At 31.6% G+C, this 72,089-nt stretch overlaps 6 protein-coding genes across 6 annotated transcripts in view; 3 read left to right on the top strand and 3 right to left on the bottom strand.

Moving 5' to 3' along the window:
* Positions 1-1,184, top strand: part of LOC133695423 (probable prolyl 4-hydroxylase 10) — a 3,406-nt gene extending 2,222 nt beyond the window's left edge. Inside the window, exons 7-8 of the mRNA XM_062117418.1 lie at positions 104-192; positions 666-1,184. Coding sequence (XP_061973402.1) covers positions 104-177 — 74 coding nt within the window. The 3' untranslated portion in view covers positions 178-192; positions 666-1,184. The remainder of the gene's footprint in view (positions 1-103; positions 193-665) is intronic.
* A 6,580-nt stretch (positions 1,185-7,764) lies between these two features.
* Positions 7,765-14,604, bottom strand: LOC133694007 (aconitate hydratase 1). The gene is made up of 20 exons (XM_062115412.1): positions 14,434-14,604; positions 14,213-14,314; positions 13,790-13,950; positions 13,586-13,678; positions 13,230-13,415; positions 12,887-13,048; positions 12,511-12,655; positions 12,265-12,407; positions 12,132-12,188; positions 11,922-12,001; positions 11,752-11,827; positions 11,101-11,286; positions 10,413-10,480; positions 10,210-10,328; positions 10,000-10,121; positions 9,732-9,830; positions 9,158-9,637; positions 8,636-8,734; positions 8,305-8,547; positions 7,765-8,192 (listed from the first exon to the last, which is right to left on the bottom strand). Exons 1-20 carry the CDS (start codon positions 14,435-14,437, stop codon positions 8,118-8,120), a joined length of 2,700 nt encoding a protein of 899 aa, XP_061971396.1. The 5' UTR covers positions 14,438-14,604; the 3' UTR covers positions 7,765-8,117.
* Positions 14,605-35,146: 20,542 nt separating this feature from the next.
* On the top strand, positions 35,147-37,245 carry LOC133693671 (NEP1-interacting protein-like 1). Its single transcript, XM_062114936.1, has 5 exons — positions 35,147-35,583; positions 36,059-36,237; positions 36,426-36,509; positions 36,654-36,821; positions 36,930-37,245. The coding sequence occupies exons 1-5, from the start codon at positions 35,430-35,432 to the stop codon at positions 37,050-37,052; spliced, it is 708 nt and encodes a 235-aa protein (XP_061970920.1). The 5' UTR covers positions 35,147-35,429; the 3' UTR covers positions 37,053-37,245.
* Positions 37,246-50,634: 13,389 nt separating this feature from the next.
* Positions 50,635-52,856, top strand: LOC133694829 (probable serine/threonine-protein kinase PBL28). Its single transcript, XM_062116531.1, has 6 exons — positions 50,635-50,866; positions 50,954-51,160; positions 51,420-51,488; positions 51,576-51,638; positions 51,728-52,050; positions 52,164-52,856. The coding sequence occupies exons 1-6, from the start codon at positions 50,635-50,637 to the stop codon at positions 52,629-52,631; spliced, it is 1,362 nt and encodes a 453-aa protein (XP_061972515.1). The 3' UTR covers positions 52,632-52,856.
* A 298-nt stretch (positions 52,857-53,154) lies between these two features.
* LOC133693236 (protein ALTERED PHOSPHATE STARVATION RESPONSE 1-like) lies at positions 53,155-56,470 on the bottom strand. Its single transcript, XM_062114415.1, has 4 exons — positions 55,274-56,470; positions 54,714-54,934; positions 54,270-54,493; positions 53,155-54,186 (listed from the first exon to the last, which is right to left on the bottom strand). The coding sequence occupies exons 1-4, from the start codon at positions 56,226-56,228 to the stop codon at positions 53,331-53,333; spliced, it is 2,256 nt and encodes a 751-aa protein (XP_061970399.1). The 5' UTR covers positions 56,229-56,470; the 3' UTR covers positions 53,155-53,330.
* A 4,495-nt stretch (positions 56,471-60,965) lies between these two features.
* Positions 60,966-65,080, bottom strand: LOC133694541 (probable protein phosphatase 2C 46). Its single transcript, XM_062116083.1, has 5 exons — positions 64,725-65,080; positions 63,854-64,262; positions 63,267-63,634; positions 62,082-62,318; positions 60,966-61,616 (listed from the first exon to the last, which is right to left on the bottom strand). The coding sequence occupies exons 2-5, from the start codon at positions 64,170-64,172 to the stop codon at positions 61,347-61,349; spliced, it is 1,194 nt and encodes a 397-aa protein (XP_061972067.1). The 5' UTR covers positions 64,173-64,262; positions 64,725-65,080; the 3' UTR covers positions 60,966-61,346.
* Positions 65,081-72,089: the final 7,009 nt, after the last annotated feature.

The raw sequence follows: 72,089 nt of genomic DNA, 5'->3' as shown, positions 1-72,089 counted from the left end.
ATCATTTCAAGAGGATACTCTGCATGGTTATCAACTATCATTTTGCACGTTTTAGTAATGCAATCTTTAATTAATTGATGAGTTGGATTATTCTTCAATGCAGGTGGTTGTCCTGTGATTCGAGGTAATAAGTGGTCATCAACCAAATGGATGCGTGTGAATGAGTACAAGGTCTGAAATAACATCCTGCAGGTAATTATCTGAGCCCAAAAGAGACAATTAAAAATGCCATTTGTGCAGATATTCTTTAATTACTTGTATTGGTTACAGTAGTCTTGTTTTGGTTGGTAACAATATTCTCCCGTGGCAATGGCATTTCTTAACAAGCTGTTAGTCAAATGCTGAAAACAGTTTGTTGATCTGCATAGTGAAGCTTCTGTGTTTTCTTTTTGGGCGGGAGCAGGGGGCAGGGGGGCATTTAATCAGCACACAAATTATTCTTGTGAAGCTGGGTCAGTATGATGTCTCGTGGAATAACCCGTGACTAACAAAACAAAGGACCTTTGCTGATCTAGGATGATAGAGTTCGCTGCTTAATTATTGACCCATTCTGTCTTCCCCATACCTCATGTTGGTTTTATTGTGAAAGCATCCTGGTTGAAACTGTCTGGAGTGTACGAGGACGTATTTTCCTTCGTAGAATCACGACCTTTTCTTTTGTGCAGGTGATGATACGACTTCACATCTTATTCTTGTAATTTGTGCATCTCAATATAGAGCTCAAGTGCTGACGGACTTCACTTAATCTGTAATCTTTGTATACAACCAAACACTTTCTTGCCGTAAATTTTGATTATTTCCACTGTTGGGGCATGGGATCCCTTCTCGCAGGAGTCCGATAAAATAGCCTGAAATCTCTACTTTCATAGCAGAATGAGGTTCGGGATTTTCAGTTGCTGTTAGAGTACTCGTGCCCTAATCTAGAACTGAGAGATGCATTTTATAAGTCCTTTCCTTTAAAGTTCTGTGCTGCATGTGGATGGCTGTTATTTGACAAGACGCAATCTTTGATCCAAATGAGAATATCTGACAGCATTAACTGGATATCTATCCAGCATTCAGGCCATCTGAATCATGTCAGTTCCACAATTCTTACAGCGACAAATATGGTCATGCATTGTAAAGTTCTAGAATTCTATTTGTAAAAGAAGTCTTTCATATTATCACTATACTTTTCGTGAGTATAGCATGAGCATTACAAGAATTCAAAATTTAAGTTTACATTGAAATACACTACAACTAGTATAACTCTCTAAGATCAAATTTGCTCTTCTTTTATTGTATCTTCATTGACTTGATTTTTAAAATGCCCCCGCAATCATAAGGGAAGATGGCGTGCCTTAAGATTGGTCTTCAGAAGATTAAACTGTGTAGCACTTCGTGCGTGCATGAAACATTGAATTAGAAGATAAATGGGTTGCATTTATGTTGTCACGCCATAATATTGGTGTTGAAGATTTAGTAATGCGTATCTCAATCAATAGTGTGTTCAACTATTAAATCTCTACCGCAACATTTGCTGGTGATTTATACTTGGCCTTTATACTACTTCTTACATCTGTTTATTGATGTTTACAGCTTCTAGAGATTTAAGTTTTGGTCTAAAAATAAACAATATGAGTATATAGGACACCTTCAAATATCTACACAACCTAAACAAACCTAAACAAACGAAATAAAACAAAATAAAATCAAATAGTAGCCATGTTGTTTAAAATGGTTTAGCTATTTATCAAAATAGTTATTCTGTGTTTTGGAAATTTCTAAAACTTCATGGGATTATTCAAAACGATCTTACCAATTCTAAAAAGGTTTGATTGATTCTAAAAAACAGCCTAACTGATTTTCTAACGAGCAGAAAATTGTGTTTAATGGCTAGTTTCAATTCTATACCTGTAAATAGCCCTTTTATTGGCCAAAATAGGTGTGGAACTCCTAAGAAAAAAAAATATAATCATACTCACTCTAAAAAATAAATCATAACACCTTTGTTTCATTTGTAATTATCCAAAAACAAGGTTAAGTGTGAATTGTCAAAAATCCTCTAAAAGATCTTAATTGTTGTTCCAATAAACTTTACCAAGAAAGTATATTATGGAAAGTATAAGTGACGCTTTAAAATTTTTTTAAAAGTCTCTTAATGACTAAATTATGAGTGATTTAATATTTGTCCTTTAACAAATATTAGTTAAAGGTTTTATAGTTTTAGCTTGCAAAAAGATTAGAGATAATGATTTGATCCTAAGCTCATAAAAAGATTGAGTTTGATCTTACACCCGTAAAAAGACCATATAACAATTTGGTCTCACCCTCTAAGAAAACTAGTGTTTGATAATGAAACTGTTAAACAGAAGTTCAAAGAGAGAAGTAGGTGGTTTATTAAACCTCTATAAAACTTGATGCAGTCTCTGTAAACTCTAACTCTTTATCATATTTATATTGTTTATTTCTTTCATATTAGATAGAGCATTTAGAATTGCATGTTATCAGGTAAAAAGTTTTTAAATTTTAGTTTTACCTTACATACTTAATTCACCCCCCTCTTAGATTTACTTAGGCTATCCTTCCAGGGTCCAACACATTAGGTATTATTACTACCATAGTTATCATGCCCTCGACCTCGATATCCTAAATTACAGCCTTGTCTATAAGTTTATAGAGAATTTATTATCACAATATTGGTAATAACATTTATAATTGGTATGGCTTGATTGTGATGGTTAAGTCAATATATATAATAATAATTCAAATTCAAGATAAATTAATTATAAATTATGCAATACAAACACAATGTCAAACAAATATAATTTCAAATTTTAAAATATTTCTAAATAGTCAAGATTAAATAGATCTTTAATTTAAAGTAATTCAACTTAAACAAAATATCAAAATATTATGAAAGTAAAATGTTTTAACACAAATATTTTAAATATAAAGTTAGGTCAATGTTATCAAGGTTAATGGAATCTAAAGCATCCTTTATTTCGCTCAAATTCCTACAAAATATAAACATGAAAAAAACAACATGAATATAAACCATATATATTAGTGATAAATCTAATTTTAAAAAATTAATATCATTGTTAATGAAAATAGTAATAATAATTTTCAATATTATTATCAATATCATTATTATTGAAAATAGTAATGAAAAAAAACTTGATGGTTTAATTAATAAAATTGAACAAGGTTCAATTTGATTCAATGGCTTTTCAAGAGCGGAACGGAACATGTGGAACGAAACCAGAACGTTTCGAGCGGAATTTAATGGCTTTTCAAGAGCAGAACGGAACATGTGGAATAAAACCGGAACGTTTCGGGCAGAATTTAACCAAAAAATAAAGAATGGACCGAGATTTAAAATGAGATGAAATTTATTCCATTTTGTTTCGTTTTTTGAATTGGTATGGAATGTTTCAGCCATTCCGAGCGAAACGAAGCGAAATTGACAACCTTGATATGTACTATTACCAACATAGTAACGAGCTAAGTTAGTCATGTTAAAAGTAACTCAATATTTTAAGAATTTTTACCAATCCGCCTCAAAATCTTAAATGGATCATTGGCTCTAGGTTTGAGCTTAACAAATTTGTCCTTTGAAAACCTTTTCTTGCTAAGATACACTAAACCAGATTGCCTTATTTAAACTCTATATATTTACGATGCTTATTAGCTTAAGCTTGATACTTTTGATTTTGCCTTTCAATCTTGTCACAAACTTATGCAAACAACATTTTAAGTTGTTTGGCTCTTTTTTAGCATCACCACTAAAATTATAACTCGTTGGAAGAGGAATTAAATTCAATAGACTTAAAGGATTTTTACTATACACAAATTTGAAAAGGACTACAACTAATATTTTGGCAAGTAAAATTGTTGTAAGTAAATTCAGCTTGTGACAATATAATATTCCAATCTCAAATATTCTTCTTCACGAAACTTCTCAAAAGATTTCCTAAACTCTAATTGATGACTTTAGTTTGTCTATTATTTTATGGATGCCAATTAGTGCTGAATTGAAAATGAGTTTTAAGTTTCCTTTAAAGTGTACCCCAAAAATAACTTTTAAGCTTGGAATTTTGATATGAAGTTATATTTTTTAGAATGCCATAAAGTCTAACAATCTCTTTGAAGTATAAATAAAAAAAATATTAGTAATATCGAGTGTTTTGCTACTTGGAAAAAAATGCAAAATTTTAGAGAAACGAACAATCATTATCGTAACTAAATCTTTGTTCCTTGAACTTCTAGATAAACCTAGCACAAAATCCTTGTTGACATCTTTCCAAGAAGTTTTACCTACTGGAAATGGAGTGTATAAACCTAAATTATAACTATATGATTTAGAAAAATGACATGTCCTACAACACTGGATGAATCTTGTAACATCTCTCTCAATCTATGGCTAAAAGAAATTATCATGGATAACAATAAGTGTTTTATCTCTCTGAAAATGTCCACTAAATCCATCATTATGAGCTTTAAAAATAATGGCTCCCCTCAAAGAAACTTAAGAAATACACAAATGGTTTTCTTTTAAAAGATAATCGTCCAACACAATAAAATGTTTGAAAATACCACTTTTAAAATATTTTTTGCAAGTGACTAAAATGCTCATCTTTACCCTTGTTGTATACAAGAATATCATCAAAGTAAACAATAATAAATTTGCTAATAAAATGTTGAAACACATTATTTATCATTCTCATGAAAGTACCAAGTGCATTAGAAATGTCAAATGCCATAACCATCCATTCAAAAAGGTCATCCATCATTTTAAATGTTGTTTTCCATTCATCATCAACTTTCATTTAGATCTGATGATAGCTATTTCTAAGATCAATCTTTGAAAATATGGTAGAATCATAAAGTTAATCTAGCTGGGGAATATAAAATCTATAATTGATAGTGATTTTGCTCACTGCATGACTATCAATGCACATTCTTCACAGACCATTCTTTTTCGAAACAGGAAAAGAGGGCATATCACATGAACTTTTACTTACCCTTTACCAAGCCCTTTGAAATCAACTCGTCAACCTACCTTTGTGACTTTGCATGTTCGATAGGACTTATTCGATATGATACCTTGTTACGAAGTATAACACCTAGAATGAAATCAACGCAATGTTGAATATCCGTTATCAAATGAAGTCTAGGTGGTATATCTTCAAGGACCACATCAGGAAACTCATCAAGCAAATGTTTTACTTCATGAGGCAACTCATAACACTTTTTTCCACTACAAAATAAAACATGACACCAATTTTTTACATTTTGTTCATGCTTAATTTTTAACCACCCCAATTTGTAGGGTTGAAGGTGTGCTTCCATCTTGAGCTACAACGTTTTTACTATATCAGTAGATACAACATTAGCACTAGCACATCAACGATTATGTCACAAACTTTCCCATTTTTACTATAATAATTGTAACATGCTGCAACAAATCCAATCTTCATGAACAACATTCAGACTTTGTTGAATGATAAGTAACCCACCTTGATTAGTATAAGCCACTTTATCTTTTTGATCTGATTCATTCGGCAAGTCATCTTTGTTAGTTATCTCTTCCTCTATAACAACAACAATTTTATGATTTGGACAATCAGAAGTGATATGTCCATACCCTTGAAACTTAAAACACTTTTTTATTAGAACTTGAGGAACCAATTGCTTTAGGACCATCCCTAAAGCTTACCTTTTTTGAATTCCTAATAACAAAAAACTTTGTTGCTATAGTATTCTTAAAGAATGGAGTATTCCCTCAGTTAGAAGAGCTCTTTTTAGACGTTGATTTCCAGCTACTTTTTCTAACCTCTTTTTTTTGTTGTTTTTTCATATTTAAAGAAAGTTTTTTCATGTCATTGAATGTCTAATAAGGCTATAACTGAATCATATTAGAAATTCTCTTTTAATCCACTGAAATATCAGGCTATTTTTTGCTCTTCAGGCTCAATAATATCACACTTTAGCATGGGCAATTCAAATTCCATAGTAAATTCTTCTACAATCAGTTCAGATTGCCTTAGATTATGAAACTTGAGAAAAATCCATTACCAATAGTTCAGGCAAGAATCTCCTTTTAAGCTCCATTTTCATCTTCTCTCAAGACTTGATCTTGCTTCTGCCTCACAAGCCCTTTGCTTCTTAAGATTCTTCCATTATAAGGACACATTTTGTTTTTAGTTTAAGAGTTACCAACTTCACTTTTCTATCATCAAGAAACTCTTTAAAATCAAAAACCCTCTCTACAATTTAAAGCTAATAAATGAAATCATAAGGTATTTTTCCCTCGAATTTAAGAATATCAACTCTCACATAAGAATTTTGATAAAGCCTTCTATTATTTTTTCTTTGATGCCGAGAAGAAGAACAATCACTAGCATTATGGTGTGGTCTATAATGGAAAGGATTAACATCCTCCTCATTATTGGTAAAGGAACTAATCTTAGAATTATTCTCATCATCATCATCATTATCTCAACTCTTATATCGTTCAAGACGCTACTTGAGTTGCTGGATTTGTCTTCTTATTGCATCCATTTAAAGAGCATGAATGTCCCTCTTGAATTTGACCCACAATGTCCATGAAAAGTCATGATTGTAAATCCTAAGCTTTGATACCAACTTGATATTGGGATGGTATGAATATCATAAAGTAACATATTACTTAACAAATGATAGTTTTTGCTCACCACTCTAAAGTACAAAACCGAAAAGATACAGATGTAAGTAACTTATTACTCTAAAATACAAATCACTCACAACTTTAATAATACAAATTTGAAGTATAAAGTTCATTACTCACAAAAGAGATATAAAACTTGATAGGTTGTCAAAAGACCAAATCAAATACTTCAATTCAAATATTGTCAAAAGATCTCAATCCTTGATTTCAATTATCATTATATTCTTAGAACAACCTTCCAAGTCTAGAAAAAAAAATGATTTGATTGAGAGTCGAATAAATGACTTTGATAGAAAACTAGACAAAGCACATGTTTTTTTACTTATTAGAAACACATATTTTGAAAGCTTAGAAACTAATTCAATCATACTTTTATGTAGAAAACTCCAATACATACATGATTAGACAATCTAAAAAAAATTACTTTCTGAACATGAAAATCATATATGACAAGCATATTTTCCCATGCAGTGAAGACATGCAAATTCAAGTTCAAAATTAACTCATGAACTAATAGTAAATATCATTGAAAACTTCATTCATTTACATTGTGAATTCAAATTCAAATAACCCGACCTTCAGTCGAATCATTAGAGCACACTCATGTGTCACTTGCAACAAATAAATCAATAGGCATCGCATCCTTTTGTGGCGTACATAGAGAAAACATGGCTGTATTAGCTCATGGGTTGACTAGCTGTTTAAAGTTTCGATAATCCAACAACTATTGTGCCTTTGGATTCTTCAGAGCAAACGAGTTAATCAATTATCGGCTTGCCGAAATTGTGGTGAATGGAGCAAAGGCCATTCAACTTTATTTACCCTGAAGGTAGAGCAGAGCAGGGCTTGAGCTTAGGTTGGTTTCTCTTTTAGGGTCAAGGCAACTGAAATATGAAAGCAACATCGTGCTTCCAAAGGTAAAATAAATGCATCCTTGAGTGCAACATAAGGGCCATAAAGAATTCTATGAAACCCAACACTACACACGCATACTTGGAACTGAAAGCAGAAGAAACCCATCTTTTGAGATTGACAATGACAGGAGCAGGACGACGATATCTCAGAAAGAAGGGTTGGACATAAGCAAGGGAAACCCATCTTTCATGATATAAAACTTTCAACTCCCAGATTATCAGAAATACACATTTCAAACCAGCAACTCAATCAAAATTGAACGTCGAATATCAACATAAACAAACCTGACTGATATATCAAATTAATGTAAACCACGTCTCAAGACACTGGTATTATTGAATCAACTTAGACACTGATATTATTGAATCAGTTCGACTTATTAATGATATAACCCAGCTCCGCCCCAAAACTGAGATTATATCCTGTGTTGCAGCAATCTTTAATTACTGGTTTGTTTGGAAACAGATATGGAGCTGCGAACCCACCATGTTGTTAATCATACTCAGCTGATTCAGTGATTGGTGTGAATCAGGTTTCTGATGGCATATTGTAGAATGCCTCCATGATCAAAATATGCCAGTTCCACCTACACCAAAGTAACTAAACTTAGGCGCAAGCATATGAAGGAATTGAAGCATTTATGAAATAAATGATATTATATTTTGAGGTGAAAAGCAAGGTTGAGTTTCCATCATTACCTCTGTATCAAAGCGTAAGGTACATGTAAATGACTTGCCATTGTCTGTCACCACTGTAACATCTTGACCTGGTCTAATCTCACTCACATTACTAGGCAGATCAATGCTGTAGCACTCATGCCCAGTCAAGCCAAGGGTCTCAGCATCCTCCCCAGGCTTAAAACAAAGTGGAATGATACCCATTCCCACCAAATTACTGCGGTGAATTCGCTCAAAGCTCTTGGCTATCACTGCTTTCACACCCTGGTCCAGGAACAATTTAAAGGATTACGATAAAAGTTTAAAAGTCTAATGAAATTAGATGGGTTTCAGATGCTGGCAGAGACTGTACCAGTAGCATTGGACCCTTGGCAGCCCAATCACGAGAACTTCCACTCCCATACTCAGCACCAGCCAAAATAACTGTATCACGTCCCTCACTCTTGTACCTCTGTTAACCAAAGTAACAAAACCAGAATTGAAACAATATTATGGCCCCAACACAAGAAATGTGATGCTTGTTTATGAATTCTTTATGATTTTGTTCAGTATTTATGAACACTAACCTAAGCAATACATCTAAGATATATGAAACTAGCAATTGAAGTCGTCCATATGATTAAAATTTATGGATACTGTATGTTTCCCCAGTAGGGAGTAGACTTAACCCAGAACGGCACTGATTTGGACCATGGCTATCTAATGTAGTTACTTATTTGTTTTGCTAATCACAACATTTTAGTCTTATAGCCCTGACCATTAATAACCCTGAGTTAAAGCATAACCCAGGATATTTTTGCTCCCAACTTTTCTCAGTCAAAACATAAAGCATAACTGGACTTGATAGTATATGAAGTAACTTAGAAGAAATTACCATTGCAACATCAAACACAGATAGTTTCTCTCCAGTGGAAATATGAATTGTTTTAGGCCCAACTTCTCCTCCTAACAGTTTGTTGACAAGGCGAATGTTAGCAAATGTGCCTCTTGCCATCACTTCATCATTACCACGGCGACTGCCATAGGAATTGAAGTCTCTTCTATCAACTCCACGTTCCATGAGGTATCTAGCAGCAGGACTGTCCTTGTGGATGCTGCCAGCTGGTGAAATGTGATCAGTTGTAATACTGTCCCCGAAGTTGAGCAAGCAGTAAGCATCCTTCACACCATGTGGTCCTGGCGGAGACATAGTCATGCTTTTGAAATATGGTGGCTCATGTATGTAAGTTGATTTGGAATCCCAGGCATACAGAGTGCCTGAAGGAACAGATAATTGATTCCACATGGGATTTCCCTTGGTGATTGCCTGATATGTAGCCTTAAACATATCAGGCAGAACACTTGAATGAACAACCTGCAGACCATCACGAATAAGAAACAATGAGAGATCTGATCCGTAGCCTAATCAGAAAATTCAAAATCAAACTATAGGAGGGAGAGTAGCTTACTTGAGCAACTTCGTCATTGGACGGCCAAATATCCCTGAAAAATATCTTCTTTCCATCTTTTCCCACGCCAATTGGCTCTGTTTCAAAATCAATACCCACCTGCAGCATTGTCCCCTCATGAGATACATAATGTCCAGCACATGTAAATCAACAATTGGAAAGGAAAGTGGTGACCACACAGCAACAGGAAGAGCTACCATTCAAAGTGAAGTAATAAGTCCAGTTTTTTTTAAAAGAAAAAAAAGTACATAGAATATAAGTTGAGTACCGTTCCAGCAAGTGCATAAGCTACTACAAGTGGCGGTGAAGCAAGATAATTAGCCCTTGTCAAAGGATGGACACGACCCTCGAAATTTCTATTCCCAGACAACACAGCAGCAGCCACTAGATCTGCAAATGAGTACAAAATCAACAATATCATCAGTTCAAATGTTCCTAGAGAAATATCAGGACAAGAATTGCGTGTAAAAAAGACTACCATTTTCAGTGATAGCTGATGCCACTGATTCATCTATATCTCCAGAATTTCCGATGCAGGTTGTGCATCCATAACCAACAATATTAAACCCTAGCTGATTAAGATACTTCTGCAAGCCACTGCAGATGTAGCGCAGAAATCAGAAATGCATTGCTATAGCCGCATAAAGTTTACAAGCATGAGATCAGGACTCTAAACAATACCTCTTTTCCAAATATTTGGTTACAACCCCAGAACCTGGAGCAAGACTTGTCTTAATCCATGGTTTCACCTGATAAAAGAATGAAAAACTTACAAATTCAATCACAATCTCTTAGCAACTCAATAATTAATGTGATATAATCTCCTAACAAGACCATATACTTGGAAAATCAGCCAGGCGATTTTGTAATTCAAGTTTCACGTGTCAACAATATAGAATATGTAGAAAAGATAATGGATAAAATTAAGCCTCTCTAGTTTTAATGGATGGTGGAAAAGTGTGCAGGATACTAACATAATCCAAAAATTTTTTTAAAACTAACAATGGTTTAATCCAGCATTAAAAAATTGGAGTCTCACATTCTGAAGCTTTTGAAATGATGTGAATAGATGCTCAGGATTTATTAGATTCACAACGCAGACTCTTGAAAACACAAAAAAGAAACAAGGGAAGTTACACCAATATTATTAGCCAAATCACACTGTAGTACCGATCAAACCCGACATATATAATTCCTCCAGAATTAGCTACGAAGTAGGCAATATATAATTCCCTTCATCTGTTTTAGTCTGGTCAACATTGTACTGTTCCCTTTTATCTTGCAGTTGTATCCTTTATTCTGTTAAATATTGTTATAATCAGGATAGCATAAGCTGAAGGAAAAAAGTTTAAAAGAAGAAACATCCAACCTCCAATCCTAGTTCACAAGCTTTCTTTGCAACTAAAGCAGCTCCAAGCATGACACTAGGGTTTGAGGTATTTGTGCAACTAGTAATAGCAGCTATAACAACATCACCATGTCTGAGTTGGGCTGAAGTCCCACGAAAACTGAACTCAGCAACCTTGCTTTGAGATTCTTTTGGTATAGCAAATCCCTGTAATGCCATGAAAAAAGGTAAGAGACAAACAGGGGGGGGTGTTTCGTTCACGGCAGGAAAATTAAGCTACGACAGATATCAAACAATTTTATTACCAGAGCAAAATATGCTTTGGATAGTAGCAAATGCACTGGGTTGGCTTGTTTATTTTGGAAAATCTTTCCATATTTTTCTTAGATGTATTTTTGAGACATTTGTAAGCTGATGCAATTGAATAAAAATGCAAAGGAACCCCTCCTTTTCTGCCTTCTTATGTTATGAAAACAAACTACAAACAATCTACTATTATTCTTTGAAGAGAACCAAATTGTGGAACTTCCTCAATTACTTTTCTGCCCATATTACTTTGATGACTTCCGTTTCCGCCTAACCCATTTGCAACCCCCCCCCCCCCAAAAAAAAAAAAAAAAAAGTCTAAAATGATGCCTTTTATGCGGTCTTGTAAGTTGATAAAATTCTCACCTTAAATCCAACCCTGTTGTCTAAGCATGCATGCCAATCAGCTTTCATTTCTCTCAAAGGAACTCGATCATGTGGCCTGCAATAATCTGATTATGACATTGATCGAGAAATATTGGAATATAACAATCAGACAAAGAAGAAAAAAATTTAAAAATGTTTATAAGCATTACCTTTTAGGTCCTGATATACAAGGTTCAACATCCTCGAGATTCAATGCTAGATAAGAAGAGTACATTCTCTCAATCTGGGGCTGAGGTCCGACCAAATAATTCACAATGACATAATTATATTTAGATAAAGAGAATTTTTTCACAGTAACATAATAAATACGTTGAATGACCATACACTAAGAAAGCAATGAAGTGATATATATTGTTTACCTCACTGTAGTCCACAAACATCCTGTTAGCTCTTAAATAGGATTCTATCATAGAGATCTGCATTATTTAGGTTTCCAAGTCAGCATATACAATGGCCACATTAAATGCAGTACAGTATCATTTTATGGCTTACAGTTTCATCACTTCTGCCTGTCAGTTTCAGATATTGCAGTGTGACATGATCCACAGGAAAGAAACCCATGGTAGCTCCATACTCAGGAGACATGTTGGCAATAGTAGCACGATCTGCTAGTGACAATTCACTCATGCCCTCACCTACAGACATTAGCAAAAGCCAAAAATCTAATGTGAGATAAAGAAATAGATTACATAGTGATCAAAACACAAATTGATGCACAAGGAGTATCAAAGGGTGTACCATAGAACTCCACAAACTTGCCAACAACCCCATGCTTTCTCAGCATTTGAGTCACTGTCAAAACCAAATCAGTGGCTGTGACACCATCTCTAAGTTTTCCTGATAACTTAAACCCGACCACACCAGGCAGGACCATGCTCATGGGCTGCATGCAAAGTGAAAGATACATTGGATGAATTGTTGATGAGAAAAATTACAGGCGTGAGACAAAGGCTATAGAAAGCACTAGCAAATAGAGAATTTCTCATTGGTTAATTGAATGCAGGTAGAAAGAGAATCAAGGAATCAGTTAGGGGATTGCAAATACATTTATGTCAATTAGAAACTCGTTCCAGATTGTAGACATCGAATGTAAATATAATAACAAATCTTTTACCTGGCCAAGCATTGCAGCTTCGGCTTCTATCCCACCAACTCCCCAACCAGCAACACCTAATCCATCTATCATAGTAGTGTGTGAGTCTGTACCAACAACACTATCTGGATAAAGCAAACCATTTGTGTTGAACACCACCCTCCCAAGGTATTCCAAGTTGACCTGGTAATCAAATTGTTAAACTTCAAACATCTGCATATGAATACATACCTATGCATTGCATTTTTTAAACTGACAGAGCTCATTCCCCTTGATTGTATCCAAGCATTTGTTATTATTTTTTTTTTTTCAAGAAACATGAAATGTCAACTGTGTTACCGCTCTGTTGAAAAAGCTGCCTCACCTGGTGAACTATACCAGACCCAGGAGGAACAACAAGCATGTTTTGGAAAGCATTTGAGCCCCATTTAAGGAACGCAAATCTTTCTTTGTTTCTTTGGAACTCAAGCTCCATATTAGCCTGCACTGCATTTTCTGATCTTGCCACATCAACCTGAACTGAGTGATCAATAACAAGATCAACTGGAACCTGTACACACAAATTCCACTGGTTAATTCCTTAAACAATAACATGGCAATCAAAATGTCTTCACCTAAGTACATGTCATAGCAGATAAAAATATCAAACGACTTAGAAGCAACAAATTACATAAATTGAAATGGCAGTTATCCTGATGATGCAAAGAGAAAACAGCTCACCAATGGGTTGATCTTATTAGAATCACCTCCCAGATTATTCATCGCATCTCGCATGCAGGCAAGGTCAACAACAGCAGGAACGCCAGTAAAATCCTGAGAACAGAATCATAACAACATCAATAATAATTATAGCAACGATCAATAACAATGACATGTATTTTCTCTATCAAAAAGTACACCGATCGAATGACCAATGTCATTTACCTGAAGAAGGACTCTAGCAGGCTTGAATGGAATTTCAACTAATTTAGGAGCAGTATTCTCCCAATCAATAATCTTCTCAACATCATTACTCTTAACCTGAAACTCATCGCAGTTTCTAATTGCCGATTCCAGGAGAATCTTAATTGAATACGGCAATCTATCTGCAATGACACAAAAAACCAACTAAACTCAATATCCAAAATCCCACGTCAAAAAAAAATCAACTTTTCAGTAAAAAGATTCAAACTTTAGCCAAAGAATTAAAAAAAAAAAAGTCTGAACCTTTTATCCTAATAAAAAGATTCTCATTCTTTGACAGAGTCAACGGCAAACATAAATCACATAATGTCGAACTTCATCTATGTTTATCCTTTCTCAGTAACCAAACTCAAACTCAACAAACTAAAGTACAAAAATACTAACCAATTCTGGGGTCATTGAGAGCAGGCAAGCTATAGTATTTGCCAAATTCGCCACCAGGTTTCTCAAGTGTCTTCAATATAGACTTGAAAGGATTTTCATTCACTGTCAAGAAAAGCAAAAACCAACATCAAAGAAATCAAAATCAGATTCACTTACTTCAAAACAATCATTTTGGTTACAAAATTTAGGATCAGATTTTAGTTTCAAGTTTGGATTTTTACCCATTTTGATAATCTGAGATTTCTCAATCTACAAGGAAATGAAGATTTAGCGCACAAAAAATCAGATCTGTAGAGAATTAAAGAGAGACAAAGCGAGAGTTGGTAGGTCTATTGGGAGGAGGAAAAAAGATTAATGGGCACGTTGTGGAGTTTTGTCAGTATATTCTGGACTCAGTGGCCATCTTGATTATTTTTTCACTTTGTTTTTGTGTTTGATATATTTTAAGAGTATATTTTATTTAAAAATAAATTAAAATATTTAAAATATTTTTCAATTACTAATATTAAAAAATAAAAAATAAATCACACTCTTATAATATTTAAAAAAACTAATTTATAAAACTAAAAAACCATAAAAACAATCCAAGAATATAAAATCAAACTAGAAAAAAAGTTTATTTCTGAACTTCGATCTAGTTTTTACAAAATATTAAAGTTTAAAATAATTACCATCAAACTTTTCTTGTTAATTGAAACATGATAATACTGAAATTAACTTTTAGTGTCCACTGGTATATTGGTCTGCACTCCACAGCGGGTCCGACCGATTATTTTTTTAAATGTAAGAAAACAATTAAGAGCATGAAGAATTTTTTAACTATGTTACTAAATCTGGCTAAGTGGATTAATTTTGAAAACCCTAGACCCAACTCTTTACCTAACTCAAGTTTTCAATTAAACTATTTAGGAGCTAACTCAACTTAAATCAATCAATTTTATTGGTCTAAATGCAACATTGATAATCGATAAAAACATGATTTAACTTTTAAAAAAATTTCATGATGATAATTTTTTTAAAATATTAAGACAATGATAAATTAGATCGATCTTGGTCCCCCCGCAACCCGAGTCATGGACTATATTGGATTTAATAACTTTTTTAATTTAATTATATGATAAAAATAGATGCTCACAAAATTGAGTATCAACCTAAAAATAGGCACTTATTTGAGACAATTATTCCTAAAGAAAGCAAACAAAAATCCATAATAAAGTCTATTTCTCAACCAATCCAATATTAAATGATGAAATCAAAAAAAAATTAAAAATAATTAAAAGACAAAAAAAACATATAATATCGGTAGGTAAACTCGTCAAACTTATGAATTGGGTAAGTCGGGCTAGTATGTCAAACCTGTGAACTGGATAATGGACTTCACTGAGATTATAATTTGTTTTTTAAAACTATTTTTTGTTTAACTATATAATTTAAAAAAATAGACGATTATGTAATGAAACATCAACCCAATACCGAGATGTTTTTTTATCGTGACAATCTCATAAAAGACAAAATAAAACTAGTTTATGAAACTGAATTCTCAATTAACTCAGTATTTAAAGATGAAATAAAAAAAACTAATTCAAAAAAAAGTTAAACTTATTAGACCCGCGAACCAAGTCAATCAGTCAAACTTGTAAATAAGTCCATAGACTTTACAAATTTAATAACATAACTTTTCTTTGAAATTATTTTTTTTAAGTATATGAGAAAAAATAGACGATAAAAAGATCAAGTTCAATTAAAAAAAAAAGAGAAAACACCCATCAAACTCGTAAACCAAGACAAATCGGGTTACCCTGGTAAACCCACAAACCATGCTAACTTTATAGAAAGGTAGAATAAAAGAAAATAAATTATGAAACCAAATTCTCAGCCATCCCAATATTAAAAGATGAAATCGACGGAAACAAATTTGAAAAAAAATCATAACAAAAATTCAAAAAACAAAAATCAAAAGAAGAAAGAAAGAAAGCAAAACATTATGGATTACTATTATCATCACAACGCAATATGAGTGGGTGAACAATGATTTCCTCACACCCCTTAATTGTTGTTATTTTATAAAATTTAATAACATGACTTTTTTCTAAAATTATTTTTTAATTATATGAGAAAAAAATAGACTATACAAAAAAGTCAAGTTCAATTAAAAAAACAAAGAAAAATAAAGACAACTCACCAAACTCGTAAATGAAAGCAACCTGAGTTATCTTGACAAACGGTTAAACCACACTAACCTTATATAAAGGTAAAATAAAAAGAAGCAAATTACAAAGTTAAATTATCAACAATTTCAATTTTAAAAGATGAAATCAATAAAAAAAAATTTGAAAAAAAAAGTCATAACAAAAAAAAAGTAAAACATTGTGGATTACTATTGTAATCCATAGTGTAATGGATGTTGGGAGAATAGTGGTTTCTCCACATCCTTTATTTGTTTATTACTTTATAAAGTTTAATAACATAATTTTTTTTAGAAAAACTATTTTTTTTAACTATATGAAAAAAAATAGACTATAAAAAAATCAAGTTCAATTAATAAAGAAAAAAAAGAAACCTCACCAAACCCATAAATTGGGGCAACTGAGGCAACTTGAGTTATTTTGACAAATCTTCAAATCACGCTAACCTCATAGAAAGATAAAAGAAAAAGAAAAAAATTGACAAATTTTTTTGTAAAAAAAATCATAACAAAAAAAAAAACCATGTGTTCAAGTAGAAAAAACAATGAGGGGAGAAACTGTAGCAATCCACGGTGTTTTATAAGGAAAATTACAGTACTTTTCCCCGCATACTTATATCTATTGGACTATTTTTTTTATAATCAAGACTAAATTATTTTCTCTTTTAGGTTTTAAAAAATCATTTATATGTGAATCATTGCATCAACAAGAAAGGTTTGATCATTGTATGTTACTTTAAGTAAGTTAAAAAAAAATTAGTTGTTGTTTTAAAAAAAAAATCAGTGTTAAAAAAATATGTGTGAAGTTTAATGTAAAAACACAGAAGTTATTTGATTAACCAAATAATTTTTTTAATGTGATTGCGCAAAAAGTAAAAGCTATCACATTACCAAGCGGTCTTTTTATGTGTTTGGTAAGGTAACTCAATCAATTTTTCAAACTGCTTTTTTCTTGAAATGCATCAAATTGATGCTTTGTTTTAGGTGTACTTTTATAATATTGATGTACTAGTATAAAAGGAAAAAAAATTACTTTGAGCATCTTATAATTTACTTTATTTCACATTTTGTGTCTATTATTTTGAAAAATATAGTTTACATCCTCAATTTTATAATTTCATAACGCTTCACATAACACAAATAGCCATTCTTGCTTTTAAAATAACAAATTACCACAAAAAAAAAATCAACAAAAAAATGTTAGATTGCTTTAGTTTGCCATTATTTTCAATATAATGAGTAAATAGCCATTCTTGCTTTTAAAATAACAAATTACCACTAAAAAAAAACTATCATTCTCTTTGCCAAACATGAAACCCTAGCCACCGGCTTGAATTCAGTCGAAGAAACCCTAACAATCTCTTTTGTTCTCTACACTTTGGACTCTGCTGCAAGTGTAGATAAAAAGAAAAGGAGGATGGAATTCCATAAATTTTTGCTATCACTGGCTCTTTATTGTTTTCAGTCAAGAAACCCTCAACAATCTCTATGTCACCTCACCTAATTTTTCGTTGTGTTATGCAGTGTTCTTGTTCATGCATTTTTCAGTTTAATTCACAGTCCACAGAGGAGAAAGTATGGTTTCGAAGAGGGAGATAGAGAGGCGAAGAGGGATAGGACAAGGCATTGGATGAGGATGGAACAAGTTTCCAAGGTGATGGACGCGACCCGCAGATTGTCTTCTTATTTGCACTTGCAGTAGAGTCTACAGTGAAGAGAACAAAGGCGATTGTTAGGGTTTTATCTTCATGTTTGGCGAAGAGAGTGATAGTTTTTTTTTTTAATGGTAATTTTATTATTTTAAAGCAACATGGGCTCTTTAATTATTAAATTAAATATAATAAAAAACCTGTAAATAATTTAATATTTTTTATTAAATTATTTTGTTAGGTAAAGTGTTATAAAATTACAAAGTTCAGGATGTAAACCATAATTTTTAATAATACATATCCATGTTGTAAATGTAAAATGAAGTAAATTATAGGATATTGAAGGTAATTTCTTTTCTATTTTAAAAAAAAACCATTATTATTTAAAAAACACTTTATAAAACATTACCAAACATGCTAAATCTATTATTTTACGGGCTACACTTTAAATAATTATGTTTCTTAGTATGTGTGTTAAAAAAAGCTGCTAAATTGATTAAAAAAATTTATTTTTTACAATTTTCTTTTTATATTCAAACACTAATAAAATAAATGTACATCAATATTTTTAGATTAATTAGTCAAAAAAAAACTTGAATTACTAGTTAAATATTTATTTAGATTACATCTTTAATATTTAATATTTAATGTTTTTATTTTTATTTTTATTTTTATTTTTCTTCCTCGCACTTTTAAAACAAAACAATGTCTCTTCTTTTAGGTATCCATCCACCAACTCCACTAAAAACAAATAAAAGGCATGCAATAGTCAACAAAAGCCCAAATGTACATAAGGAATATATAATAAATTTCCAAAAATTTTCAAAGACTAAACGATGAAATTGATAACTTTTTTTAAAATAATAATAATAATAAGACGAAGAAAAATAATAAAATACTAAATAGGTTTTAATCGAATTCATTAATTCTTTTATATTTTCTTGGAAAGCTCTACCTCTTGAAAGAACATTTAAGATGGTATAATTTTTTTTTTATCTATGTCTATATCTTTAATATTTATAGAAGATAATATAATGAGCCATAAAAAAGTAACTCTAAAAAATAAAAAGGTTTGCAAAAACCATAATTCTAATATAATTATGTTACGATTCAGTCATGCGTCTATGTATTTGTGTGATATATAAAATTTTATTTGAATTAAAAGCTCCTCTAAATAGAAGTAATTCACAAATATTGTAATATAATATAATTATTATAGAAAGAACATTTTAATTTAATAATATTAAATACGAGTATTAGTATAAAAAGATCCAATGTTTTATAAATTTATATTTTTTGGAGTTTTTCAATTAATTATAGATATTACTAAATATAATAATTATAAATTATAAGAAAATATATTGCAAATTATTATACTTTACTTCTTATAATCGTCTTAATTAATAATCAAAAGACTCATTTAATTGAACAAAATAATTCATAAAATTTCTACTAATTGATTCTCTCCTTTATATAATCTTTTAAATCAATAAAGTGTTACGTTGTCAAACTTTCTCTCCTTCTCTAGTATTAGAGGAGCCTGGAGATTAATCAACAATGGTAAAAGTCAAAGTATAGTTCACAGCGTTGGTCAGCTATTATGTGTCTTTTGGTCAGTTGTTGTTAGCCAAGGTTACGTATTCGGTGATCCCCTGTTAGGTGTACTATATACTATATACTATACTAAATTTTATTATTGTTCATTTTCTGGGTTTTCTTTTGTTTCTCTTTCATTGCATCTACATTATTTATCACCTTCTAGATCTTGACCTTCACCTTCAAGGAGTAGCACGACAAGTGATACTAGAAATCATATTTCAATCTGCTAGGTATTACCCAGTAAAGATTACAAACCTAAACTCTTGAAAATCAACAAGTGATACTATGTCTAGTTCGAAGACTTTAAACCTTTATAGAGTAGACTTTAATAGGAATATCATTAAGTTATATTATCAAACTAGCGAAACTAATCTTTCTTAAACCCTCGAACCTCAGGAGATGGCAGATTCTCTAACTTTATCTCACTCTGTCAATTAAATATTGTTTAAAAGAAATTCTAAATTGATAAAGAAAACAATTAAAATGATTTCTGTTGTAATCCAATTTTGTCCCTTTGACTTTTAATTTAATTTTACGAGGTTTAAAATGTAAAATTAAAATATCATAGATTTTCAATGAAAAATGTGATTTGTTAGCTTGCGCGAAAACTATGAACTACAATGTACCTTTGTCATTTTATCTTTATCTTCAAGATAATCTCTATCTTCAAGATAATGATAGTTATCCGTTTCCGAATTCGATTCTTAATCAAATTTAAATTTTAAAGAAGAGAATGAGTTTGATTGAAACTTTATTTTCTTCACGCGATGAGACTCTTGCACTACAAATACAGATCTCCGTGCATGAAAAAGGAGAAGGAAATCCCGGGAGGAGAAGAAACCCCAAGGAGAGAATCATAAGAAACCCTAAGAGAGGGCCATTATAGAAACCCTAAAAGAAAGAAACATAAAAAAGAAGAGAGAAGAGGGCGGTGAACCCTATACTAGCCGTCGCCCACCTCAGCCCTTTCCTTTTGTTTTTCTTCCCTGGCCTCCAGAAACAGCTCTCAACTCATCCCCATAACCTAGACTGAGCAGAACACAAAAAGAAAGGCCATCTTCCTCAGCATGAGGTTGCCCCCTCCGAGAGCAAAAAGCTCCTTCCTCACAGCCAATAATCCATTCCCCGTCATCTTCTTCCCTAAAGTCACGAGGGGAAGCAAGAACTTAAACAAAAAAAAACTTCAAAAAGAAGCTTGTCACCACAGGGACTACCTCCTGACATTGTTACTGCCTTCGGTTAAGCTTGTCCTCGTGAAGGCAAGATAGTACCATCCCTCAACCACACCAGCATTGTGCACCTCTTCCAGCTCTAGAACAAATAAATAAAAGGCATGCAATAGTCAATAAAAGCCCAAATGTACATAAGGAATATATAATAAATTTCCAAAAATTTTCATAAGCGAATACTTGCTAACACCAGAGTTGAAAATATTCGTAAGCGAATATTCACTAACACTAAAGTTGGGAATATTATAGGATGACCAATAAAAATAGAACACAAACAAACCTTTAGCAATTTAAGACAAAATCAGTAATGCAGGTTGCCTCAGGTAGGACGCTTAAGGGGTGATAGTATCTTCCCTTTCGCGTAACCAATGTCGTACCATAAAATCTCTATTGACCAGTTAGGGTTTCTAGTGACTATAATACTAGGTAGCGACTCCTTGAAGTAAACCTTTCCCATCAAAGAACAAGATATCATATATCTGTTTCTTTTTACAATCTAGATTTATATTTTTAACGGGTTGTCGCGAAGTCCGGATGTGATAATTTCTATTTGGCACAAAATACTAAATTAAAAAATCAATTTTTCGAAACATATAATTAAGAACAAAGAAATCAAATACAAGCAAAATATTATGAAAACCTTAACAAAATTCAAACTCATATCCCAATCATTATATGGTTCAAAACTTATGGGAAACAATCAAAACATATAAATATTCAAACCACTATAAAAATATTTTGGCATATAATAACAAATAATCAAGACAATTATGGACATCCCTCTTAGAAAATCAAAATGAAATCATTGTTGTACCTTTTAAATCAATTAATTTTTATATTAACAAACCAATCTCACAAAAGATTTAAAATCAGTTCAATCTTAAAATAATTATACTAATAAAAAATTACATATGATAGTTCAATAATTACGACCAATTGAGACAAATGTCTCAATTTGTTTCCCTTCCCATAAGAGGGGGATCTTCAAATAAAATATCTTTAGTCTTTTAAACTTTTAATATTTCAAAGCCACCTTTTGTATTACCTTAAATACCAAACAATCAAATTATCTTATTAGATAAACCTATTGATATCATAACATAAAGCTCAAAATATTAGAATCAAGAGCACAGTCAAAACAAATTTCTATCATAAATCAATAAGAAAATAGGTTTATCTAATAATACAAAAATAATTCAAGATTTACAATAATAACTAAAATAAATAAATAAAAAATTAAGTCAATTTCAAAATAATTATTGCACTAGACATTACAATGACCTTTTTTTTTTGAAGTTTTATATTTAAGAGAGAGAAGGAAAGATGTGAAGAGAGAATGTGAAGTGAAGGAGTCAGCACATAGTGTTATAGTCATCGGGAACCTAACTAATTTTTCAAAATTTTAGGTAAGGAATTGATTATGCTAATAAAAAGATACTATTAATCCTAAACATCTTACATTAGATAAGTTACTTTGCCACTTTATCCTTCTATCCCTAATGTATTTAATATGCATATAGGCTAATGGTCTACTTTATACTGGTGCATGGGTACTTATGGTTCACATGTTGACATAAAATAGAAAGTTTGACTGCAAAAAAGTTGGTTGATTTAAGCTCTATTCTATATAAGGTTCAGATCATGTCGTCACTTTTTAATATTGCTAGAATAATGTCTTGTAGTGGCTGATTTATTCTATAAATAATTAATAAATGATCACATATTGATGAGTTACTTCTAAATGAGGTTTATGACCTATAATGGTCTTTTAATTATCATAAATGAATAACATCGCGGGCTTACATAGAGTCATATTGATTTAACCCTAAATTTCAAGCTTAACCAAAATTTTAGGATAATGACTCATTATTGTTTATTTATCCTAGTCCAAAATCATTCAAAAAAATTAAAAAAAAATTCAGTTAAAGATTATTTTATATGGTTAAAAAATAAATAAATTAATTTATTTATATATTTAAAATTTATATAAAGGTTGTTTTAAAAGTCAAATAAGAATTTTATAAATCAAACATCTTTATTTTAAAAATATTTAAATTTTATAAATAAATTTAAAATGAGTAATAAACGTAAATTTTGTAGTCAATCCTCCATAAATTTCCTGTGGAAAAAGCACAGGCCGGTGGAACTTGAAAGTGCATGCATGTGTTTAAGATAGTCCTGTGATTGCGATAACATTGGCCTCAAATTTATGGTGACGCGGCATTGTACAAGGTCGTGGCTGCCAACGTAGAGAATGTCGTGGCTGCCAAGTTCAGAGAACTTCAAAGGTCACAACTGTCATGAAGATAAAGGACCGATTTATGGTTGGAGGGTTTTTTTTTTTTTTTTTTCAAAATAGCCTGGCCTCCAAACTTATTTTGGTTAAAAAAATAAAAAATATAGTTTATTTTTAAAATAAGAGATGCAGCCTTTTAAAAATTTATTATTTATTTATTTTATAGAAATGAGCAAAAAAATTAAAAACTCAATTTAATCCAGAAAATAATAATAAAAAAGTAACTGAAAAAACCGAACCGTGAAAAAAATACGCTTAAACTGATTAGAATTTAAAAAAAACAGACTGATTCGGTTCGGTTTTGGTTTTATAAGCTTGAAACCAAAAAAATCAAATTGAATTGAACCCAAACTGGAAAAAATCAAACCAAACTGGAAAACAATTGATTCAAACCGATTTGAACTAGTTTTTGTTCTAAAAAACCAAACCGAACTGAAACCGGTTGGTTTGAACTGGTTTCGGTTCGGTTTCAGTTTTTTTAAAAAAAATAATAATTTCGGTTTGGTTATTTTTTAAAAAAAAAAACTGAACCGAACCGAAAATAATCACCCCTAATTTTTTATCTAAAAGTTAAGAACACATAATAAATATTTGATTTGAGAACGTTATAAAAAAATTATATTGTTACATGTGTAAAATAAATAAATAAATAATAAATTCGGTATTAATCCTACTCCTAGTAGGATAAACCTATTTTATAGGGATATAAATATTTATTTCCTATTATTTAGTAATATAATGGAAACCAATAAAATGATACTAAATTTATTAGTCTTTATTTCCTTTTTATTATTATCTTAGTTTTTTTTTCACTTTCAGATAAAGATGGATAGTGTTAAAAAAGCAGCAACATTTTTTGAAATGTAATTTATATTCATTCATTTATTTTTAATTTAGATTCATGTCATGTATAATTGAAAAGAATTGTTTCATATAAAAAAGGCTCATAATAATATAATATTAAGAGAAGTTTTTTTTATATAATTATCGTTTTAGAAGCGATTTAAATTATGTAAAATAATTCAATTTATGTGCCTAATATTTACTTAAATTCAGGTAAAAATTCATTATTTCATATGGTTAAAAAATAGACAGATTAATTTATTTATATTTTTAAATCTTACATAAATATCGTTTAAAAGTCAAATTAAGGATCATGTTTTCGAGAGTCCTGTGATTGCGAATAACACTGACCTCAAATTTTAGGGTGACAAGGCATTTAACAAAGTCGTGGCTGCCAATGGAGAGTATGGCATGGTCCTCGCAGGGAACTTCATGGGTCCCAATTGTGTGTGTTTGGGATTGTATTTTGAGTGAATTTTTTATTTTTATGTTAAATTAATTTTTTTTTTGATGTTTTTATATTATTTTAATGTGTTGATATTAAAAATAATTTTAAAAAAATAAAAAAAAATTATTTTAATATTTTTTTAATAAAAAAACATTTTAAAAAACAATTGCTACCATACTTCCAAACACTTGAAAAGAAATCGGCTTACAGTTGCAAACTCCAATCACACATGTATCAGCTTCTAGTTTAGAGGAGTTTGAAAATGTGAAATTGTTATTTTTTAAAGTATTTTTTATATTAATACATCAAAATAATATGAAAATATTAAAAATATATTAATTTAAAATAAAAAAAAATTAATTTTTTTAAAATATTTTTAAAACGCAACAACTACTTGTTATAATTACCAGCCCTTCATAATTAATCCTCTCTTATTTCATTGTTAACTAGTCTTTGATTAAACTTGTTTCTTTATTTAATTCGAGGCCACTTCTGTGTTAGCTCCATGATCCTTATCATTAGATTTATTTTCCACGGGCATATCTAAGTTTGGCTTGCCACGTATTTGCCACGTCATAAGACAAAGATAGATTGTAGATCCCACTTAAGGAGATGTTTAATTCTCAAAAAATAAATTAAAGGAAGGAGATTTATTATTGAAATTAGATGCGAACACTTGAGAAATTCTATTTTCTGTTTGCTTTGCAATGAAGAAAAAAATATAGTGGACTTCATTGCGAGCATTGATGGTCAATTAGGCAGCGGGGCTTTAAAAATGTCTTTGTAACCTTTTTTTTTAAAAAAAAATTGTCTTTGTTCTTAACAACTTTGAACATCAAATGAAATGCATTTTATTATTGAAATATTGATACACGAAAAAAAATCACTAATAATTTTAGTGAACAAGAATAAATTTTTTATTCTACACGAATTTTTTCTTCTTTTTTTACAATTATAATGGGATGATTGAAAAAAAAAAAATGTTTTTTTTTTAAATTTAGTTATTAGTTGATTAACCCAAATTTAACATATCAAAAAAACATTTGAATGCTCAATCATCCATGAGCTAGAGGAAGAGTCAAATATTACGAGCTCAGTTTTGAGAAAGAACCGACCCTATAGGCTTCGCCTTGAAGAAGAGCCCACCGCCACGGCCTTAAAGGAAAAGCCTAACTCTAATGGGCTCAACCTTGAAAAAAATTCTATCCCTTATGGACTCAGCATAAAAGAAGAGCTCGATTCCTATGAGCTCATCTACATGATAGATCTTATTCTCTCTATATTTGTAGGTACACAAAAAATCTCTCAATACTATATTTTTTTCTCATTATGTAAGGAATATTTATCCTTCATCAATACTATTAGAGAAAAATCACACTTTATCCCCTTCTCTTAGTAAAAAAAAAAAGAAAGACTTGTGGGCTAAAAATTCCCTATAAATTCTTCAAGCTTAAAGTTCACATTCTCTTCATTTTCAATATTTTTAGTATATATATTTTAAAAGTTTATCTCAATAAAATATTATTGCATTTTCTCTTTCTTAAAAGATGCTTACTCAAGCATCCGAAAGTCCTAAAATCTAAAAAAAAAAGGAATCTTTTGGAGGTATCAGACATTAGCCACCTCGGCCTACCAGACACCAGGTACAAACTACTGGCCATCTTAGCCAGGAAAAATATATCAAATTTCTAGAACAAAGAGATTAACCAATTATCCCACATATAAATCTTGCTTCTAAGCTACTTGGATTTTTTGAGACCTCATTTATTGGCGTTGTTTATGGAAACCTGATCAAAAAGCTATCAATTTCTAAAACTTGTTTTTGACATTTCCATGTCATTCCATGACACACAAATAAAACACATTTGGGCTAGGATGCTAGACCAATCTACCCGTTATCAAACACTTCTTTCCCAACAAACCTTCAACTCATCATCTAGATGCAACTCCTTACTTAAACCGTGTTCCCAACCAAACCTTTAACAACCCATCAAGTCTTGACACCTTTAGTAACATACAATGTCTTGGCACCACGACCACCAACCGTACTAAGTGTTCATAGACGATTACACTACCTATGAGAGACTAGACAGAATTATATTCATGAGACTCCCTCAAGGGGTCGCTCATGCCATTGTGATACAGTAACAGTACTTTCTCAAAGATGCTTTTATCCTCTAAAAAAGAATCCAAAGAGATTGACACCACCAACCAACACAATGGACGAAAGAATATGATGCTCATTGAAAAATATGAATAAAATGAGTACAATTATACCGCCTAACATATAATTTTTATGATTTTATGGTAACATTTGTTCATCCACAAAAATAATATGAAAACCTTGTTTATTAAATATAATATTATTATAATTTGTGGTTTATAAACAGATGTCAGAGCGGAATATACCGTGTGAAGTTGAGTGAAATGAATATATTTACCATTCTTAAATTTATTTTTTATTTTGTTGTCATAAATTATTAATAGTTTAAGAGTGTAGATATAATATTCTCGCGATACGATAGAGAAATATTAAAAAAATTACTAATATGTCTTGGACAAATAATATTTTTTAGGTATTTAAATTTTCTTGGATGATTTAAGATTCTATCATAAATATATATCATATAACTCTATTTTAATATAATAAAAAATAAAAACTCAGTATTTCTACTAAATATTATCCTATCATGTTAAATTTTATATTTTTTTAATTTTTTTTTACTATTATTCTCATCAATAATTATTACAAATTTGTCATTATTAGATATGAAGAGGCCGGTGCAAAGAAATATGTCGTGTACGACAAATCCATGGACCAAGCTAGAAACTTCACAATGATTGTTGGAGAGCTAGGATTGGAGATAATCTTATTGTTTATGGATTGTGATACACTGTAGTTTTATGCCAAACTCTTTGATCTTATCAGATAAAGGACTAAGAGATGGTTTGTACATGATTATACCTAGAAGAATGACTATAACCCCCATCAATGGAGGGGTTCTTCCTTGTCCAAAAATATATTAAACACTTGCTTTTTAGGGACTATATTTTTCTATAAAAAATGAGTTTGGAAAACTATGATGGCCTGACGAACATATATATATATATATATATATATATATATATAGTTGAATAGGAATATATTGTTAAGAAAAAAAACAATTTCATTGAAAAAAAATAGTTGAATTGGAAAATATAATTTTGATGAAAAAAATAAAAGTTTCTTTTATAATTTCATTTGTTATTTTTGTGATATATCTATTTTTATTACTATACAATTAAATAAAAAAATATATTCAAAATTTTTTACAGAAACACTTTACAGCTGTAAAAAAAAAAAACAACTTAATCAGGCTGAATACCAGCCCTTCATTATGGCAATTGATTGCAATGCTCACTAGGCTTTGATTAAGCCATTAACTTCGTTTCTTTAGTTCGTTGACCCTCGACATTGGATTTATTTTCCATGGACAAGAATTTCAGTTTGGTTAGTTTGGCAAACCAGGCATTTGTCTCATCAACACATCAACAGACAAAGATGTCTCGTCAAAGAGATTTTTGTTTTTTTTTTAATAATTAGATTTGTACACTTGAGAAAATACGTTAATTTCTTTCTCTACAAAGAAGAGAAGAATAGCACTTAAATTCATTTTACGAGCATAATATATGCAGCCACGAGTTTGTTTGTTTTTTTTTACGAATATTTTTGTAATTTAAAATTAAAATCAAACTTTTATAAAATAGAGATATGCACAAATTAATCCAGACTCATGTTAATAATAATAATAAAAAAAAAAAAGAAGAACATATCCACTCGCTTGCTAAGCCAAGATTTGAAGATATTATTGAGATAGAAATTGATGCAAGTTGAAAACTTGTTATGGTCGCCAAAACTTAACAACATGGTACATGATTGCATTAAAAAATTGGAAAATGCCAGCAAAAAACGACAAGAAATTGATTGATTGTTCTATGGTTAACATAACACATGGTGGGATTTGATGTTAGGATGGCCAAAACCACGTCTCTGTATTTGTTGATGCGATCTCTCCATTCGTGAGAGTGACTAAAAATATTGAAGGAATAATGCAACTGGTTAATAGGTCTTTGTTCGGTTTACCCACCAAATATAAAACCAAGAGAGAAAAAACAAAGGCAAGGTCTTCAAGGTTCGAAGCACGAGTAAACTTTCCATGGCAAAAGCAATCCAGGAGCTGAGACCATGGAATCGCAGAATCCTTGGTTGTTGGGACATGGATTCTTCCTTCTCTTCTAGCCCGTTTAAGCAGAAAGAATATAATTAGCTCAGCAAATCCTCCATTATAATATTTCAGGCAATATATTCAAGCCTAAGCCATCGTGTAAATTTTTGAACCGTGCGTGTATTGGCGCGACTGCTCATAACTTAAAGAGAGGGGAATAAATCACGTGACTTGGAAGAAATTTAAACTTAATTAATGGAGACATTATCAGCCATTATTCAAGACTTGGTAATATTAATGCTTTGATGGTTGAAATATCTAGATTCGCATTATGTCACCATTGAAAAATAAAAAACAGTAGAATACCGTTACTGCCCATCAAGGCAAAAATCAAATAATTAGTTGCTACGGGCTTTATTAAGATTTTACATTTTTATTGCAATGAATTTACTAAATTATTCTTGGTAGCAAAATTAATTTAAGATTGCTTTAAGGATATTTTTATAGTTTCATTAAAGTTTTCTTGTTATAGTGATATTGGCAAAGGGGTCAGTTGGTCTTTATAGTAATTAAAAATATTAAAAGTTAAAACCTGTCAGGCACTAATATGTAAATTTCATCTTTTAATTAAAAATTTCAACTTGTTATTTTTTTTAAAATATTATCCTCATTTTTTTGGTGGTTTTTTCTTTTAATTCTTTTGTGAGATTGATTCTTCTTTTCAATTTAGTCATTCGATATAAAATTATTCATCCTCTTATTTATTTTTTGTTTTTTTTTCAAATTTAACCCTTATTTTTTAATTGTTATTTTTACTTTTGAATCCTTTTTTGTGATTAATTTTTTTATAATTTCATCCTTTTAATTGGGTTTCGTGATTTTTCTAGATTTAATGCTTTCGATTAAATGGTCTAGGTCACAGGTTTTATAAGCTAATACGGATTCACTTCATTTTTTTTTCTTTTTACTTATTTTCTTTTTCGATCTCATTACTCGACGTTGATTTTTTTAAAAAATATGCTTCGTGGTTTTCTTTGTTTTTTCTTTTATAGGATTATCTCATTCTCATGACTTGGCTCAAGGGATTGATGATTTAACCCGAGTGAGCTTGCACCTTTCTTGGCTTTTAATTACTGTTTTTTTTCTTTTAAATCCTTTTGTGTGAATGATTTTTTTTTAAAAAAAATTCATCCTTCAATATTTGATTTTTAGAGAATTAACCTTCGTAATTTTTGGTGTTTTTGATCAGATGGTTCGAGACACGGGTTTTATAAGCTAACAAAGATTGGCATCGAATTTTTTTTGGACTTATTTTTTCCCATCTCATAATTTGACATTGTAAAAAAAATTGGGCTTTGTGACTTTCTTCATTCTCTTTCCTATCAAATTATCTCGTTTCATAACCTTACTTATGAGTTTGGAGGGTTGACCCAAACAAGTTTGGTCATTGTTTTGACTTATATTTGTTATATATTTTTTTATCCTTTTTATGTTTCATTTTGTTTTTTTAATTTCATTGTGTAACATTTGATTAGTTAAAAAATGGATTTCGAGGTTTTTCCAAATTTGTTGCTTTTGGTCAAATGCCTTGTTTCATGGGCTTAATGAGTTATCATGGGTTGCCATTGTTTTTTTGTTTTTTTGCTTATTTTTTTCATCATTTAAAAGTGATTTTTCTTATTTAACATTGGGTTTTCCCATTCTTTAAAACATATTTGCGACTAAACATCATTTTTTTAATTAATTTTTTTATTTGACTCGGGAACACGTGTCACATAACTAGTAACCAACACTAATTGAGAAGGAGAATTCATTGTTCCCTCCTCACATATCATTGTTCATAGAAATAGTGATCTATTTTTTTCTCCTTTATCTTTTCTTTGTTTTTTTTCTTTTACTTATTTTTTTTTTGTTTTCGTCATTCGAAAGTGGTTTTTTTTATTCTTTAAAATGCATTTGCATCAATGAAACATAATTTTTTTCTCATTTAATTCTTTATCCGACCTGCAGTGGAGCACGAGTCATATAACTATTAACCAACACTAATTGAGGAGAAAAATTCATTGTTCCCCTCCTTATAGATCATTGTTCACTAGAATAATAATCTATTTTTTTCTTTATTTTTTTTTATATTTTTTTAATTTTATCATTTAATATCCCAGTATCATGACCCATGTCACAAGTTTGGTAGGTTAACCTAGTAAGCTTGTGTTTTTTTTTTCCTTTTTAATCGATTTTTTTCTAATTTCATACTACAATATTAGGTTGATTAATAATTAAATTTCATAATTTATTTTAATTTTTTTTTCCATCAGGCCATTTAGGTCTCATTACTCGGGTTGTAGATTTGACATTGTTTTTATGGTTTTCAATCTTTTATGCCGGGTTATCTTTATTTCATGATTTAGACCATAAGTGTAGCCGGTTAACTCGAGTTGATTTATTTTTTTATATATAAATTATATTCATACTACATTAAGTTGACTTGGACAAGTGTTTTTTGTTTTTGGTTTTATCTAATTTCACACTTCCAATAACTAAAAATATGGAGACAAATCATTTGTGCCCCTCGCCTACCATGCATATGTCTATTTTAAGTGATGCGCGGTCTACTGGGGCATTCTTGTGCACCTCAAGTGCTTGCTAAGCTAGTTTCCTTGTAAAGATACATAGCGTACGTCTAGGCCGATCGTTGCTCGATCGCTTGCATGTTTATTACAAGCTACTAAATGATGAAATTAAATTTAAAAAAATTAATTCAAGTAAACTCAAGATATTTCGCTTAATATTTTTTAAATGACCCTCATTTTTTTTTCAATTTTTTTAAATTTTATAATAAGCTTCTCTTTATATAAAATTATTAAAATAATATTTTAAAAATTATCTAATTATGCCATAATTTTCAACTAAGATTAGAGTTTTATGGTAACAATAACAATTACTTTATAAATAATTATATATAAACCTAATATGCATAATTTTAAAAAAACTTTTACTCATGAATACTCAATACTAATAAAATTTATATTTTGTCATTTTTATTACAAGTTTTTTATAATATATTTTTCAAATTTATTATTTTTGTTTTTCTTTCTAATAAATGCATATAAAAGTTATTGATTCATGATTTTCTTTTTTATAGAAACTTGCTTTGAAGATTACAATAAGTTTTTATGTAAAAACAATGATTTTGAAAAAAGAAAAACATGTTTTTGTCAAAAAAAAAAAGAGAAGAAAAACATGGATAAAAGGGAGTTTAGAATTTTTACAAATATTTATTTTAATTGTATCATATTTTTATCCAATAAACCCCGTTGCTAATAAAAACAATATATAACCTTTATATTTTATTTTCTCAGGTATTTGTTTTAATTACATTGTCAATTCAAATGATGGTGTTTTTATTCAAGAATGCCCCGTGACACCGTGTGGGGTCACAGACCAGTTATACACATACATGTAACCTTTCTTGGAGGTAAAGATGTTTCCGGGACGCTTCTCTTGTTGTCTGTGATGCATAGTCTATTTTCCAATCTGTCTTCGGGAACGTTTGGTATTGCGTTTATACCTGCGTTTCGTCAAAATTTAAATTTTTTTTTTGTTAAAATTGAGTGCGGTTTGTACTTTTTGGATCGTTTTGATGTGCTGATGTCAAAAATGATTTTTAAAAAATAAAAAAATATCATTGGCATATATTTCGGTACGAAAAACTATTTGAAAAGCACTCGCAACCACACTGTCAAACACGCTATTCATCTTTCATGAGAGAACGGAAATACAGAATGGATCCGTACGCTTAATAAATAGAGAAAAAAAAACAGTGTTGAGTTACTTCGCTTATTTTCATGTTTCAAGAATATTTTTTTACTTTTAATTAATATATTTTTGATATTTTTAGATTATTTTGATATGTTAATATTAAAATTCATTTAAAAAAATAAAAATAATATTATTTTAATATATTTTTAAATAAAAAATACTTTAAAAATATCTTCACAGCATATATAATATCATATAATTAGATTTTATTGTAATGTTTACTTCAACCTTCTGGTGACATGTAATTTCTTGAGGCAAAAGAAAGAGCACCCTGATTTTACGACCCACCAAACACATTAAAAAATGCCCATTTGACAGAAAAATGAGCAGGACAAGCGGGGAAAACATAGCCATTTGATGAAGGCTAAAGAAGGCCTTCAAAAATAGCCACGTGATACTGTGACCAGCCATGTGAAGATCAACAGCAATATTTATTTAGGCTATATAATATTACGGTTGTTTTTTAAAATATTTTTAATTTTAAAATATATTAAATTAATATTTTTTTTTAAATTTATTTTTAATATTAAAAAATAAAAAAATACTAGAAATGACAATAGGTATACACGAGTAAGGCTAAGCGCTTGGTATACAAGGATATCCAGACTATCTTTTCTTAAGATAAAAAAAGTTGCGGTCTAGTGAGGAGGGATGACAATGGGTATACATGAGTTGAATTTCTTGATATTTATATTTTTATTATTATTTATTATGTAAAAAATTTAGATATTTACAAACTATCTATTAGGTGTCGGATATCCATATTGGTATATATTATTCACTACTATTTATTACTAAAAACAATAGTTAATATATATGTTTGAAGTATGTATATGTAAATTAAATGATAAAATGATAAGTTTTATCTTAATATATACATATTATATTAAAAAAATCTAAATACTCTATAATTAAATTTATATGATATAAATATATATTCTTGGTTAGGCTTTGATGTGTTTAACAATATTCATACTATATTTATTATTTATCGAGTAAGGTAACTATTTAAAAAATACTCGGCTATTTAAATCAGTATCCATTAAATTAAAAATTAATTGTATATTTGACATTGAGGTTAAGCTTGTTTTTTATCAGGATTTAAATTTATTTTATTTTAAATTTATTTTTTTAATGTTTTTATATTATTTGTTAATATAAAAAATAAAATTTTAAAAATAAAAATTATTATTTTAATATATTTATAAATAAAAAATATTTTAAAAAACAACATAGGATAGAATCCTAGCTGGTAAACTGCATGCACTAGTGACAGAGATTCATAGTTAAATTTTATAATCTTGGACTGTTTTGGTTTTAAGCTTTTCCGCCGCCCAAATTGAATTAAAAATCTTATATCTCTCCTTGAAAAAAATTCTGAAATAAATGAGACTTAAATACCATTTCAACACGGGATTCAATTCATTTTTCCTTTTCTTTTCTTTTCTGAAGAACAAAATAGATGAGACAGGGCCCACAACGAAGGGGGTGGGCCCAACTAGTTTTATATGTATGTGGGATGGCGTACGGTATGCAGCAGGCAGTGGCGATCGGCCGAAGACCCATAACCCGCACCTGATTGGTCCACGAGATTGAGATATTTTTCATCAGCCAAAATGGAATTAAAGGCACAATAAAAAGGAGAAGCTCTTAAAAAATAAAAACGTTGTTTATCGTGCCACCTGTGCCGTGTTTAGGCCATCGCTATTGCCGTTAACTTTCATTTTCTCCTTTCGTGGAAATTTATAACCTGTCCGTCTCTTTTTGTAATTAGTTTTGAAATTTATTTTCGCTTGAAAAATATAGTTTTTTTTTTAATTCTGCAACAATTCAATAAATGCATTTGAAGTATTGATTTTTATTTTCCAATTTTCTTTTTAATTTTTTTGTGAGGTTTTTTCCTCTTTATGGTTTGGGTGGCCGTAACATAGATTTGTGTTGTTAAAAAGAAGATTTTCTCAACAATGTTGGAGGTTGATATCCACGTATAATGACCACAACAATTAAAAGAAAGACTCAGGAGGGAGGGGTGTATTTGTCAGATCCGAATTTGTTTTTTAAAGGATATTAATTCAAGTTGTATAAATTTTAAAGTCATTAAAGATTTATATAGTTGTTAATTTTAAAACTCGTAAAATTAGTCGAGATACTCATAATCTAAATACCCATATTAATTAACAAAAAATTAAAAGATTTGAAAATAGTGAAGCTATTGATCGTAGTAGGGGAGAAACTTAATTTTATCTAGATCTTGCATTGTATTTTTGTGTGTGTAAATTTTCTTAAATATACTCTTACATTAATCATGATCCGAGTTTTTCTACCCAAATGGAGGAATATATCTTTTTTTTCCTCTCCCATTTATGAAGTAATATAGACTCTCTTGTGAAAAAGATGAATATAAACAACTCTAATTTTTTTTTTAATTTTAATCATTCATACATAGTAACTCCATTCATGTATAATAATTCTTGAAATATCAATTTGGTCTACAGATGAATTTATTATGCTAGCATAAGTTGTAAGAAAAAGTTACTTAAAAACCCATCCCTTGGAGCATAATGGCCATTTCCAAGAATCCACCATTGAAATTGAGCTGTTGACATATTTAACAAAAAAGAAAAGGAAGGAAGATCTTTGTTTCGAAGAAAACAGGTGGAAAATTGTGACAAAAGAAAAATATTAGTCGTAAGAAGCTTTAAATGGTAGTTGGTTGATGAGGGTTTCATTTCTTTCCATCCTTCTTCTTAAGCACTAAGCTTTCTTGAAAACAAACCCCCACCACCACCACCACCACCATCACCATCACCACCATCTCTAGCACCACCTCTACCTTTATTTAAAACCCAAATCTGAACTGATCAAAGCAAAAGCTATAGACACCTTTTAAAACAAGATATTCTCTTCTTTTTCTGGTATTTTGTGTCATTTAGAATCCTTAAAAATGGAGGTTTATCCATACCCATCTCGTTTTTCCATGTCTTCATTGTGTTCTTTTGGGAATTTTGTTGATAAGGTTAAAGAAGTTTGTAACTTCGTTGTTTCAGCTATTATTGGCAACATATTCTCTGCGATCTTCACCTTTTTCTTTGCATTAGGTTTGTTTATCTCTTCTTTCTCATTTGGTTTCTTGTTTTTTCCATGTAAATGAAAGTTTTTTTTTTTCATTTCTTGATTGAATGACATGTGTTCTCTTTATCTGTTTCATGTTCTCTGATCTGGGTTTGTTGGGTTTTCGTTTTTGGGTTTCTGTCCAATCATTGATCCTCTGTTTCATTGCAAGTCTTAATTCAAGGAGTTGAGTTTCCATAAGATTATGCTGAAAAAGATTGGAGCTTTTATGTTAAAAATGATCCTGATATCATTGTTTTATCGGATTTCTACAGTGGGAAAAAGGTTTTGGCATATAGACAAAAGGGCCTTTTTGGTTGGTGTTCTTTGTAATCATGTTCATGCTGTAGATGATGTCTGATTTCTTAGAATTATTAAGGATATAGCAAGAGACTTCATTTTTAAGAACTGTTTGGTAGTTTGGAAGTTTTTGTTGAAGGAACTGGCATTATTTTTTTGCAGTGGGCACTTTGTTAGGAGCCATGACTGGGGCATTGATAGGCCAAGAAACTGAAAGTGGGTTTGTTCGAGGGGCTGCAGTTGGAGCCATATCAGGAGCTGTTTTCTCAATTGAAGTATTCGAGTCATCTCTTGTTCTTTGGCAATCAGATGAATCTGGGATAGGCTGTGTCCTTTACTTGGTGAGCAATTTTAGCTTATCTCTACAAGTTCTTGAAGTGTAGGCAATGGCTATGAGTTGTTGAAAGTGAATATCGACTCATGTTTGTCTTCTATATTGATGCTTTTAATTAACTTGATGTCTTTGTTTAGCTGAGTGATCCGATTTCTGATTTTGAAATCAGTTAATGTGAACTTTTAATGTGGTCAGATTGATGTTATCGCAAGCCTTCTTAGTGGACGACTTGTTCGTGAGCGCATTGGTCCTGCTATGTTAAGTGCAGTACAAAGTCAGGTAATTTGGGATCCAAGGCATTGTTGTTGATGGATTAGACAGCACGTTCCTTGTCCATTATGCTTTGCTTTCATCTTATTTACTAGTTGTTACTTGTTTGTTATTCTCTACTCACAAGCTGAATTCATTCCATAATACAATCAGATGGGTGCTGTGGAAACAAATTTTGAGGAGATCCCAAACATCTTTGACACTGGTGGTTCCAAGGGATTACCTGGAGATTCTCTTGAGAAGATCCCGAAGATCAGAATCACAAGCAATAACAATGTAGATGAATCAGGAGAGAAAGTCTCTTGTTCAGTTTGCCTTCAGGTTTTGTCATTTTTTCCATTCAACTATTTCCGGCATTTTTTTCCTTTCCCTTCTAGCTGGTAACTAGACGTGTGATTGATTGACGTTCTGACTGTTTCATGCATCCAGGACTTTCAGCTGGGAGAGACGGTTAGAAGCTTGCCTCATTGTCATCACATGTTTCACCTACCTTGCATAGATAAGTGGCTACTTAGGCATGCATCCTGCCCTCTGTGTAGAAGGGATCTGTGATGTTTTTGTAAATTATGGGATGAGAAATGTTTCTTTTGATGTGTATACAGGCATTACCATTCTTGGCTTCTGTCTTCTGTTTATTATCAGCAGATGATTAGTTACTCTGTTGCTGTTCATTTGAGCATGCCATGCCATTGGCCAAATCCTTGTACTAGATCTAGTTATTTGTATAAAAGTTTTGGTTCTTCTATCCTCTTCCAGTTTCCTTGATACGCTGTAACTGTAAAACGTGGCTGTTTAAGGATGACAATTAAGCTATAGTGATAGACCAGCATGAGATCCCAACATTGATCATTGGGGTTATGCAGATTTAAGTGGGCTATCGAAACAGCATACAATGTTTTTGAAAGGTTCAATCTTGATTAAGGTGATGTTACTTTCTGGTATTAGAATTCTCCATATATAAAAAAAAGGCTTGTAGTCAACCCAGGATGAACAAGATCCGTATAATCTACAGAGCTCATTACTGAACCATTGCTTCGCAAGCAATGGGATCTCATGGTAGCTAGTGGATTCTGTTGTGTCAGTATCTGTACTGCAAAGCACCATACTCAATAACTCTGCTCATCCTGAAGGCTGGACCTAATCCGTGCCCCGCTCTACTCAGATGTCAATATACCAATAAATTCGTTGGTCTTGCCTCTTTAAAACAGAGCATTAATACAGTATAGCTACCTGTTCATTATGAAGCCTCAAAGACAAACTTACAATAAATTTTGCAAAGATATCCATACAAGGAAACTGATTAGGGATGGTTAGATCTTTCAGCCTTCAATTTTCTAAATAAGAATTGGATAGAATGGGAGGCCATCAACTTCTGTGGAGGTTAGTGTTTCAATTCTTTTCATACAATGGTCAGAAACTCAATCAACGAGCAATTCTAGCAAGAGGGTTTTCTTCTGTTAAAGAAACGAAGACAAGCTTCTAACTAAACCGAATAGTCGGTGAAAAACTTGGAAAATGTCAATGCAGTAGGTCTATTCTTTCTCTACGATTGGCTCAACTCCGCAGCAGAATTAATTCCCTTAATAAAAGCATGGAGTTGAGTGATCAAGCCTAAATTTTCAGTTGGATTACTTTTCTGAGTTGATTTTGGTTATTCTGTACTGTAGCTGCACTTTGAATAGCAGATCCGTGTTCCCTGTTATTGAGTAAATGCCAAGTATCTACCCCAATTGTATAGTAATTTTAGACTAGGGGGTGGTTGAGAAAATTGATGGTTTTTTTTTTCAAAATGTTTTTGTAGATATATTAAAATAATATATTATATTTTTTAAAATTTATTTTTGATATCAATATATATTAAAATTAAAAAATTAAAAATTATCGAAACAGTAGTTCAATTACAACGCCAAACATGCTATCACTGATATTCATAAGATAAAAAAAAGTAGAATCTTTTAAAAAAATAATTTTATTAATGGATAAAAAAGATTCCTTTAAATTCTGTTTTAACATGGAGAATTTATATTTCTAGGTCACATAAAATCCAAAAAAAAAAAAAAACAAAAGAGTAGATGTCCTATTTGTTACCTTATTTTTTACTACTAAAAGCCTAAAATTACTTTAAAACATGTATATAAAATATAAAGATAAAAACCCAGAAATGATACAATCATACATGCATAAAATAAATTACAAAGATGCTTGTATGCCGCTTTGCGTCAAGAGTCTTATTAATCACTGGATAAGAAAACTCAATTAAGTAAATTTTTATTAGGGTTATGCATTGTTTGGTTCAAATTGAAAAAATAAAATAAATAAATTGAAACGCTACAATTAGTTTATATATTTCACTTAATCACAAATTTGGTGGGGCTATCAACCAAACCATTTGCACACCCCCAGCTGATTCCACTCCAAATGACCTGAAATTTAATGCCTTATGGTCCAAAAAGACAAGATTCAAATCAATGTCTCATGAAATAAGTGGTTTTTGTTGAAAAACTCACCAGCTCCCTCATTAATTAATAAACGGTATAAGTAACTCATCAGCTTCTAGATTTACTTTCTAGAAATCATTTATTCGAATCTCACAAATTTCAGAGCCACTAGATGTTTATATGATTGTTAACTTCAGAGTCCATGAAATTAATCGAGATGTACGCAAGCTGGCCCAAAGACCCATGTCAATAAAAAAAATAAATCATCATGTTCCCAAATTATAGTAATAATTGCATTTTAAAATATTTTTTGCTTGAAAATACATCAAATTAATATTTTTTTATTTTTAAAATTTTATTTTTGATATTACCACGTCAAAACAAACCAAAATCATAAAAAAATTGAATTTATAGTAAAAAAAAATCAAAAAATTTTAAAACAACTTCTGAGAGAAACATCAAATGCGTACAATGAAAACAAGCCTTGTTGAACAAGGAAGATGAATTCAACTATATAGTTATTAACCAAATACAATAAGCTTTTGGTTTCTTTACATAATAATAGCTTAACTTTAATTCAATCTTCCTTCACGTACAAGTGTTATAATCTATAGCAACTAAGTCCAATACCTTCTAGCTGAAATTCTACTCTTGAACTTAACCACCCCCAGCTAAGCTGCCCTAGATTCTAAGCTTGCAGCGATGGCATTGAATATGGGACAAGCCATGGAACCCAGCCTTAACGTTAATTACCATTGGTTATTCGAGATTTTTAGGTGAGAATCAGTGCGAGACTCCAGCTGGTCTGGTCGGTCCATATAAATGCAGTGGAGGAGGGACCAGTTAGGCATATTGTAGTTGTGAATGACCAATTTGAATTATTATCAAGAAAGGCAGACCCCATGATGTGCAAACTATATTTATGCATGATAGGTACTGGCCAGCAATTGAGCATATTAGCTTCCAAGATTTCTTAGGGGCAAAGCGAGAATGTATCAAGCTCGAACTCAATTATAGACTTTTTGTTCGATAAGACCTCTAATCATCCAAACCCTGTACAAGTTGTTGGGTTTTTGATAAATTTTTTTAAAGTTTGAAGAAATATATTTAGAGTTATTTAAAGTTTATATTAAATATTTGAAGATTAAATATTTTTTTTAGTTTTAAATATTTGTTTTAAGACTAGGTTATTGTAAACTATATGCTATTAAATTCTGTAGATTTTAACGGTAATTCATTCAAACTATCATTGAAAAATATTCTAAACCCTTTTAAATTGTTATATATTTGAATGTCGTCTAGTGTATTAATACGTACAAATGCTATCTTTTTTTTTTGGTATTTAGGTGTTTATGTTACTATCATCTAATATCATGAAAATAAGAAACATAATATTTTATTTATAGAAAAATCTAAAAATTCTGTAAAAGGCAAAATATTAACTTATATTTTAGGATATTTTTAAAATTTTATTCAATCAAAGTTTCTATTTAACTTTTTTATATTATAATAATACTAAAACAATCAAAACTTTTCTAAAATGTTCCTTGTAGAAAAGATAATGGTTAAACATAATTACAGTTTTAAAATCAAATAACCTAACCATAACCCAAAATAAAAATCAAACAACCATATATAATCATACATTAATATGATTATTCATTTGGTTAATTATTAGTCATCCATTTTATTTCTTAATTAAAACCTAAATGAGCAAATAAATTTAACAAATTTGAATAAAAATATATAAATTTATTGAAATCGATTAAACACACACACACAGATGAATATTTTCATTGCGGCATTGTTATTTATTTTCATAAAGGCATAAATTCTGGACCACAAATTTTGATCTATCTTTGTCTTACGGCACCAGGTTCCTATGAAGCAGCAACAAGGAATAGGTGCTTCTTGAATCTCAACTTGGGCAGTCTACTTTCTAACAACAACTGCATTCGGACCCAGAAAGCAGCATCTTCATGTGATCTTCTCACACGACACAGTTTATTGATTGGTTTAGAGAAAAAACACCTTCAATCAAGGCGAACCAGACAATGACAGGTCAAGTCTCACCATATATTGTTCTTCAAAATGCTTCAATTATGCGGTGCTGTTTTAATGCTTGCCTCCTGTAACCTTTTTTTTTTTTTTTTTGAATAAAGAAGATGACATGAGGACACGCCCATGACATTTTCATTGCCCTCTTCCTTTAGTCCTTTTCAGCTTCCTGAACCATCCATTTTTTTTTTTTTAAATTATCAAAGAACGATCTTAATCTAATAGCTTAAGCTGTTAAGTGAGGTCACAAGATATGAGTTGTGACCTCACTTAAAACTTAAAACTTGTACATGCTCACATTATCTTGTTATTAGATAATAATATAAATAATATCCTGCAACTTCACCTAACAACTTAAACTATTGGATTGAGATGGTTCTTTGACACTTGTGCTTAATTTTTATCAAATAAATAGACAATAAGATTCGAACTCGTGACCACTTAGTCATCAAAGTTTTAATATCATCTCAAAAAACCAATTTAATTTAATATATATAATTTATATTGTTTTCCAGCCCACTTTATTCTCTAGGAATAACGACGCAGACAAGGCAACAATCAATGGGAAAACATATAAAGAAATTAAGCGAAGGGGAATTTCTGTTTGATTTAGCAACGAAGTTTCTGCAGGCAATTCTATCCATTCCTGATAGCTTACAACAATGCCGCAATAAAAATATTCATCCATCATCGTGTTGGATCATACTCACACACATAAAAGCTTTGGCGAAGGCACATTTTTATTTCAGTGTAATCTTTGACTGTTCAATCTTTTTACGCGAAGAAACAACTTATTAGAAACTGATAACACGCAAGAAACAAAAAAACAAATAAAAAATTCCAGCCGTGTGGACGAGGTCTAAACGGGTTGGAAACCAGGGGAGAGGACCAAGGCTAGAAAATCAGCTGTTTTAGACATGAGAGAAACAGTGTAAACCACTCAATTACTCTTACCATTACTTGATCGGCACACAATATTAATTTCAGTAATGCATGAAATACTCCTATGCTAACCCTTCTTACTGGTCAATGCAATGGCCAATCTAACGTTGTTTTCTACAGCCAATAAGGAACGGGATTTCCTTGTATGATCAATTACTTATTCTATAAGCTAAACCAGACAAACACCGATTACAAGATGAGCTAGCAGTGCCACCTTATGATAGTGAGCTACACTTTGTTTTACTGGGTAACTTGAACTGCACAAAAACATCATCCTCTATCTACTGTTCATAATTTTTGCATCTCAAACTTCTTCGTTAACTAATTTAAGTATCAGAATTCAGATGGCTCTCTAAAACATACAGGAAACTTTATCTTACAAGTTATACCTTATTCAAAACAATCCAGTTCATTATCAGTTGTGGAAAGCTTAGAAAATCTTTTGAAGTTTTTTATGTGACTTCGTAAGTGGCACAAAGCTTGTTCATTACCTTCTCAACTCAACCCATTCCCTTCTCTTGTATCTAGCCTTAAATTTTTCCATGACTGATAACATAAAAACTCTGTGAAGGAGAATTACAAATCTTTCACCATCGATCCTCGTTTACCCTAGTAGATCTCCACCAACTTGCTCAGCAGATGAGAGTACTGATAGAGGTTTTTCTAGTGACCCGGCAATAGGCCAGGGCTCTCTCCATACCTCTATATAACATACAACTTACTTCCCTATGCATAAATAACTTTATTTTCCAGAGAGAACATGACAAAATGAAGTTCAAGAAAGTAGACATTATCACAACTCCACCATGCCAAGGAGTAAAACTCACTATATAGAACATTCTCAAACATGGATCATCCAAACACGGTCTCCATAACTTAAAAGGAAAATCCATATTAAGTTGTCGCCACAACCATTGCCAGCGACATCGTTCCCCTTCAAGGTCCCACTTTAATAGCCCAAAACATAAAAGGCCATCACGAGTTGAATATAGAAGTCTTGCACGCTAGATAAGAAATCCTTCATTACACTAGAATGTGTTGAAAACTCACCTGCCTAAAGACTTCATTACCACAAAAATAAACTTGGATAACTATGACAATTTAACTGATCCTAGGAATCATGTCCAAAACATTAGAAATAGTATTGAATTGGTAATTCCGGACACTAATGCAATGTGAAAAACTCCTCCTACGACATTTCGTGGGTCTGCAAAAGTTAGGTATGAGAGCCTAGAACTTGGTTCTATACTGACTTTTTATGTAATAAGATGGTTGCTTATTTCAATACGAGAATTTCTTCTAAAAGGAGCTCAATTGAGCTCTATACCATTACTTTACTCAGCTATAAAGGGAAGGTGCCAAAGCTTATTTGAAAAGATTCAATGAAGAGATGTTAAAAATAGAAGATTTGTTGGAACTAGTAAAAATAGAAGCCCTAGTAAGTGGATTACATAACTACTCATTATGAGAACAATTTTATGCACTCTTAGACAACAATTTTCTAAATGTCAAATAGGTCATATAAAATCATATACGTGTTTAGAAAATGAGTATAGCTAGAAAAAAGCACCAATGTTTCCACAAGCACAAGAAAAAGTCTTTACAAGATAGACGTCCCTTCATGACTCTTAGACATTCATAGGCAATTTAAGAGGTCATGTATGAAATAGACTGGTGTATCTAGAATTAATGACAAATCCATTAAATCTAAGCCATGAAAGCTTGGTAAAAATTAAATGATGTCTGGTTTAAAATTGAAGTAAGATGCATTAGAAGGAAAAATATAAGACGATTATTATCATTGTGAAGTGAATGGTTATCTTCTTCAGCCATGTTTTTTTTTTTAAGAAGATGAAGATTTCCTAGAAAGTCTACCACTTAATATATGTGACCAAACTTTCATATAAGTGCGAAAAGAAAAAAATAACAAAAAAATGGAACAAAAATAAATAAATAATAAAAGAACAGAGATAAAATAATTGTCAAAGTTAGAGGATTCATTAATGGTATTTCAAATAAGTATAATCCAAATTATTTATATTACTCAACTAGAAACCACACACAAATGAGGTTATAATAGAATGATTTATTATTAATGATTCATTTTAATTTATTAACATAATCATATTAGTTATCTTTAATTACCTTATTTTAGTAATGTCACTTGTAAATGTTTTCAAGTATTCATGGTACTAACTTATGTCAACAATAAATCAAGATCTCTTCATAACACAGTTGTCAGTTCTCAATGTGGTATGCTATGAAAAAAATCAAGTATTTATTATGTCAAGGATTGTACACCATGAATCAAGGCTCGCCACTTAACAAAGACGATATTAAAATTAATTAAGATAACAATTATAACACATGCCAATAACAAACTATCTTGAATTTAAATAATAAAGTTCATGTTGAGATTATACTATACTTATTCTCACACAATTAGTGTAACCTTTTCACCTTGACAAAAATAAACTTAACTAAACATAATTAAGAATAAAAACATAAATAAACAAGATAAGAACAAAGTTATGATATAAACTGACTAAGTATAATAAAAAAAATAATAAGCATAAACAAGATATTAATGATAATATAATATGAAGTAAAAGTTGAATATTACATAAATAAAAAGAAAGAAAGAGCATAGATCTTGATTTGAAAACCAAGATGTCTAAATGAATGGAAGATGCCTCCTTTTAAAGGTTAAAATTTAGAACTATTGATATGGTGACTAACTATTTATTTGGTGGCTGAACAAAACATCATTGATAAAATCATAATTTGAACAGATGGTCTTCATAAAAGTTGTAGGTATTTATCTTATATTTTTAACCAAAACATAATGGGCTTATTTGGGCTTCTGGAACTCCAAATATAGGCTGAACATTGAAAAGTGTTTGGGTTGCAGGATAAATTTAGACTTTTTTTTTGTTGCTAAGACTTCAACTTAAAAATGAAAGTATCAAGTCTTGGGCTCTTCATGAATACAAGCCTATTTCTTAGCTTTCCATAAAGCTAAATCACAATTGAATATGATATTGACAGCTCCACTTATAACCTAAAAATCAAATGGTGTTCGAGTTTGAAATGAACTAACCCAACAAGGATTTTTTCTCTAAGCCTACTAGTCCTCTCTTTATCTCTTCACATAAACCCCAATTTCAATAATTAAACACATCAATTAGTCATCTGAATTATGAGATATGCCTATTTTACAAACTCATATTTAAAACTGAACATTTATTATATAGCTTTATCTTGCTGAATCAGAAAAAAGAACATATTATCAGACTTGTTATTATAATATGTGCTTAAATTAGAGAATTTAATGATATTTTAAATATAATATGATGATATAAAACTTAAATAAAAAAATATTTTTAAGAATTTATCATACTTCACATCCTCTTCCTAATTGTTCACAAATTTAGTAGACCACGTACTGCTTTTATTTTAGAGATATTTAACAAGTATTTAAAGTTATGGCCAAGGCGTTAATACCAAAGATTAATATCATCTAATATCACTTTATGACAACACAAGTTGGTCAGGGTTGAAACTCAATGGCAATTGTCTAAGGTTCCAGTACCTTTTATTATCTATTTGTCAGTATAATTGTAGATGTTGCATTCATCTTTAGAAAACTGTATACTATGATTCTCATCATAAAATCTACTTGTACTTAGTAGGTTAGCTTTAACACCATTTACAACAAAACATTATGAAAAGTAGGTAAATCAGGAATATCAATACTTCATTTACCTTCTGTAGTAGTTGGGCTTCCATCTCTAAAGGTCACTAATCCTCTACTCAAGGATTCAAATGTTTTGAACTAACCTTTATTTCCTAACATATATTTAGAATAACCACTATCTAAGTACCATAAATTGTTATTTATTGTTTTTAGTATTGTATTTACTACTAGACATATTGTCTTTTTCTTAACTATCCATTGATTTTTTATTTTTGTTTTATTAAAATTTTCAAACTCTTGAGATTTCTCATAACCTATTAACTTACCAAGTTTTCTTTCTATAATACACAATTGATTTAATGCTAAGTCAATATTATATTCTAGATCTTGATTCTTATAAGAATATCTATTTTCTAGATTGAAAAAATTTATTTTTTTTATTTTCTACAATTCCACATTGTTGATAAATAGGAATAAATTTACCATTCAACTTAATTGTTTGGACTTTATTTGACTCGTTTCTAGGCATGAAAACCTCTTCTAGTTTACCTTTTAAAAAGGAAATTCCTTTGGAAGAGGAGCTATCGATATATTGTTTTATTGAATTTCCATGTATCGTGTATCCTAAACCTATACAATTAGTGTTAACCCTTTAAGCTTTCAATAGTCTATCAAGTTTCTATCTTGCTGATTGTTCCTTTATCTGTTTGCACACTATCAACTCTTTCTCAAGTGCTTTGAGCTTAGTGAGAGACATAAATATCTCTACTTTTGACAGCTTTAGAGCCTCAACCAGATTGTTCTTCTTATTTTCCATAGTTGTTAGGTTATTGAAAAATTTCTTAACTTTCATGACCTTTTCACATAACATAAGCTTCCTGCAAGCTTAATTCATAATTGACATTAATCAAAGTAATATTTGAATCACTAAAATAACTAACAATTTAATTTATAACAAAATATTAAATTTGTTAATAGTTTGGTAGTTATTATAATTACTTAATGTATTAATAGTTTGATTCATGTCAGTACATCAATCAAGACCAAAAAGAGCTACAAAACAAACTTATTATCAAATGATGTATTAGAATTTTCAAAATCAAATTCATCGTTTAATGTAATATTAAGGTTTTTTTTATTATTTCTTTTGAAATTAGAGTATTCATTTCTTAAGTTACCATATTCTAAGCATTCAAAATACTTAACTCTTTCTTTAGATTCAGTTTTACCTTTACTTCCATTTTCTGATTCATTTTTTTTGAAAAAATCTTTATCTTTTTAAATCTTTATCATTGTTGTTTTTCTTAAACACATTTTTTTTAATTTCCTAACTACAAGAGCATTATTTTTACTATAAAGATCATCATTAGAGGAATAATTATATTTTTTTCTTAACAGATATAAGTGTAATGGACTTACATTTCTTTTGATAAGACAATGTAGATTTATAAGTTTATAAGGAACCTACCAATTCTTCAACACGTATAGTGTCTAGATCCTTGTTTTCATTTATTTTTGTTACCTTTGGCCGAAATCTTTATTCAGGCATACATCTTAGAATCTTCCTTATATTTCATGAGTCCTTTATTTTTTCTCCTATATTGAACCTTAAATTTACAATATCATTAATTTTTGCACAAAAATCATTAAAAGATTCATTTTCAGTATTCTTATCTCCTTAAATCTTGAGGTTAATATTTGTAATTTAGAGTTTTTCACTGTCTTGGTTCCCTCATGAGTAACTTCAATAATATCCCAAGTTTCCTTGGTTATCTCACACATGGAGATTCTCTTAAATTCATCAGGAGATAATGTCATAAATATAATAACTAGACCTTTATTATCCCAATTATAATTAGTGGATTTGTCTTTGGTCCAATTGTTGAAAAGAGTTTTAGGTTTGGTCCATCCATGCTCAACTGAGTACCAGACTTTCTTGTCTAGTGATTTGAGGAAAGCTTTCATCCTTACCTTCTAGTTGTTATACTTCTCATTGTTGAATTATAGTGGAGAATTCAATGTTGACATATTTAACAGGAAAAATAGATTCACTCTAGAATGAGTGAACTTACTCTGATACCATTTGACAGTCTAGTTTTTTTTCCTTTTATATTAAAAAGCAATCTACTAACCACTTTGCAAACATTGATCAGTAACCAAATAAATATAAGTGTGGAAAACTTAAATGAAAAATTTATTTGGTTACAAATAAAAAACCTTTTGAAGAACTTTTCAAAAGAAAAAAAAACCTCTCTAGGGCAGTCAACCCAAGATAAATAATTTTTACTAGTTTAGAAGATTACGAGAGGAATTTTTTTGCCTACAAATATTTTGTATATATACCTTACTTGTCAAGAAAAACACTCTGTTTTTTCTTCTACCCTAGTAGCTTGCAAAACACTTAACAATCTTTAAACTATTGTCATCCTAGTCAGTATATCCAGTTGCTAACAGTTAATACAAGAACTCCCCCTAGGAGTTTGACGGCTCTCCAACTCTTCAGAAAAAAAAAATTCTCCTTGAAAATTTTATTCACACTCTCATGTATTAAAAGAATATGTTATAAAACTCTGTATAACTCTTTAGCTAGTTGGACACTCTTGCTACACTGCAAGTGCTGCTCTTTTATCCTTTATTATATATACATCCATGTGATAAGGATAAGAACCTTTGATAAATATTATCTTCAAGCTTTCTAATTTATCATGTTCTTATTAAACTGTTAATCGTGTTTCACAAAAACACTTCTCTAATAGTTATCTTCGGATAACTTGTATTTATCTTTTTTGATAAAACCTATTTTAACTTCCTATGTAATTTATCCATACAAACTAGATAATTATAAAAATAGTCATGTTACATCCGATATGATAAACTTAACTGATTTTTTTTAATCTAATTTGGATAAGCTAATAATCTAAACAAATTCATCTTCATCAACGCAAATAATCATTCACTAATCAAAGCTAATCATTTTAATATATATATATATATAATTGTAATCCAAAGAAGTTAATTTTGATACAAGTAATAGTAAGACTAATATAGTGGGATAAGGTTTTAGAGAAGATAAAAACTTTGTGGTTATATCATGTCAGTAGAAAAGAAAAAGGTGAATCTTAGGATAAAAAGGGAGGAATTTTTTGTAAATATAGTATGGTGTGAATACACTAGTATAAAGATTGCCAACGTTTGGTGTTGTCCTTGTAGTTTGTTAATTATGTTGTGGTAATGAAATATATGCAAGATATTAATTGAGATGCCAAAAAGAAATGTACTTTCAAAAGTCCACATTACTCAGCAATTATGCATCCTTTCAATTCAAAATTATTCTTAAAAACTAAAATTAAGAGAGTTTCTCCATGATATGTCATGAATATTTCGAAGGATGAAAACATTACTCAGTCGTTAGGATGAAATTGGTTGAAACATATTTCATAGCAGACGAGTAAGCCTCTGGCAAATCCAATGAGAGAGATGATACCCATATCTATTTAATTTTATTTATGTTTTAGTTTAATGATTAGAGAGTCATCAAGTTAGCTTTTTCAATGTAAAAGCTCTTTTAATCCAAGGAATTGTAGCTTAACAAATATTGGTATTTTTGTGTAAAAAAGTCTCAAATTTGAACCTTTTTTATACAAAAAATTAAATACATTTTGATATTTTTTTATTAACGTGAGTGTCCGGCTCAGCTTGCGCGCACCTCGACTAATTCCACGGGTCTTGAAGTTAATGATCATGTAAGCCTCCAGTGACTATAATATTAGCAATCATATGATTCGAACCTGAGATCATAAGGAAAATAATTTTTTTTTATTCCAAACTTTTAATACTGTGTCACTTACTAGATAGTTAAATATTAAATAAACTCCTTGGCCATCATTTTGAATATTAATAAACTCGGAAGGTGTTGAACTTAATTAAGATATTCTAAATTCCAATAATTTGTACAATAAAAGAAATTTTGATTTAGCTCAAAATGAAATCTTGGCAATCCACCAGTAAATGGGGACATTTCTTCCGTCGACGTACGTGTACAAAAAAAAAAAAAAAAAACAAAAGATGACTTTTGCCAATGTTTCTTTTCTGACTGCTGCGCGACATGCTTAAAACAGTCTCTCTCACACACACAGACATGCACTCAAAACAGTCCATGAGACCACCGCTATAATACTTATCATTAAGGTAAGACTAGCAATTGTCTAACCCATTTAATAATTAAGAGCATAGGCCCAAACAACAACAAGAGACAACACACAATCTTCTCAAAATTCAATGACAAAATCATAACATATATACAAGCTTAATGCTAATTACCTGGTCAATTATAATATCCATCATCTAGATTCCTATCAAGATGTTGAATCAGTATCTATTATCCTCCCGTGAGTATCAAAATTAGTTGAATGTTGTATTCTGCAGAGAATATTTTTCATCAGCTAGTACTAAAGACGACATAATACCGCGTGCTAGCATCACTAAACATCAATATTTAATGATCCAGGAATCATGCAGACAACAAGCATGCAACAAAACAATCCTGTGATGCAGTGAAAGGGAATCATGTTAATGCTTATATTAATACATTTTGAACCTTAATTAAGCTTGGAGTTACCATTTCTAATTTTGTTCATAGCGAATGATCACACACAAAAACTCATGTATTACGTAGAGGTCCTCAAGTTTGCATGGATTATATGCCGTCCGAAGAGAAGACTTAGTCTTTGAATTATGTCATATGGAGAGTGACTCTATAAGATATATACTTGCTTTGTAAATATTGGTCTGCCGGCAATGGTTTCAATTTTTGTCACTAAAAACTGCATCCTTTCCGACAGCGATCTTCCCTCTTCATCAATACTCTCTTTCTCTTCTCTAATCTATCACATTTTAGGGTAATGATGTGTCAAGACTAAAGAAAATGCTAGTGCATCTAAATTAAGCTATCCTAGCTAGCTAGTTTTACAAGGCAAAATTTCTATGCATTCAAGTTAAGATGGCAGCAAAGAGCTACTATTATTTGGCAACCCAACCAACATCATTTCCAAATTCACCAGCACCGCTAATTCATGAGACCAGAATTGCTAATAATAATCGAAGGCATGATAAACATATATGGGGAGCACTAATTATTGGGATTGTAACAATATCAGTTGTTACTTCACTCTGTTTGTTTTTCAGGAGAAGACTCTTTCCAATTTTTTGGCAAAGATACTGGTTACATAAAGGTTAGTGTAAGACAACATGTACCTTCTATGATCAATGTGAACCTTCTATTTTGTGAACTGATCAGTTGTGTGGTTTTGGAGGATTAGGAAGTTTGAAAGCTGGGACATTATCATTGAGGCGATTTCAGTTGGAGGAGTTAGAGAGGGCTACGAAGAACTTTAGTGATGATAGCTTGTTGGGGTCTGGTGCATTTGCGAATGTCTACAAAGGGACTTTTGAATTGGAGGGTACTGCTCTAGCGATCAAGAGAGACCATGCTGAATCATACCAGAGCACCGAAGAATTTAGAAATGGTAAGCCTGATCAACCTATGCAAGCATGTACAAACTTAAAAGTTTTTGAGGCTCATGAGTTTGAGTGGCTGATCTATCCTTGTGTGTATTCTTTTTTCGAAACAGAAGTGAATCTGCTTTCCAAAGTAAAGCACAGAAACCTTGTTGGCTTGGTCGGATTTTGTGAACAAACTGGTATAGAAATGTTGCATATTGAGTCGTTTTCTTTGTCTTCTGTGCATGTACTAAACGTGTATATGCTTAACGCTGTCTCAAACAGGACCAAAAAGAACACAAATGTTGGTTTATGAGTATGTACCAAATGGTTCTTTGCTTGATTACATTACCGGTAAGCTTCAACTTCTTGCTTGTAATACCTGCTTAGCTTTCTTAAATATGTGACGTTTTGTTCCTCATCTGCATGATTTCCTTGCAGGAAAAGGAGGGAGAAGCTTAACTTGGAGGCAAAGAGTAAACATAGCCATTGGAGCAGCTAAGGGTACATGTCCTCTTAATTACTGTCTCTAGAAAATAATAAAACTGAATAGAGTACTAACTATTTATCATGACGTTACTGAAAAATTGCAGGCATAGCTCATTTGCATGATGGGATCAAGCCTAGCATAATCCACCGTGATATAAAACCAAGTAACATTCTAGTAGGAGATGGTTTTGAAGCAAAAGTTTCAGATTTTGGGCTAGTGAAGATGGGACCTATTGGGGATCAATCTTATGTCAGTAGCCAGATCAAAGGAACTCCGGGATACCTTGATCCTGCCTATTGTTCAAGCTGTCATTTAAGTCCTTTTAGTGATGTATACAGCTTTGGAGTCATACTCTTGCAGCTTGTCACTGCCCGGCCTGCAGTTGATTTAACAAGAAATCCATCAAACTACAATATAATTGAATGGGTATGCATAACTAGATATAGAACTGAACAAGATGCAGATCATCATTCTAGCAATGGTTTTAATATTTTTTCTTCATAGTTGAAAATGAGATGATGTATGTTGCTAAAATGCAGGCAAGGCCTAGCTTAGAAAGTGGCAGGGTTGAAGAAATTTTAGATGCTAATCTTCTAACAGATTCCTGCGACATGGAAATGATGCTAAAGATGGGAGAACTTGGTCTGAGATGTGTAGTGAAAAATCCTAAAGACCGGCCTACGATGACCCGGGTGTGGCAAGAGCTAGAAGAGGCCTTATATTTAGCTGATAACTTCGTCGACAAAGAACCTTCAAAGGATTATTGGAGATCATCAAGCAGTTCTCGTAGATCAATGGATCGTGGACCTCGAAGATCATATGAAAATTCCCAGAGTTTTGTCAGCATAGATGGTGTTGGATTTCAAAGGTTTCACGTTGAGATGGATAGCATCTTTTTTCACAGCACAAGCATGAAGTGTTTAGAGGCTGCTAGTGTCAACATTGACATCGATAAGAACAATTTGAGAGGAATAAGTGAAGAGACAAGCAAAGAAGAGATCAGTTGAACATGTAATTGGTCGTGCTTGAGCTTTAGCAACGCAACTTTCTGTTCATGCAAGTGATACCTCCTTCACTGGAAGGGTTGGGGAGCGGTTTTGGCACATTGTTGATAGCCCTTCTTATATATTTGTCCTGAGATATTTAATTTGTTCTGTTCATCAAAATTAGGCAGAGAAGTTTGTAGTCTGCTCAATCTCTTTGACTTTATCTGGTACTGGAATTTCCTTTTAGTTTTTCCCAAAAATGACAAAGTCGATCTTATGCACTTGAGCAACCATGGGATGTCCTAGAAGAGGACCGGAAGAATAGCTTAATGTTGCATCATTTCTAGAATTTCCTTAAATTGCCTTCTGCTATCAGAGAAGTTTTTTTTATTGTTAGCCACTTTTCCTTCTTCCTTTGCAAAATGTTTTTTTTTTAAAAAAAAATATTAAAATAATATTTTTTTATTTTTAAAATTTAATTTTGACAACACATTAAATAACTTATAAACACAAAAAAATAATTTAAAACTAAAAAAAAAAATAATAATTCAAAAACATGGTTAAACCACGATATCAAACATGGATTAAAACAACTAGCTGTCTACAAGAATATGATACAACTATTTAAGAACCTCACTATGCAATTCCTTTTTTGAGAAACAAAGGATTGGAAAAGCCTGCAAGATTCTCAAAACACTCCAGTAGTTCTATTTTCACCTATTATGCCTTACAACTTGGAGCCTGGGATCCCATCTCTTCCATATAGGATATGTTACTATCATTATTCTCTTCTGTTTTTGCATTTTTCATGTACGTACCGAGATCAGAATACATCTTTACTGTTGCCTTCGAAAACTCAGCCAAGGACTCAAACACTGAAGAAAATCCTCTCTGAAATCCATTTATGGTGATCCCATGTGTCTCTTGCATGCTAGCAAGGTGCTTTCCCTGCTCTTCATCTAGCCTCTTCCTGAACATTTCCAATTGATTTTTCCTTTCAGCTATGTATTCTATGCAGTTACGCGCTGTCAATTTAGATTCCTGCTCAGAAATCTTGGATTCAAGAATCCTCCTCTCTGCTCTCTGGAATGCCAGAGTCCTCCTGTCAAGTTCTTTGGCCAATCCATCAACTTTCCTCTTTTGTTGTTGTTCTTCTCCTTGCTGATTCCATAGGGCATGGATATCCTTTCCAAAGCTCTTCATGGCACAAGTAACAGTCTTACGTGGCAACTTATCTAGGCATGCTGACCAATCATGACAGGTTACTAGCAATGGTGGCCAATTTATTCTATAAGGACGAACTAAAGAGTTGCCACTGGAGCAGAATTCAACTTTTGGAGAAACAAACTGGGATAGCCAACCACCAAGAGCTTCAATGTATGCCTTCTGTGTAGATACATAAGCAGTGAAAGATGAATGCCAATTGTCAAGTTCTGCCTCAAGTTGAAGAGTAGCGAGACGATGAGAGTCATTGGAGAACTTCCCATATGCTGGACAGTTGAAATAATTCACTTCAAGCATTACTCGATTTTGGGTTTCATGGGATTCCAACATTATCTTCCAGTTCCTCATTAGGCTGCATAAGTGGAAGTTTGGATGTCATTACACAACTAATTTGAAACATCCTCTTCTTATGTCCTTCAAAAAAGATCTACTTACCCATGTAGCAGTTCGATAAGTTGTGGCTCCAACTCTTCATCTCTCAATTTCTGGATTCTGTCAGAGATTGATTCCACACTTCGCAGCGCAACTGAGATCCGACTATGCAGGTCATTTGCTTCAGCACATGATTTATCTATCAAGTGGAGGCCCTCGTCAGAAGTATCCTGATTTCTCAAACGAGAGCATTTTCGTACATAGAGTTTCCTGGTCTGCTCTCCAGCCTGAGCATGTTAAAGGAACTATATTAATGTTAATTGAGTGACATCAAAGCAACAAGCATATGCCTGCAGCATTATAGAACTGATACTTCATTGCAATATATATGAGCGGATAAGGTATTGGTGTAAGAAAGCCATATGCCCTTCTAATAAATTTACAAAGATAGCGAACAGGCAACTTGGATTTCAGAGTTGAACATGACCGATGGGATTTGTAATTAACCTTCACTTCCTCATAAAGTTTCTTCTCCCAAGCATATAATCGTCCAAGGGTCAAGGAGTGGCTCCCTGCATCCATCCCATAGTCATCAAATAGATCACTCTTGAGTTCTGTCCACATGGAAGAACTGACAGAGCTAGATGAAAGGAGACTTTTAGAAGAGGACGACCGAGATGAGAGGGAACGGCTCCAGGTAATTGATCGGGCAAGCTTATTTGAGCTCTCTGCAACCAGAAGATATGAATGAACTGACAAGGTAATTGCCTAGCTGGAATTTAAGGAATGTGCAACAGACAAAGAGGAATTTTGCTTTCTTGTAATTAAATTAAGAATTTGACACAAATTTTAGGAACAATAACTAAGCAGAATCTGTGCCATTGAAGCAAAGTAACAAGGACGATTACAACAATTTTGAAAACCTAGTTAAAGTTGAGATAAACTATAGACGTGTTTACTAGTTAATTCTTTACTCCAAGTAAATGATCACAGCCATACCAAAATATAGACATAAATTGCAATCAATTAAAAACAGCACATCAACAAGCAGAAGAACAAAAGCCTACCTTTGATTTCATCCAAACCAGATAGAAATTGAACCCTATTGGCCTCCAGCATCCTTGAAATTTCCAAACCAGAATCATAAGCCTTAATAAAATGGTCCTCAATATCCTTCAATGCTTCCAGCAATTCCCTCCCCTTTGTTGGTGTATCAATCACTCTTAAACCCTTGCTCTCTCCTAATTCAACATTAGCACTATCCCCACTTTTCACATCACTAACCCCACTCTCTTTACAACCCACATCACCAATTTTCATATCCACTTGTTCATTCTCACTCTTTACCCTCTCATTTACTTCTTCTAGCTCAGGAATCCCCTCCTTCTCTCTCACAGCCCTGAAATCCTCATCAGAGCTTTGACGAAATCCATTTACCACTTCAGTCCTCACTTCATCAAAAGGGTTAAAAAAATCCCACCCAAATCCCCTCTCTGATGATGGCATTAATGGACTCGCCTCATCATAAAAATGATCACAAACTCCTTCCCCATCTTCATTGCCATAAAAATGTGAGCAAACCCCTCCTCCATCTTCACTGTCACTTTCTTCTTCAAAATCCTCATTATCACTACATTCTTGAACTACTTCTTGTTTTTGAGTCTCTAACTTGGGAGACACTAAAGAAACTTTAGAAACCGAGTCTTGACATGAAATAGTCGCATGCGTGGCTTCAGTTGGTCTTTGTTGATGAAAGTTGGAATTGCAAATAAGGGTCTCTTTAGGGTCATTAGTAGAAGAAGTAGAAGGGAAGGTAATAAGGAAAGGAGAATTTGGAGATGAATGTCTAGCAACAAACAACCTTAAAGCCATTGCTACTCCATAAAGAGACTGGTTATATTTACATTGAGCATCTGCAAAAGCATACCTTCTCTCTACAGCGAACTTAAGTAGTCTTTTTCTTTCTCTACACAGCGAGACCACATTGTCTTCTTCATCTTGCTTTGACACTGCACACCCCATTTGACGCCGACAATGTACTGTCTTGTGACAAAAAAAGAAGAAGAAGAAGAAGAAAGAAACAACCTTCTTTAGTGTAAGAAACTAGAGAAAGATTTCCCTTGGAGGTGCAAAAAATGGTGGATGATGTGGATGATGTTAGGGAAAGGGATGGCTGTTTGAGACTTGTTTTTTATAAATAGTTTTTTTCTTTAAAATTATTAATATGTATTTTTTTTTTAATTTTTGTTATTTTTAACATCACCATGGCTATCAAGAACTCTAAAAGACATGGGCTTAATATTTTTTTTAAACTAAGAACACTTTAATAAAAAAAAAAAAGCGTACGTAGTGTTGGAAAAGTGAAAGAGAATCACACAAGCAGATAGTAAAGGATAAAAGGACAATGCAAGGGGTTTGGATTTTAGTAGAAGAAAAGAGAAACAGCTGGGCCAAAGGCGGAGCAAGAGACAAATAGCTAACCAAAGACCTTATTGGCACCAAACCAGTGCATGTTCCATGGAAAATAATGTTGAATTCAGTACTATCCAAACAGAGAAAAATGGCGTTGGCATAGCACCGACGATGTCAAGATCTTAAAAGCTCTCTGTTTGCAAGATGGACTTAAAAAGTGAATAGCCCTAAACCCCCCACTTACTCCATTGCCATACATGGAGAGATTTTGCTAGATTTTTGCTGATATTTTTCGCTGGTGTCTTGTTGCCCTAGGCCCATTGAGCGAGTGACTGAGAAGAAAGAAAGATTCGAAGAGTCAAAAGCAATTCTTGCTTTGTTTTTTTCTGTTGTCACAAAAACAAATCATGTCAACTTTTCTCTTCAGGATAATGTGAAAACCACTGCTTGACTAATGTTTAACAAGTGGCCCAATCAACTACGTAGTGTTTGAAAACGCCTTTGGAACACTATACGGAAAAATATTTTTTAAAATTAAAAATTTTAATTATTTTAATACATTTATAAAAAAAATAATCATTCTTACACAGAGCACACAAGAAAAAAGGTTATGCCTATGATCATGGTGAGATTTTGAGGTTGCTGGCTACTCAAAAAGTAAATAAAGATTCAAAGAACCTTATAGTGATATACTTTTGGTGGGGTTTTGTCATAAATTCACAACAACTGTGTTCATGTAAATACATAATAGCCCAATTATTTTTCCTTTTGAACATGAAAGAGACATTCCAAGCACAAGTGCAAGAATGGTAAAAGCAGTTCGAGTGGTAAAAGCACCTTGCATAGCTCAAGAGTAATCAACATGATTAGCTTTATTTTTTTATTTTATTTCCTTTATATTTCTCTTATTGGTCAAGTGTGAAGCCTTAAAGACTGAAAGCTTTTTTTTTTACTGCAAATCTAAAAAAAAATACTCCCAACTATGCAAATACATGCATTTTTAATTTTTCTAGATTGCTAATACATGTTATTGATTCTTAAGTTTAGTTTAGGTCTCAAATGTTTAAAAAATCAGTTTTAGATTGAATTTTGATGTTTTTATTGGCTGATAATAGGACCACAGTTTTGAGTTAAAATTTTATACATATTTTTTTATGATTTAGGATTATTTGTTAGTGTTTTTTATTCAAACATGTTTATTTATGTTTATATGGTTTACTGGGGCTAAGAGAGCTTGTTTTGAAGGTCTAAAATATATTTTTTTAGGTTTGACAGTATATGCTAGGTTATCTAGGCAACTTGGGTTCATGTTTTTCATGTTCATATGAAAAACATTGTCTTGAGTGCTAGTTTTATGTCTCATTTTGATTTGATTTTGGTTTCTGCAAGTTTGTGTATCATCATTAGTAAATAATCTAGGGTTTTCATGCATCAATAGCGTGTTTTTATGGGTTTTAATCTCAGGGTTTAGGTTTTGAACCGAAACCCATTTTCAACAAAAAATATGATGTTTGAGTAAGAGTCGAAGCAAATAGATACTTTATTTTTTATATATGCTTGATTGCGAATAAAATATTGCCTTTTATTGTTTGAAATTTGGTCTAGTTTTGATGTTTACGTTGTTGGGTTTGAATTTGAATGTTCTTCATTGCTTTTCATGATCTTTGTTTTTCGTGGTTTTTGATCTTTTTTGTTAGAAAAAAGTATGGTTTTTGTCTTTTATTTTAGTTTTGATCCATTTTTTGTTAATGGTTTATTTTGGTTTAGTTTTTGGGTTAAACCTTAGTTTTTTATTTGGTTCATGGTTGAACCAGTGTTTTCAGGTTGACCCGGTCAGGTTTAAATTGTGTCAAATGCCTAAGGATTTGTTTGGTATGCTACTGTTTTGATAAAAAAGATTTTGGCTTAAAGGCGTGTTTGGCAAACACGTCATTAAGCATGTTTAGACAATTTTGTTTTAAACAAAAATATGGTTTTGCCAAACATGGTCCTAAAAAAATTCTTTTAAAAATCAAAGAATGATTTTTTTTGTTGCATACGGCCTAATTCTTATAAAAAAAACACATTTTTATTTATAAAAAAAGAGAGAGAAAAATATTTTTTAGCATGGTTTTAGAAAATATGTGTTGATTTTTCTTTACATTTTGTTTTTGAAATTCACAATAAGTTTGTAAAATTCCTTAAGGATTTGATCAATATTTCAATAATTCTAAAAAAAATTAATTCATGAAAATTAATGGTCAACATCTTGATATAAATGTTGGACCTATAAGTAGACTGATATTTAAATACCAAGAGTTGACTAGAAAATTTTCAGAATTGTTTTTCACAACAATATACAAGTTGTGGAGAATCCTTTTGCCTTCCAGAATAGGTGAACCATGGATAAATTTATTCATGGGAGTAAATTTTTATTAGGAGTCATAGATAGATAATTGGTTAGGAAATTATCAAAACCTTTAAATCATATATAGACCATACAATGCAGCTTACCTTAAGTAAGTTATGTTAGGGCTAATACATTTCCTAACCATTTTTTATAAGACCAGTATACTTGGATCTCCTAGTGACCCTGAATCAAATAACTAGGTGGTTACTCATTGACCCTTGACTCCGCATTCACCGCCCTCCCACATGCGACATGTAATATTTGGTATTATAGTATCAATTATTTTTCAAAGAGTTTTTTGTTTGAAAATAAATTAAAATAATCTTTTTAAAAAATTTTATTTTTAATATCAGGACATCGAGACGATCCAAAATCATAAAAAAATAATTTGAAGAAACAAATTTTAAAATTTTCAAAAGCGCTTTTTAAACGCAAAAACAAATACACTCGTAGGGTCTATTTGAAAATATAGTAAATGTTGCATTTTAAAGTGATTTTTATTTAAAAACACATCAAAATCATATTTTTTTAAAAAATATATTTTGAATATCATATCAAAATAATCTAAAAACATAAAAAAAAATTAAAAAAAATCAAAATTTATCAGAAGCAACGTATCATTCATACCCTTAATCTATCTCACTTGTGACTTTAAAATTATAGATATCATAATAATTGCGGCTCATGATTATCTTAGAAAAATATTATCTATAACTCACTAAACCATCCTATTTTTCTAATTAAATTTTAAACAGTGTTATTTTATTACTGTGCTCCTTTGAAGAAGAAAAAAAAGCCACCAAATATTAGTCTGGCAGGCAGAAAATGGCGGAACAGTTCGACAAGAGAGAATAATGGGTGTGGGGGTGGGGGCTATAGATGTATTGAGAATTGTGCCACTTGAAAGTGAAACGAAGGGACAATTTAGTGATGGTGTAGGGTCTCTTCTAGATTAATGTGAATCTGCTTTGGCTGTTGAATAATAATACTAAAAAAAAACAGCCCAATAGGGCAAGCAGTAAATAAGTTTGTCTGCTGCAATTAAAGTTCGCAAGTGGAGAACCACTACCAGTGGCCGGACAGTGTGAAGGTCTGGTCTCCGTCGCGGTTTGGTAAACGCCATGCATTTGCAGGGGTATATTAATTTAAGGAGAAGCACCTTTCGGGTCCCTGTTTGCCACCACATACCATGAAGTAAATTGGAAAATCATTTACTTCATCCTCTGCTTTCCCTTTTTCTTTTTCTTCCTTTTTTTTATTAACATGATTGTAGAATATCTCGGTATTAGATCCATGCGCCTCAAACAAGACTTGTAAAATTAATTTTTGAATAGTTTTTATATTTTAAGTTCATTGTCATAATTGATGACCCTTTTAATTGTTATAATATATTGTTTATATGAATTAACCAATCCAATATATATTTTACAGACCTATGAAAAAATATATTATATAGATTTATTGTGGGTTTTTTAATGCATTCACGAAACACAGCAATCACAGCCGTTATTTTATTATGTTCCCGCACGGTTGTCATGACCGGATCCTACCGGTTCATGGTGCTGACTTCTCTTCGGAGTTAGAACGGAATCTGATGCCTGTTTCATTCGTCTGACAACTAACCATCCAAGTGGACGGAGAACCTTCACTGCAACAAGTGGGGTACATTCCAGTTCTGTTTTTTTTAGGGCATCCTGTAGATTTGGCCATTTGGAGGTGTCATTATTGATGTCATTAATTTCTGGATTAAATGCACTCACCTGCCCCTCTCCATGCTTCTCCGTTCTCAGACATGATTTTGCCAGCCTTACAGTTCCATAATTCCCAGGTATTTACAAAGAAAAAGGATGGGAGCGCCGGGGGGCAATTCAATGATTGATGGGCTAACTGCGTGTCAGGATAGAGCCTAACAGTTTAAGTCACAGAATACAAGAGTCGGCTACTGCTCACAATGTCAATGGAAGCAGAACATGCAAAACGCAGGTACATATGCTTTGGGGCATCTGTTTCACATAATTTACAGAAACAACAAAGACTCCAAGATGAAGAGCGGGAAAGAGGGTACATTGAATGCATCAAGAAGTTTGTCCTCAAGAAGGAACCTTCCATGTCAACTTTGCACCTCGATTTCCCCAATTCTTTCCTCTTCTTTCAGCTCGTGTGCTCAGAAACTAAACAAAATACATGTCCCCAGTTACGATGTTACATTGTACATTAAAAAATTAATTTAAGGATATCACCTCCTCTTCACTCCATCTCTTGAAAATCGCGCAGATGCCATCATGGAAGTTCCGAGAAGGTTCAGCCCATGGTATAACAGTATTATGTGCCAGCTTTCTTTAAGTGCTATTAATCTCCATTGGAGTGGCACAGGGGACTAGGGTTTTTGCAGGTAGGTGAATCCCACCTCCCCTGACAGAGACAGAAGGCCCTTTGACTGTGCTAGCTCTGCTCACAAGATTTGCATCAAGAAATACAACTGCTACTGTGATGTCATCATGGAAATGCCGACGGACACCACGGTCAATTTTCTTCAAGTCCGAGTATCTCATTTCTCTTTTCTTAGCAGCTTCTTGCAATGCAGCTTTTATGAGCCTTCGAGCAATTCCCTGTATATAGATTAGGCGACCACTGGATTACAATTTTTGCCTTGAGATTTCCTTACATAGCACTTAATATGACTGCTGTCGTCAAAAATCATTCAATTCCAACAATGAAATGCTTGCCCCTCAAGTCGCATGCCAATTTCAAAATTCTACAATACAGGAGGCAGAGAGTGTGCAATAGCAAGCTGATGCATAATTTGTGCCAAAACTCCTAAAAATTAAAGTAAATCAATTGAAATGCAAGTGCAAAAAAATTTCTCCCGCACACTAGTTAAAAGAAAAGATTGATGCAATTAAGGACAAAATAAATTCAGGCGAGAAGCATGTATATTGGTTCACATGCAAATGCGGTAAGCAAAGGACAACAAAATAAATTCCACAATCTTTTTTTGGCAGAAAAAAAGGAAAGAAAATTCATTTCTAGGCAGCATTTGTTAATCTCCAGTTTATGCTTGAATAAATTCTTACATTGCGGGGATGATTTTGAACTATATCAACTGCTTCTTGATTGCTAAGGTGCTCCCACAGCCCATCAGAAGCAAATATCAGAAACTGATCATGAGGTTGAAGTTCATGCACAGAAATTGAAGGTTCAGAGCTTAAAATAGGCCTCTTATAAGGTTCCCGAAGACGGAACTTTGCAAACAGCGGCGCTCTGTTGAATTCAGCCTTCTTTAGATATACATCGCCAATAGATCTAGAAATCTGCGGTATATTAGTCACAATATGATACCACGTTAAGATCCACATTAGAAACTGAATTATAGTACTTCATAGCCATTGTGAAAACACAAAACTATGATTGCAATTGACAAAGACAATGGCAAAAGTCTTTATTTTTTCAGTATGGTCAACATGGTATATATTTATTTTACTTCATTCCAAGTTAGGACCAACATTCATGGAACCCTAAATATTTACTTGGAAATCAATGTCCTCATTATAGAGAAACTACTTCAATGTTGTGTTTTCTACAAGTACCATCAATCAATCTGATTTGTTATTGCATCAAGGCACTACCATGTCTGAAAGCTTTCCACCTGTTTAGAACCTAAATTCTAAAGCATGCAATTTCTTATATCTTCCATCATGTGGAATCAATGATAAACATAGAACTCCATCCCACCCAAAGCCTCCGTTCTTTTGCAGCCATGCTAAGATGGCTTCAATCCACCTCATGTTAGCTTAGCAATTTACTGTAGAAGGGTAAAAAAGCAATACATCAACAGCAAAATCCAAAATCTACATCTCCCCAAGATTATTAGGCAAAACATGAACCTCTTACAGATCCATCAGCACCCAGATAACACTTGTCAGATAATTCTACAGCATAATTTGACTTGCTCCAAATGCAGGCAAGTATTCCATCCATTTATCATAAATGCGACCAGGCACCATGAATTCTAAACAAGGGAACATAAATTCCATAACCATGTGTACCTTAGAATTCTAAAGCCCAAAAAGGTCATTTGATGCAAACACATTTAACAAGAAGGGCATACGCAACAAGTTCAATCTATTTCCAATGCTTCATAGGATTCATGCATCTAATTCTTGCTTTGAATTTTGCGATAACAAGATACCAACAAAGTAGTAAAGTACAAAGGCTAGCCATTTAAAACATCTACAACAATACCCATGCAACAAATTTACCTGTATCAAGCCCTTCACACGCCATACGTTATGCTTCAAAACCACAATTTGTGAATCATCAGGATGCAAAGAATGCATCTCCTGTCTGACAGATTCTATTGCCACATTATGCTCTGATGACAGCTGGATGGCAAGAACCTCTCCGGTTGCCTTGACAAGCCTCCCAAGGACAGCTCGGGAATCACCAAGGTTGGCAATGTAGAGGATACCGCCACAAATCACGGCCACCAGGCAGCAAGATCCAACAGCTGCAATTTGAGGTTTCATAGGCCACTGCTTGGTGACAAGAGAAAGAAATCCCTCTTCAGTTGCTTGGTATGCTTTCCTAATCACATCCACAGACATGGATTGTTGCTCAGAGGTGAATCCTGCAAGATTAAGCCCATCATCAGAAAGAAGATAAGAATCCCAACCTTAAACCACCCAAATGAAACATGAATACTATCATCCACTGAACGATTACATGGCTTATGTTGAACTTAAGGCATCAAATGAAATTCCAAAATAACAGATCGAACCAAAAGACAATCCAGTTTATATACTCAAGACCGATCCCATGCCAAGCTCACAAGGATTAGGTTTCTTACTCTTTAGATGCTGGAAGAGATGATCATTGACATAACGTGATGTCTCCGGCCCACCATGACCATCATATATTCCCACAAACGTGCCATAAGGACCAGAATCAAGAGTGCTCAACGGACCTGACTCAATCTGACTTTGATCCTCAAGTAAATTATTGGCCTGCACAACAGCCATAGAGAATTCACCATTCATATGCTGTCCGGTGTCTTTGTACCAAAGTAGCCCATCTTGCCGGCCAGCTGCTTCCGAACCTGTGTGGACGTAACGGTCCGAGGATGGCAGCCAGCAGGCCCTCAAAAAGTTTATCAACCTTGATAACATCCCTCATCTCACCAGGGCCAACCTCCAATTCCTCCACATCCAAATTGGATGCAATAACACTACCTCCAATAAATCTCACCAGTCGCCCTCCTGCACACCAAACAATTCATGTCACAGACTATAAGAAGGCCAAAACTTGGAAGCATACATAAGCAAAACCAACACTGTAATTGAATCCAATCAAAACAATTATAAAACGAATTCAACTTCCATCCTAAATTTTGCAACAAGGTCTGAAATCAAAACCCCTTGTCCATCTGTTCTCAAATACCAAACAACCTCGACACTTATTCTAATACTGCCCAAAAAACCACATAAGAACAAAAACATGAAGTTCAGCCAAAAAAAATCAAAAGGGTCAAATCTAACTCGACATTCCATACATCAAAGTTGAACCTTTTCAAAGATTTGGCTGCATAGACAAAAAAAAAAAAGCAACTTTCAAGAACTCAACAAAGAAAAAAGATTGAAGTAAAACAAGTACCATTTACATGAAGTACGAAACATACATAAAAATAGGTGATAAAATAGCAACAATAACACAAAACTCACAGTAAAAAATAGCTCTCTCAATACAGTTTCTGGTCACCTACTGAATTAAACAAGATGAAAAGGATGGAGATCTAATGTAAACAAAACAATACATGTGGGTTAGATCTAAAGATCCATCAAAACTATAAAAACAAACAAGAAGGCTGTCTGTTTTTTTTCACTGAAAACACTAAAGTTTCAATCTTTTCGGTTCTTTTTGCGAGAGAATTGAAAGAAGCGGTGATAGAAAGGTGGGTTTTTTTTTTCCTTTTGCTCTTTCAATTTCCGCGTGCGAAGATTGAATTTGAAAGAAGTGGAGAAAAAAACTTCGCTTTGTTCTTCTGAAGTAGACAAAAGCCTCCCTATAAAAGAAAACAGAACAAATTGATGGCTATAAAAGCCAGCAATGCATCTGGCAACCATGGGCTCCACATATATAACAAAAGAAAAATAGAAAGACAATTTCGTTTGATATTGTTTGAAATCGTTTCATGGATTGTTTTTTTTTAAGTATTTTTTTTAATTGCATTAAAATAATAATTTTTTGTTTTTAAAATTGTATTTTTAATATTAATATACTAAAATAATCGAAAGATATAAAAAATTAATAAAAAATCAATTTTTTAAGAAGTGGGCTGAATTCCTAAAAACAAATGTTTCCTTTATTAATCACTAATGAATTATACGTGATGTTTTTTATTTTTATATTTGGCAGAAATTAGAAACCTATTATTTTTCTTGTGTTCCTTGTTTTTCTGGTACAAAATATTTTTTTTTCTTATGTTTTATCAGGACAAGAATCTGCGTATTTCTAAAAAATTGAATCATTTATTATTTATTTTGTACTATTATGTTATGAAATTTAAAATAATATATTGCTTTGTAAAATTTTAGGTTACACACAAATGTAATTTCTTATTGCTGCACTATAAATAAAAAAAATTAAAGCTATCACGAATCAAATTATGCTATGCTAGTAAAAACTTGTTTGATATTGTTATAGCGGTTATTTTTTAAAGTTTTTAATTTGAAAATATATAAAAATAATATTTTTTTTATTTTTTAAAATTTATTTTTAATATTAATACATCAAAACGATCTGAAAATACTAAAATAATTAATTTAAAAAAATATTTAAAAAAACTCTTTTAAAACATAAAAACTAAAAAAACTAAAAAAAAAAAGTGCACAATAATCAAGTCCTTTCATATCACATAAAAACTACTTTAAGAATTTAAAAGAAGAAAAAGGTTCATAGCATCGATTTCTTCTATGTACCTATACAGAATTATTGTGAAAATTTTGAATTCATGAATTTCCATTTTCAATTGTTAAGTCCCTTTGATGTCAAGATTTTTTATTTAAAATATATTAAAATAATATTTTTTTTATTCTTTTAAATTTAATTTTTTATATTAACAAATCAAAATAATAAAAAAATTTAATTTTAAGTGTTTCGTTGTCCCAAACACCATCTAGATTAATCTTTCAATTTTGAAAAAGAAAAAAAAAAGGGATTCCTTATTACCTGAAATTGTTTGGAAACCCAAATCATTCTACTGTCCTAGAAAAGAAGTAAGAAATTACAAGATCAATTAATTCTCGAGGAGAAGGCAAGGGAGAATAACGCAAGTTTACTTCATTTACAAATTACAAACCAAAAGAGGTAAAAAAAATTACAGTAAATTGATTACGTGCGAGCGATCACATAATTTGTTTTCCAACGAATTTCTTCGGGACAATTGCATTGACCACGATGGATGGATGGATGGATGGATGGATGGATGGCTAAAAACAAAAATCTCTTTTTCCATCAGAAAAAACGAGAAAATCTTGAATCGCCATTTTCTGCTGTATGGATTCACACTCTTGTTGACTTCCCAACAAATAAGTTTTGGATCGAACCTCCGTACTTGAGTTGTGAACATAAACATTTTAGGCCATTTTCGGCGCACAAGCAATGCCAAGATTTTTCCACATCTTTTCATAGCTAATTATACGTGAACACTTCAACAATACATCTAAATCTACGTTGTAAATACAGATTGAATCCTATAAACTTTAGAATCACTAAAAACTTATATATTTGTTAATTTTAAAATTTATAAAATTAATTAAGATAAACGCAAGCTAGTCTAAATACCTACTTTAATCCAAAAAAAATCTATGGCACAACAAGAAGAAAATCATTTTTAAGTATTTTTACCATCTCATCCCCGTTTAATAAATTCTAAAAGAAATTATCCTTTCTTTTTAAATTATTTCGCACATAAATAAAAAATAAGTATTTTCTAAATGATTTTAAAATATAGTCCCTCGTCTCATTAATTCCTTTAACATATCGAAAATATTCAATTTTCTTAGATAAGGACTCTAAAATTCAAACTCGTAAAATATAAAAGAGGGAATAAATCCTTTTTTAAGCATCTGATCTGCCCTATTGAAGTTAATTCTCTAAATGCATCGAATCCAAGCATATTTTAGACATAATTAGAGAGAGATTGGTTTTTAGTACAAAAAAAAAAGTCCCAAAAAACCATTAGTCAGCATAAAAAGAAGGAAATTCGAGAAATTCAATATCTTGCGTGTAGTTTGATTATTCCCTCCTCCAATTTTTTACTCTATCCAATTTCAATCTGACATGCATGCTTACGTGTCCAATTTTGAGGGTCGAAGACACACGTGTCTATGCATGTTCTCAAGCAAGTGGCAGACGTTTTATGGAGTAGTTTAGCCAAAATCTGATTCACCCACATGCTCAAAGTCTTGCATATGCTTTTCTTTTTTTTTTCCTTTTCTTTCTCTTGTCAAAGCATGCGCTGAAATTATGGTTTACACCTCTTGGAAGTTTTCTGTATTCCGATTCAGCACAAAATACCTCGATTCACAAGTATAGAAACGCAGGTCAATGTTTTTTTGAAAGTAAATATTCGGACTAACTTATATACATTTCAACTAATTTTATACATATTAATTTTATTTTCCTTGTAAATCAATATTTTCTTTACATCATAGTTTTGAATTTGAATTAAAAAAAAACCCATATAAAGCACTTTTAATATGAATTAGTGTTGATAATTAATAGATAATTCGTGATATTATGATGTTGTAGGTTGATTTTTTAAAGATGTGAAGGTGGTGCAAGTATTCTGAAAAATACAAGATTTTTAATATTTATTTGATTATTGATTTTAATAAAATTAATTAAGATAGTAAATAAAGTTAAAAAAACTAGTAACAAAAAAAAAAAGAAAAAAAAACTACCAACTTATTAATTTAATGACATGATTATCAAGAAAGAACAAAAGAAAAAAAAGATTTTTTTTTAAAATAAAGGTAGGCATACTATTCATCGAGCATTAGCTGCTTGATTAACAAAATCTTACATTAACGAGGATCATTTAGATAATGATGGCAAAGTTGACAAAAAAGTGGAAACATGGATTAAAAGATTGTTAACATAAACATAATAAATTATGATTTCGAGGTTACCACTTTATGGTGTGCATTAAAATGGCTAAAGTAGAGGTGATAGTGACTGCAGCGAGGTGGTGGTCTGCCATAGGTGTAGTATAAAAAAAGAAGCAGATAGCCGCTTGCTCGGGGCAGCACAAACGGTACGGTGGCTATTTGCCCAGCCTGTCCGGCCCTATTTTTCAGGCCCTCAGTAAATTGCTCTCTTCCTGGCCATCATAGGATTGAAATCCCGTGTAAATTCTCAGAAAATTAAGTGATAGAATTATTATTTACAAGAAAGTTAATATGATTATGTACTCTCTTATACTTGCGCCTGAGCTTGAATTATCAGTGTGACACTACATTTTTCACTAATATTTCTTCCGCAAACTTGTCTTCTCAGAAGATGTTTACTTTCTTGTCAATGACTCTAACACCATCTTGATTCCTCGGAGAGCACCAAGCTTTTTCGCTAATTACCAGCTAATGCTAACCTTACCCACTAATGTCACGACAACGTATAAAAAAAAAACAAAACAAAACTAGAGCTTTATCTAGTTCTAGCCATAAGAGTGGCTAATGTGATGGATCTCACTCTAAGTTTCATTCACTTACTCATTAAAACAAACACTTGTATGATATGAGATTTATAACTTTAGAAGCTTTTAAGAATGAACATTGCCCCACCAAGTGAGAAAATCTTTATTTTTTTATATAGTAATATACACTCATCTCTCCAAAGATTGTGTGTCTATAAAGATAAATTTATATAACTACAATGGACTGACAACTCTAGGGAACATATATAAAATGTAGAAGCATCCCAGAGCTTGTAGCAAAATATGTCAACACTACATGCAAAATCTTTCTAACAACATTATGTGGATTTTCTTGGGTATGTTACCATAGTCTATAGCCTGCCACCATCATTTATTTTCATGATCTCACTGCCAAACTCATCTCTCATTTTAGTTCAAGCATACTAGTTAAAAAAAGTACAATTAAGCTCTTCACTATCATACAATTACAAAAAGAATTCATATGAGATCCCTTTATTTTAAGGTGCATTATGGACACAAAGAACTCCAACAAATTTGTTTTTTTCACAACGACAATAAGAATGATACCAAGAACTATCATGCCCTAAAAAAAGAGATAACATGATTAATTATCAAGGGTTATCTCCAACAGTTTATAAAAAAATAAATACAGCTTGAACAAAAAAAAGAAGAGAGGTTGATGTATCCTAGGATGTCTTGTCCAAGATTAGATAGGTTTCAAGGATTGTATCTCTATTTATATAAGAAAATATTTTAAACTTTTTAATAAGCAAATCAATATTGCCTCTCCAAGTAACCTCCATAAGTTTTTCTTCATAGAGTTGTTTATCTTCATATCTTCATTAAAATCTTTGTTTCTTCAACAAGAATCATCATATTTTCAAATGAAATCTACATGTCTTCAATAAAATCTTCATGTCTCCAAATAAAATCTCTATGTGTCCAACAAATCTTCACGTTTTAAAATATTGAGCTTTCTAAACTTTTATCGTGACAATGTTTTCATTGATTTTCCATTGTTATTTGCATAATTTTTACCATGACATAACTTTCAAGATCATTAAAAAAAACTATTCTCCATATAGTACATGTTTACATGTGTAATATCCTACATCGGCGAGTGAGTAGTTGGCAGCTGATCTTATTAGTAGTGCTGGTTACTAACTTGTTAAACGTGTTTTGGGGCCATGCGTGCCTACCAAGAACAAAGTCGTGAGGCTCGTAGGCCAAAGCGGACAATATCTGGTAGGTTGAGCTGGGTTGTTACATTTGGTATTATAGTCGGCTTCACTAGCTGTCTGGTTGTGCTGACAGGGTCGTCGAGCTTTTTAAGGGGTTGAATTGTAATATCCCACATCGGTGAGTGAGGAGTTGACAACTGACCTTATTAGTAGTGCTGTTACTAACTTGTTAGACACGTTTTAAGGCCATACATGGCAACCAAGAACAAAGCCGTAAAGCTCGTGGACCAAAGAGGACAATATCTAGCAGGTTAGGTCGGGCTGTTACAACATGCATGACCAAAGAAAACATGCAAACAAAAGCACATTAACACTTTTATCTTTTCAAAACTTTGGCATGTGAGAAATACCAGCTCTTTTACCCCTCTCACACATTGGCATACAACAAACTTTACTTATGGGTCATGAAAAAAATGCCAAAAAGGCCAATCATTTATGGGTTGAAACCATACAAACCTAAGGATAATGTAGTCTCTTTCATACACGGAAAGAAGGTCATGCTAACATATTATGCTTTGATCAAGTGTTTCAGATATCAAATGTTTGAAAAACTAGGGAGGTAAAACAAATAAAAAAGTGACAACCTTGTTGTTTGGGGCAGCCTAAACCATAAGATGATTGTCCATTTAGCCTATCTAACCCTGTCTTTTAAGCTCTCAATAAATTGTGCTTTTTTCTAACCACTATAAGAATGAATCCAATCCCATGTAAATTCTAAAGAAGTCCAGTGACTAGCATATGCCACAATATAGAGCTACTACCTCTAAGAATGTTAGTATGATGCACATTCTCCTATACTTTCACATGAATAATCAATATGGTACTACATTTTTTACCAATAACTATCTTTCCTAATCTATATTATCATAGGACACTATCTTTATCACTAATGGTATCTTTCTTAACTTGTCTTTTCTTAGGGTGCTTATTTTTCTCGTCAATGGCTATTTCTCGCCAACCTGTCTCTTTAGAGGGCACCTACCTTTCTCATCAGTGATTTTTTACCAATATAAGTGCCAACCTTTCTTACTAATGATGCATAACAACCAATAACTCCTTTTTCTAGGTTACTTACTAGGGAAATCAATTACTCTCCATCATCGATCTACTATCTATAAGGTAAGATCATGTGATCGAGGTGTGTAAATACCTCAGATCATCAGGTAAAAACACAATTTTATTCAAGAAGATCACATAGAACATAAGTTCATATAAGAACACATAACTATCATAATATTCACTCTTCTAAGCTTTTTCTCTTTTATTTATACCTTTTTCTCCTCCTATAATTTGCTAACTTAAGCATCAAAGGATCCCCTATTATGATAAGAGACTTGTTTATCATAGAATACAACGTCCAAAGATAAAGCTCACATTTAAGCCTAGATATTTTATCCCAAGATATAGTCGTGAAAAGTCCAAATTCAATTTGAAGTTTTTAGAACTTCATTAATGGAGGTGAGAATTCTTACCCTAACCTAATGGATACTCGCTCAAACCAATTTAAATGGGTTGAATATTTTATGAATAATTACTATACAGTCTAGTTCGAGTAAAACATGAAAAGATAAAGTCAGGTCTCAAGCATTTTGAGTAGGTAACAAATACTGCTTTACCTAACCCAAAACCCGTTATATACCCGACTTGAAATTTATTTGTATACTAATATATTTATGCTTATAAAATTGATATAAACTACATCTTTTTATTAGCTATATATAAAGTTTTTTTTTTTTAATAAGGTTCTTTCCCAATTCTCATATCTCTTTTCTACTTTTAGTCGCACAAGAGTAAATTTTCTAACATAATTTGGAAAAAATAGGCAAACTAGCACTAGCCAAAAAAGACTTTGGAAAGTAGCATAATTTGATAAAAATCACTGGTGGGAACTGTGACTTTTTAAAAATTCATAGTTGGAAATAGTGATATTATTAAAGAAATGCTTAAAATAGGATGATATAAATTTCAAGAAGGAGATAAGAGAAAGAATAAGAGAAAGAAAGAAAGAATGAATAAGATCCGGAGATGCACCAAAGCTTCGATGATGACACTCTCAGTATCATCACAAATATTTCGACAAGATGAATCCAACAACAATAAAAAAAATCACCCACATTGATCGAAGTGAA

The sequence above is a fragment of the Populus nigra genome, chromosome 5 (assembly GCF_951802175.1).
Source record: "Populus nigra chromosome 5, ddPopNigr1.1, whole genome shotgun sequence".
Taxonomy (NCBI): Eukaryota; Viridiplantae; Streptophyta; class Magnoliopsida; order Malpighiales; family Salicaceae; genus Populus; species Populus nigra.
This window is presented reverse-complemented; position numbering and strand designations above follow the sequence as displayed.

What these genes read in the sequence shown, in the direction of transcription:
- LOC133694007 (XM_062115412.1), bottom strand. An exon ending in TGTATATCAGGACCTAAAAG is followed by an intron (nt 11,828 to 11,921) that starts GTAATGCTTATA and finishes AGATTATTGCAG; the next exon opens with GCCACATGATCGAGTTCCTT. An exon ending in CCAAGGGTCCAATGCTACTG is followed by an intron (nt 8,548 to 8,635) that starts GTACAGTCTCTG and finishes TTCCTGGACCAG; the next exon opens with GGTGTGAAAGCAGTGATAGC.
- LOC133693671 (XM_062114936.1), top strand. Translation starts at nt 35,430, where the DNA reads ATGGAGGTTTATCCATACCCATCTCGTTTTTCCATGTCTTCATTGTGT. An exon ending in TAGGCTGTGTCCTTTACTTG is followed by an intron (nt 36,238 to 36,425) that starts GTGAGCAATTTT and finishes TAATGTGGTCAG; the next exon opens with ATTGATGTTATCGCAAGCCT. An exon ending in TAAGTGCAGTACAAAGTCAG is followed by an intron (nt 36,510 to 36,653) that starts GTAATTTGGGAT and finishes TAATACAATCAG; the next exon opens with ATGGGTGCTGTGGAAACAAA.
- LOC133694829 (XM_062116531.1), top strand. Translation starts at nt 50,635, where the DNA reads ATGGCAGCAAAGAGCTACTATTATTTGGCAACCCAACCAACATCATTT. An exon ending in AAGATACTGGTTACATAAAG is followed by an intron (nt 50,867 to 50,953) that starts GTTAGTGTAAGA and finishes TTGGAGGATTAG; the next exon opens with GAAGTTTGAAAGCTGGGACA. An exon ending in AGCCATTGGAGCAGCTAAGG is followed by an intron (nt 51,639 to 51,727) that starts GTACATGTCCTC and finishes GAAAAATTGCAG; the next exon opens with GCATAGCTCATTTGCATGAT.
- LOC133693236 (XM_062114415.1), bottom strand. Translation starts at nt 56,228, where the DNA reads ATGGGGTGTGCAGTGTCAAAGCAAGATGAAGAAGACAATGTGGTCTCG. An exon ending in TGGTTTGGATGAAATCAAAG is followed by an intron (nt 54,935 to 55,273) that starts GTAGGCTTTTGT and finishes TTCTGGTTGCAG; the next exon opens with AGAGCTCAAATAAGCTTGCC. An exon ending in AACTTTATGAGGAAGTGAAG is followed by an intron (nt 54,494 to 54,713) that starts GTTAATTACAAA and finishes TAACATGCTCAG; the next exon opens with GCTGGAGAGCAGACCAGGAA.
- LOC133694541 (XM_062116083.1), bottom strand. Translation starts at nt 64,172, where the DNA reads ATGTTATCAAGGTTGATAAACTTTTTGAGGGCCTGCTGGCTGCCATCC. An exon ending in TCTCTTCCAGCATCTAAAGA is followed by an intron (nt 63,635 to 63,853) that starts GTAAGAAACCTA and finishes TTAATCTTGCAG; the next exon opens with GATTCACCTCTGAGCAACAA. An exon ending in TTCAAAATCATCCCCGCAAT is followed by an intron (nt 61,617 to 62,081) that starts GTAAGAATTTAT and finishes ATCTATATACAG; the next exon opens with GGAATTGCTCGAAGGCTCAT.